General features: G+C 37.9%; 2 protein-coding genes across 2 annotated transcripts; both read left to right on the forward strand.

The window, feature by feature from the left end:
* The first annotated feature begins 20,057 nt into the window (after nt 1-20,057).
* Nucleotides 20,058-33,457, forward strand: LOC141518639 (mas-related G-protein coupled receptor member X1-like). The gene is made up of 2 exons (XM_074230836.1): nt 20,058-20,137; nt 28,878-33,457. Exon 2 carries the CDS (start codon nt 28,929-28,931, stop codon nt 29,886-29,888), a length of 960 nt encoding a protein of 319 aa, XP_074086937.1. The 5' UTR covers nt 20,058-20,137; nt 28,878-28,928; the 3' UTR covers nt 29,889-33,457.
* A 28,834-nt stretch (nt 33,458-62,291) lies between these two features.
* On the forward strand, nt 62,292-63,254 carry LOC141519384 (mas-related G-protein coupled receptor member X1-like). The gene has a single exon (XM_074231638.1). It carries the CDS (start codon nt 62,292-62,294, stop codon nt 63,252-63,254), a length of 963 nt encoding a protein of 320 aa, XP_074087739.1.
* Nucleotides 63,255-72,089: the final 8,835 nt, after the last annotated feature.

The following is a 72,089-nucleotide window of genomic DNA, read 5'->3' on the forward strand; positions in this document are numbered from 1 at the left end:
TTCTGGGATAGATCTGTAGGTTCTTGAATAATGGAATAATAAAAGGATGGCTTTGTACAATCTAGCAATTTGTGTGTTATTCTTATTGCTTTTTTGTTATATTGTAATTAATAACATATGTTGGGAATTTAAATTCAGCTGAGATGTTCCAGTGGTTTTAAAGAATTCTGAAAGTAATTTGTATGTTAGGGGATGGCTGGGCGTCACAGTGAATAGAGAATTGGCTTTGGAGTTAAGAGGTCCTGAGTTCAAATCAGACCTCATATACTTAATAATTACCTAGCTGTGTGACCTTGAGCAAGTCACTTGACCCCAATTTTCTTGCCAAAAAAGAATAATTATTTGTATGTTGAAGATGGCTAGTAACTAAACAAGTTTATGTATAGAAGTTGTTTCTGGCTATATAAGTGAATTGGGAATAATTTTGGATATATACATATATACATATATATGTATATGTATATATATTCCAAAGCTATGGTTGCTTGCTTTGAAGTACAAGCACCATATAATAGGAGAAAGTAAACACAAGAGAATTTGAGCTTTTTCTGTGGCAATATTTAGCTCTGTGCAATCTCCTGGATAAAGGAAATGTTTATTTGTTGTAAAATACAACAGGATAGAAGGAGGTTTATCTAGCAGAGGGAAATCTGATATTCAATCTTTATATAGGGATAGTGTAGATATGATTTCAGACAAAAGCATGACTCTAGTAAGAGGCAGGAGGTGAGGCCTGTAGGACCAGTCATAGCTAGAATATCTGGTTCTGAGCAAAGACCCAGGAAGGATACTCAGAGCTTTACGTAGAGGTTTGATTAATTGGAACTCCATTAAGAGTATAATTAGAATTTAGTGAATTGCATACACTGGAAGTTCTAATTAGGCAAAACAAATAGTTTAAATAATGGGACTTCTAGTCAATTTTCCCCTTTTTAAGTCAGATACCAGGATGTCATATTCTTGGAGCCAAGGAAGCCAATGGGCTAAAGATGTCAGGTGATAGGGATGTGCAGCAAAAAGGGGAGACTTTGCAGTATGCCCTGAGGTTGGACCCTTTTGACTTGATTTCCCCAAAATTACATTTGGATATTGTCTCACCTGGAAGAACAAATCTGGCCTGAGACATTTGACTACCCATATGACCTCTGCCTAGACAATGTCATTCAATATTAATATCTATAAAGGAATTTTCCTTTAATGTTCTAGATCTTTATAGTTCATTACTTAGCAAACTAGACAAAAAGTTTTAGGTGAATTAGATCTAATAGTCAGAGATAGATTAGATGTCTGGCTCTGACATCTGCTATCAGCTACATGTTAGGATAGGAATTAATTTCCTTAATTTTTTAGAGAGGATATTTAGGTAATAAGAATAATGAAAAATTCTTAGGATTAGTACACTTTCAAGGTCTAGTTTAAGGGAAGGAATGTGAATTAGATAAGTACACCAGGAAAAGGAAAATATGGGAATATTTTTGAAAAAAATTCATTTTGGTTAAGGATGTTTATTGCACATTAAATTATTATTAGAATACATTATTGTAATAAAATCAAAGGTTAAGATTGTTTTATTTTTAAACCATCCATCTGCTGGGTACTTTTTGATCTAAGATGGTTGTTGAATGTTTATGTTATAAGCCTAAGTCAATGTGATAATTCTCATTGGGAGTTTACTCATGTAGTAAAACACTAATGGAAGTTTAATGTGTTAAAGTGACATATATGCATCAATATGGCAATAAGGCAAAATGCAAATTGTAATAAGCTCCAGAATCGCATTGTTTTGTGATGGCAATATATATATTTTGATTTGAATAAAATGTTAAGCAGTTTCTTTACTAGAAAACAAAGTCTCAAGGAGACACCAGAGCTGGAAAGGACTTTTTGGAACAGATTCAGAAGATGCAGGAAGGACATTGGATGTCTCCAGGAGAGAACAGAAGAGAGGAGAGACACTGGACCAGTTCATCTCCACCATCTCTCATCTATGTATATATTGTTTATCTGTAACTTCCCATTGCCTCTGTAAGTGTGACATCCTACCTTATGACCCTCTCCTTATGGAAAAGAGGAAGAGAGGCAGGGTGAAGATGTTCTCCATGGAGAGAAAAGGAGGAAGATTATTGGGTATCATGATTATATCCTACATGAGTCTGTATATGCTATCTAGGGAGAGTCCTATTTCTGATTTAGAGAATGGGATATTAGTAAAGGTGGGAGGAGAATCTGGCTGTCAGCAGTCATTGCCCAGTCTTTTGGTGGAGCTAAATGTTGGACTTGCAGTGGTTCACAGCAGAATTGGCCTTTGTTGCAGTCTCCCTGAGTTCAGTCAAGATTCTCAGTCCCTGGTCAAAGATGCAGTGTGGCACAGGATTCTGATCCAGAAGAGAGAAATGACAGTGGCATATGACCAAGTCAGTTCAGGGGGACTATTTTTTATATCAGTCTGCCCAGGATATTTTTCTAGGGAGTAGCAAATGTCTGGACATGTCCAGAAGGAAGCAGGGTACACATATTCTGGACTTTACTACTTAAAAGGATAGGTAACTGAGACTCATGTGAGGTGTATTGATGGTACCTGGATCCCTTGTAAAGATGCAAAAACTGGGGGATGTGTTAAGGGAAACTGTGATTATGAGGTAGTATGGCATTGCAAGGAAAATGCTGAAATAGCCATTTGCAAGAAAAATAATTCAAGGAACATCACTAGGTATATTAGCTACTCTTGGGGTTAGTCCAATGGCACAAAATCAAGGATTTATTTTGATCAATTTTGGAGCCAGTAAGACCTATTTAAAGACATTGGTTAATGTTAAAAGACAAGGAGGTACAGCAACTTTAGACATGTACCTATTATCCTGATGAACATATGGCTTATTTAGGAGGGCCTCTTGGAAGTAAGGAGCAACAGAGTATTATCCATTTGTTGGAAACCATATTCCTGGAAGACCAACCAGCACTAAAGGGACATTATTTGTGGGACACTGCCTACATCTATTTGTTCAAAGGGTTGGTCAGGGAGTTGTTATCTAGACTTAAGGGCTGGAGGGGTGGCCCTCCAGGGGGGTGGCCTGGCAGAGCAAAAGAACTTCAGGCTCCTGGAGGCAGCCCCAGGGCCCTGGGAGCCACGGCTCCCAGCAGCAGGGAAGTTTCCTGACCTATGCCCCGGGGAGCACCAGGAAAAAATTGGGGGAACAGCAAGGGGGCCCTCTGCCAGAGCGAGCACATGAAGCCCAGCCCTCAGGGCACACAGCCAGCAGTGTGGCCAAGGCAATCCCAATCCAGGAAACAGAAGCAGGTGGAGCTGGGAAGCAGCAGCCCCCAGGGCATGAGCCCATTGAACCTAGGGAGGGGAGTGAAGAGAGAGACTGCAGAGCTCTGTCCTGAAACAGGACTCTGCGGCTCTCAACACATTCAGATCCTGTTCCCAGTCTAGCCCAGCCCCATAGAACAGCAGGGCACCCCCCACCTCAGCCCTGTAGCAGAGTGGGGGTGCATATGGTCATTCACAGACCAGGAGGGAGGACAGAGCCTCAGACACTGAGACCCTTGTGAGAGTGTCCCAAAAGCTCAGGAAGCACCCCCAAAACAGTCTAAGGCTGGGAAAATGAGCAAGCAGAGAAACAAGAGGAACACCATTGAGAAATATTTTGCCTGTGAGCCCAAAAAGGAACAAAATACTCAGTCTGAAGATGAGGAAGCCCAAGCTCCTGCATCTAAAGACTCCAAGAAAAACAGAAATTGGGCTCAGGCTATGACAGAGCTCAAAAAAAGACTTTGAAAATCAAATGAGGAAGTTAGAAGAAAAACTGGGAAATGAAATGAGAGAGATGCAGGAAAATCATGAAAATGAAGTCAGCCGCCTAGTCAAGGAAATCCAAAAAAATGCTGAAGAAAATAGCATGCTAAAAACCAGCTTAGATCAAATGGATAAAACAGTTCAAAAAGTTATTGAGGAGAAGAATGCTTTAAAAAGCAGAATTGGCCAGATGGAAAAAGAGATAACAAAGCTCTCTGAGGAAAACAAATCCTTCAGGGAGATTGATGAATTTATGAGAAATAAGGAATCAATACTTCAAAACCAAAAGAATGAAAAGTTAGAAGAAAATGTGAAACATCTCATTGAAAAAACAACTGATATGGAAAACAGATTTAGGAAAGATAATTTAAAAATTATTGGAATACCTAAAAGTCATGACCAGGAAAAGAGCCTTGACATCATTTTCAAAAAATTACTACAGGAAAATTGCCCTGATATCCTAGAAGCAGAGGGCAAAATGGAAATGAAGAGAATCCACCAATCCCCCTGAGAAAGAGATCCCAAAAAACCAACCCCCAGGAATATTATAGCCAAGTTCCAGAACTCCCAAGTCAAAGAGAAAATATTACAAGCAGCTAGAAGGACACAATTCAAATATCATAGAGCTGCAATCAGGATCTCACAGGACTTACCAGCAGCTACATTAAAAGCTCGTAGGGCTTGGAATATAATACACTATACCAGAAGGCAAAAGAGCTTAGAATGCAACTGAGAATCAACTACCCAGCAAAACTGAATGTCCTCTTCCAGGGAAAAAGATGGACTTTCAAATGAACCAGCGGAATTTCACATGTTCCTGTTGGAATGGCCAGAGCTGAACAGAAAGTTTGATCTTCAGATACAGGACTCAGGTGAAGCATAGATATTGGAGGAGAAGGGGAAAATATGAGGGACTTAATGATGATGAACTGCATGTATTCCTGTATAGAAGAGTGACACTGATAATACTCATATGAACCTTCTCAATTAACAGAGCAGGAAGAAGGAACTTTTATAGATGAAGCACAGGAGAAAGCTCAATTTGAAGATAAAATATGGTGTAAAAATGGAGTCAATAGAAAAAAAGGGAAATGTAATGGGAGAAAGAAAAAGGAGAGGGGGAATAGGCCAAGATATTTCATATAATAAGATTTTTCTTTATTACAATGAGCTACTGCAATGATATGGAAGGGGGGGAAGGCAAGAGGGAATGAGGGAATCTTCACTCTTATCAGAGGTGGCTAGGAGAGGAAACAGCATATATACTCAATGGGGTATAGGCATCAGGAGTAAGAAGGGGAGGGACAGGGGGAAGGAGTGGGGATGTGGACTAAGGAGGAGAGGATGGACCATGGGGAGAGAATGGTCATATATAATGCATTTTCTTTTTTACTTCTTTCAAGGGGCTGGGATTGGATGACCTGTCTGGGACTATAGGGCCACGTGGATGCTGGGCCTAAGGGGTGGTATGGGGGCTCGGGTCCTCTTGGTCCCAGGACCAGGCATCTGTCTGCTGCACCACTCAGTGACCCTACAGCAGAGTCAGAGTGAAAGGAGAGAGAAAATATAGTACATGGTAGTGAAGTACGAAAGGAGGGAGCTGCAATCAGCAATGGCAACAGTGGAAAAACATGGAAGTAACTTTTGTGGTGGACTACCATAAAGAATGTGATCCACCCACGACAGAGTTGGTGGTGTTGAAACACAGACTAAAGCACATTTTTTATTATTAATATTTTTTGGGGGTGCAGGGCAAATGGGGCTGGGTGGCCCACCTGGGGCCGCATAGTAGGGTAATCATTGGCTGTCTGAGGTGGGATTCAGACCCTGGTGCTCCTGGCTCAAGGGCCAGTGCTCTGTCTGCCACCCAGCTGCCCCTACTATTATTACTATTTTATTTTATTTTAGGTCTTTTTTTTTTTTTTGGTTTATGCAGGGCAGTGGGCTTGGGGTGGCTTCCATGTCTCACAGCTGTGTGATTGTTGGGTGTATGGGGCAGGATATGGGCCTCGGGTGCTCCTGGCTCCAGGGCTGGTGCTCCGCTCACTGCACCACCTGGCCATACCTACAATCATTACTATTATTTTTTTATTTTAATTTTAATTTTCTTCTCTCCCCTTTATTGCTCAAGTGAGTCTATATTTTTGGGGGGAGGGGGTATTTTGTTTACTCTTAAACAAGAATATTTTATTAATGTATAAAAAACATTGTACAAAATGAGAATAAATAAATATTAAATTAGACTTAAGGGTCTGCTACCTGGGCACAAGATGGGAGTTGGGGCCATAGAACTCCAATTTATATCCTGAATAAACTGAGACTCCAAGCTGTAGTGGAAATAATTACTAATCAAGTAGCTAGGGTCTTGGACTTTCTGGTTGACCATGCCTCGAAAAAGAGAGCCAAGTATTCAGCATAGATTGGTATTGGACTAACTGTTGGCTGAAGAGGGAGGAGCCTGTGGTCAACTGAACTTATTAAGTTGTTGTCTAAAGATAGATGACAATGGATAGGTAGTAAAGGAGATAACCAGGTATATCAGAAATTTTGCATATGCTCCAGTCTAAACCTGGAAAAGCCCATTTAGTACCTCTTGGATGAAGGCTTTTACTGGTTTATGGTGGAAATAGTTGCTGGGCATCTTACTATTGGCCCTAAATGGGATAATCCTATTATGTGTGTCTCCTATGCATGATCCAGTTAATAACAGGAACAGTACAAAATTCTATCAGTAAATTAGTATGGGTATACATCCCTAACAATGGAGAGGTAAAACTATTAACTGAAAAAGTCAGTAGTCCTATCGAGGATGAGGATTGTGAATTAATTTGAGAAAGGCAGTGCTGGTGAAGTGTGAAGACCAAGTGGTTATGAAAAAGAAAAGGGAGGGGGATCTTGAGGAACTTAGGATGTTGTTGGTCTTCACAGGATGGAGGCTCCTATGTAATACAATAGAAAGGGGAATGGCCCCATCCAATTACCAATGGGGAGAGTTCTCCCAATCCTATTCCAAAAATGACAAACCCAAGATTAGAAGAATCTAGTCCTTAACTGGTCAAGAGTGACCTAGAGGTCTTCACCTAATGCAACTGAGTTTGTACAATTAGATAACTGAATATTATCCCACACACCCCCTGTGACAATTGAGGTTCATCAACCTCAATTGTGGGAGGGGAATCATATTAGGGACATGTCATGGAATGGGTGGACCTCTTAGACTGTAATCAAATTCTGAGAGCCTGTGAAAATCCAAGTGGGAGGGGGAAAAGTTTCTAAAGACTATAAATTATCTGATATTGCAATACCACCTCATGCCTTACGCTAGGTAAGGCACCCATATCCTGCAGGACTCATGAATAAAGTGTTCAATTTTTCTGCCACTCCAGCAGATTTCTCTCATTTATAGATAATAAGAATAACACCAACATAAGCTTTTCTTTGTAGGATCTTCTACTTGAAATCCCAAGTATGATTTTTTTAAAAAAACCCGTACTTGGAGTATTGAGGCAATTTCATCCATCAAGAATGTCTTCAGAGAAAGACTGAATAATCTGTGGGGCCTGTGACCTCATTTGGTTTCTCTTGACAAAATATTACATTGGTTTGCCATTTTCTTCTCTAGGTCATTTCACAGATAACGAACCTGCACAAATAGACTGCAGAAGAGGAATGGCTGGCTGTAGGTGACTGGATTTTTGGTTCTTGTGGCTTCAGCTTCTCTTTATTTTAGTACATGATTTGTTTCAGGGACAAATGTTTGTGTAAGACTGAGTCTGTAAATACAGGCTTGGAATAAGAGAAAATTAAGGAGCTATTGGGGGGGGCATGCTCTTTGCTGGTCATGTACCTGGTTTGGTATGAGGTAAGCACATGGTGCTGCTTCCTCCTCTCCTCTGCCCACTCTCAAGAGAATATCAGCTGTCTTCGGGGCAGGGACAATTTCATGTTTTGTATTTCCAGCACCAAGCCCAGTGCTGAAAACAAGAGTAAGGAGCAAATGGGTTTTTTTTTGTTTTTTTGGCATAGTAAAACATTCAGGATATGATTGCAATTCCTTTCTCCCTTTTCTCTTCTTTATTCATTCTTCAACTTTTAAATTCTAAATTTCTGTGAGGAAGAGTATATGTAAAATTAAAAATTATGTAAAAGGAAAAGTTCTTGATATTTTTAAAATATAGCACTGTTAATATAATTTCTTTGAAGTTACAAAAGAATATCACCTAACTGATAAATACATGTACATATATGCCCTTCCATAAACATGTGATGATAGATGATGAGACAGAGATTACAAACTTTCTTCCTTTATCTACAAGACCTTGTGAGATTGTTGACAATATCTATCACCTTAACATCAAAACAAATCACATTATAAAATTTAGTGCAATAGTTCTCTTTCCCAAAAGAAATCAGTAAATTGTACATGATTCAACATGCCCAGATTCCTTGATATACAATTTATCACAATTTTATTTTCCTTCTTAATAACATATAAATTTTCAAGATTTGTTACAAAACTTTCAAAGGTGACTAATTTACTCTCATTTAGTTCTCAGATAGTTTCTTTTTTTAAACACAAGGTGGTGGACTTTTAATAGCAAAGGCCTTCCCAGCCTCTTTTCAAAGCCTCTTGAGGGCAAAGAGTCTACTTTTACTAAACATTAAGATCTCAATTAACCTAAGTTGAATATAGCCTTCAAGCAATAATGGGTGAACAAACACTTAGCTCACAGCTAAAATCTTTTCAAACTTTGCCACTTACAAACTTAAAAATGGTATAAATGGATAGGCTCACACCCCAACTTCATTCATTACTTAATTTTAAATTAGACCTTTTTAAACAATTAAATTCAAAACCCAAACTAAAAAGAATAATATTTAACTCAGGTAACTATAACTGTTTCAGATCTGAATCACACACACACACACACACACACACACACACACACACACACACACAAACAAGTACAAAATACAGAAACAATTCTTTTGTATCAAATTTACCAAGGTGAGATTGATATCCTGGCCGGTACCAGATCTCAGAATATAGAAACTTTTTCCCACCTCTCCAGGCAGTAGAGAGATGTGAAAACATCCCATTGATGTTTCAATACACATGTATACAAATATATGTTATATTATTTTTTTGAATGTACCAATTAAGACTAGTCAAAAGATATTTTTTAGAATCAATTAGAATTTCTTGAGGAACCTCATACATACATATATATATATATATATATATATATATATATATATATGTATGTATTGATTAAGATTTCAAAGTAGCCAGCCAATAGTTAAAATCAAATCCAGTTACTCTATTACAGAAATATTAGTTATTAGCCCAGACTTAATTAAAAGATGAAATCTGAATTTCCTAGTCCCAAAAAACTTATCATCCCCCTTTTTTTCTTTAACTAATTGACCACGAGGTTTCTCAATCAACCTGCCTATTTCCCCCTCCCAAAGGTGGGACTTTCTCAGCCCAGCTAATGTCTTTAGGGAATGGGGCTTGTAATGGACAGCATGGCCTTGCCCAACTCCACCCCCTCCTCCCTAAACAAGGAAGGAGGCATATGTGGGGGGTCCCCGTTTCCTAAAAAATGTTTTTTGGGGGATCTTACCCTTTCTGCATAGAAGCATATGTTCCATCTGAGGCATAGGTTTGAGTTTTGAGGTTCTAAAAAAGATTTCCTTCTCCCTGCCCCCTCCCTCTGCAGAGGATGTGGGTGACAGAGGACAGAGAGCTTTTCAAAGAGGAAAGAGAGAGAGTTCCACCCAAAGATAATTTCAAAGGGTTCAAGTGTTTTGTTTTTGTCAAATATAATTCTTTCCAAGGAGCAAGCACACAACTGGAGGGGATTTTTTTGGTATTAAGTTTTCCCCCTGATTTGTAGGTTGGCAAACACATCAACTGAACTTATGCCAAATGCCCTTCCTTAACAACCCTCACTCCACAGTGGGGTGTAAACCAAACATAGCTCAGAACTGCCAATACTGGTCAGTCTGAACAACGCAGACAGGCCCACATCATGGCTACTCAGAAACACCACATGGTATCCGCTTAGCTGACTCCCCACAAAACTCAACCTTTTTCCATTTTCTGGAAACACAGAAGGAGGGCTAGAGATCCAGTAATTCTCCTACTTTTCTAAAACTCTAGGATCTAAAAAAAGAGGGTTATAATTCTCACCTATGGAGCTCAATCCAATTTTCCAAGTCTGGGCAGAGATTTTTATCCTGGCTGGCTGGCCATTATGTAGCTGCTGACTACTTGCATCTGCCTATGAGAAATCATTATTCAGACTCAGGAAAGCAAGGTGGAAATGAAAAAAATTATTTAAAAAATAGTTACAACATATAGGAAGGGATAGGGAGAGAGAGAGCGAGAGTGAGAGCAAGAGCGAGAGCGAGAGCGAGAGCGAGAGCGAGAGAGAGAGAGAGAGAGAGAGAGAGAGAGACGCCAATGACCACAGGTCAGAGAAGACTGTGGCCCTGAGTTGAAGTCCAACCCAGGTTTTCATGTCTTGCCTCTCATCTAGAAGGCAAAAGGTGAACTCCTTTTCTCTTACTGGACTGGAAATTAGGTAGAAGGTGAAGCCTAAGGAGATCAGGATACCAATTTTACATTAAACAATGAATCAATGGTAATGGGGATCTCCACCCAATTTGTTTCAGAGTTCTCTATTTCTAGTCATGCTAGTCCTGCTCATATTCCTGCTCTTGATACTGCCCTAGAAATCTTTCCTAAAATACTGGAGTTTGACTTTAATATAGGCTTAAATATAGACTTCTTTACCTCTTGACCTGTGTGAACAGTGGCACCAACCTTTCATTTATGTAATAAGCAATTAGTTGTCATTTCTACATCAATTATGAGAGACTGAGGAAAGAAGTCTGTCTTACAGATAAACAGCTAGGGAGGATGGCTTGGGATTTTTATTTATAAATTTGACTCAGGTCTCTATATATTTTAGAAATAAATCCTTTGTCAGAAATACTAGTTGTAAAAATTGTTTTCCAATTTTATACATTCCTTTTGATCTTAGTTCACAGTGGTTTTATTTGTGCAAAAGTTTCTTAATTAAAAATATGTATAAAATATAAAAAATTATAATGTGCTCTATCTCTTCCTTGGTCATGAACTGCTTCCCTTTCCATAGATCTGACAAGTAAACTATTACTTGTTCTCCTAATTTGCTTAAACTATTATTTATACTCCTAATTTGCTTATAATATTGTCTTTTATGTCTAAATCCTGCACTCATTTTGGCATGATCTTGGTACAGAGTATGAGATGTGGGTCTAATCCTACCTTCTGCCATACTCTCTTCCAGTTTTCCCAGCAGTTTTTATCAAAGGGTGAGTTTTTATCTCAAGCTGGACTCTTTGATTAACTCAAAGAGTAGATCACTATAATCATTTCCTGCTTGCTCTTTTGCACCTAATCTATTCCACTGATCTATCACTCTCCTTCTTAGCCAGGATCAGACAGTTTTGATAACTGATGCATTACAATGTAATTTTAGCTCTGGCATAGCTAAGCCACTTTCGTTTACATTGCTTTCATTAAATCCCTTGATATTCTTGACTTTTTTGGTTTCTCCATATGAATTTAGATATTTTTCTAGCAAGCTAAAGTAAATTATTTGGAAGTTTGATTCCTATGGCACTAAATAAGGTAAGTAGTTTAATTTCGGTAAAATTGTCCTTTTGATTATACTAGGTTGGGACCAGCTTAACTATGAGTAGTCGGTATTTGCCTACTTGCTTAGATCTGATTATTTGTGAAAAATGGTTTATAGTTGTTTTCATAGTTTCTGAGACTGCCTTGGCAGGTTGATTCCCAGGTATTTTATGTTGTCTGAAGCTATAAGATTTCTATTTTCTATCTCTTACTGCTGTATCTTGTTAGGAATATATAGAACTGTTCAGGATTATATGGGTTTATTTTATATCTTGTGACTTTGCAAAAAATGCTAATTGCTTCCATTAGTTTTTTAGATCAATTTTTAGGGTTCTCTAAGTAGAGAATCTTAAAAAACTAATGGAAACATCATATCATCTGCAGAGAGTAAAAGTTTTGTTTCTTCATTCTCAATTCTAATTTCTTCAATTCCTTTTTGTTCTCTTATGCTACTGCTAACATTTCTAATAGAATATTGAATAGTAGTGGTGACAACTGGCATCCTTGTTTCACCGCTGATCTTATCGGCAATGCTTCAGCTTATCCCCAATGATAAAATGCTTATTGATGATTTCAGATAGATACTCTTTATCATTCTAAGGAACAATCCATTTATTCCTACACTCTCTAGTGTTTTTAGTAGGAATGGGGGGCTGTATTTTGTCAAAGGCTTTTTCAGCATCTGTTGAGACAAACATAAGATTTCTGTTAGGTCTGTTATTTATATATTCAATAGGGAGGGCTTCGACACAGGTATCACACATCCCCTGTTCAGCATGAATGGCTTGGTTTGATGCATCTGGTACAGAGAGAAAGCCACTAGAACCATCAACCCAGAAGCCTTGGAAAAACATTGGGACTGAATCTTCCATCCTGCTTGAGGATTTAGACTGTCCCCATCTCAACACAAGAATATTGGGACAGAGCCCAAAATGAGCAAGAAAAGTCAGAGAAAAGTCACGTCATTAGAAAGCTACTTTGAAAGTAAGGAAGAGCACAAATCATCTCATAAGGGGATGGCAGAAAAAAAATACTGTTTGTGAAGTCCTAGAGGGGATTATGAATTGGTCTCCATCCCAAAAAGATTTATTTGAAGAGATCAAAAATGATTACTAAAATCAAATAGAAAAATTGAGAAAAAATGCAAGCAAGGGATGGCTAGGTGATGCAGTGGATAGAGCACAGGCCCAGGAGTCAGGAAGACCTGAGTTCTAGTCCAAACTCAGACACTTAATAATTAGCTAGCTGTGTGGCCTTGGGAAAGCCACTTAACCCCATTGCCTTGCAAAAAATATCCTAAGAAAAACCCCAAGAATCTCACAACATGCTGTTTACAATAAACATATTTGAAGCAGAGAGATACACATAGAACAAAAGTAAAAGGCTCTAAAAACCATATGTTATGTATCAGTTGAAATGAAAAAAAGCATGTTAGCAAACTTTACCTGAGAAAAAACAAAAGCAAAAAAAAATTTCATCAAAACGGAGAAGAAAGGAAACTACATTTTCTTAAAAGGAAACATGAGCAATGAAGAAATATCAACATTAAACACATATGCACCAAGTGGTACAGCATCCAAATTTTCAGAGGACAAGCTAAATATGATACAGGAAGACTTGGACAGCAAATCTATACTAAATCTCCCTCTCTCAGAATTAGATAAATCTAACCATAAAATAAACAAAAAGGAAGATAAACAGATAACTAGAATATGTTAGGCCTCACTGAAAATTGAATGGGAATAAAGAGGAATATATCTTTTTTTTCAGCGATGCATGGCACCTACACAAAAATTGCCCATATATTAGGTCATAAAAAAACCTTACACTCAAATACATAAAGGCAGAGTTTCCAGTTCATGATGAAATAAAAATCACATCAAAGGGCCATGGAATGATAGACTAAAAATTAATTGGAAACTAAATAATCTAATCTTAAAAGAATGAGTGGAAAAACAGTAAATCACAGAAATAATAATTTTGTCCTTGACAATGAAAATAGACAACATATCAAAACTTGTGGAATGCAGTCAAAGCAATAATTAGGAAAAAAATTTATCTTATATGAATAAAATTAAGAGGAGATTGATGAATTGGATATGAAATTACAAAAGCTAGAAAAAGAAAAATTTAAAAACTCCAATTGAATATCAAGTAAAAAATTCTGAAAATCAAAGGAGAAATTAATAAAATTGGAAGTAAGAAAATGAACTAATAAATAAAATAAACAGTTGGTTTTATGAAAAAAACAATAAAATGTTTAAACCTCTGATTGCTCTGTCTAAAAGAAGGAAGAAAATCCATTCACATGTATCAAAAATGATAAAAAGGTGAATTCATTACCAATAAGGAAGATTTTAAAGTAATAATTCAGAGCTATTTTTCTCAACTGGTATGCCAATAAATTTGTCAATCTAAGCGAAATGGATGAATATTTATGAAAATATAAATTCCCTAGATTAACAGAAGAGGAAATTAAATACTTAAATTGCCCCATTTCAGAAAAAGCAGTTAAATAAGCCATCAATGAACTACCTAAGAAAAAAAAATCTCCAAGGCCAGTTGGAATTACAAGTGAATTCTAACAAACACTTAAAGAATAATTAATTCAAATTCTATAAAAATATTTTTAAAAATAAGCAAAGAAATAGTTCTGCCAAATTCCCTTTGTGACACCAGTATGATGCTGATATCCCAATCAGAAGTAGTCAAAACAGAATAAGAAAATTAAAAGCCAATTTCCCAAATGAACATTGTTGTAAAAACTTGTAAATAAAATATTATCAAAGTGATTACAAGTTATCACTAGGAAAATGCAGTATGAATGGAAACTATTTATACCAGGAAGGCAGGGATGGTTCAATATTAGAAAATCTTTCAGCTTAATTGACCATATCAATAACAAAACTAACAGAAATAATTCATTCAATAGATGATGAAAAAGCTTTGGAAAAAACAGCACTCATTCCCATAAAAACACTAGAGAGCTTTCCTTAAGGGATAAGCATTAACTATCTAAAACCATCAGCAAGTATTTGTCGTAATGAGGATAAGTTGGAAGCATTTCTAGTAAGGTTAGGAGTGAAACAAGGATATTTGTTATCTTTGATATTATTCAATATTGTATTAAAATTTTAGCTTTAGTATTAAGAGAAGAAAAATAAATGGAAGGAATTAGAATAAATAACAAGGAAACAAGCCTCTCACTCTTTGCAGATCTTATGATGGTATAACTAAAGAGCCCTGGAAAACTAATTTAAAAAAGGATTTGAAACAATTTAACAAAATTGAAGAATACAAAATAAACTCATATAAATCATCAGCATTTCTGTATATTACTACAAACCCCAGCAGCAAGATATAAAAAAAGAGAAATTCCATCTGAAGAAACAGTAGACAACAGAAAATATTTGGGAGAAGAGAAATTCCATTGGAAGTAACAATAGACAACATAAAATACTTGGGAGTCTATACCTGCCAAGAGAACTCCAGAAACTGTATGAAAACAATTATAAAACACTTTTCACCTAAATAAAATCAGAACTGAATATTGGATAAATGCCGATTTGTCTTGGGCAGGCTGTTAATATAATGAAAATGACAATTCAACCTAAATGTTAATACTTATTTAATGCTATATCAATCAAACTGCCAAAAAATTGCAATCTAAGGTGTGCCCATCAACTGGAATTGGCTAAAGAAATTGTCGTTCTAGTTTGGTGGCACCAGGGCATGAAGCTAGGAAGACTCAATATACTGAGTTCAAATCTAGACTCAGACACTTCCTAGCTATGTGACTGTGGACAAATCATTTCAAGCTGTTTGTCTCAGTTTCCTCATTGGTAAAATAAGTTCAACAAAGAAATGGCAAAGCACTGCGGTATATTTTTTTGTAAGGCAATGGGCTTAAGTGACTTTTCCAAGGTTACACTGCTAGGTAATTGTTAAGTGTCTAAGGCTGGGGCCAATATTCTATCCACTATACTAAGTAGTTCCCCTCGCTGTAGTAGTTTTGGCATGAAAACACCAAGTTGGATCATAAAGTATCAGAGACAACTAAAAAACTAATGTACAATTACAGTATTAGACTCACCCCATTACTATTTTATAGGAACACGAGCAGGCACTCTATCTATAGGGATAGAGTATCAGGCCTGGAGTCAAGAAGACCTGAGTTCAAATTCATCCTGAAACATTTTACTATCTGTATGACTCTTAGCATATCACTTAACCCTGTTTAATTTAGTTTTCTCATCTGTAAAATGATTTAGAGAGGGAAATGGCAACACACTACAGTGTCTTGTAAAGAAAACCCTAAATGGGGTCATGTAGAGTTAGATAACACTGAGATGTGACGAAGCAATAATAAAGAAATTATGTTAGACATACATAATGTAATTATACAGGCTGTAAGAAATGATGGAGTCTGTTGAAAGGAAGAATTGCAGATTTTCATGAGCTTATAAAGAGTGAAGTGAGAAAAGCCAAGAGAATATTTTCTAAATCATTAACATTGCTAGGAGAAAGCACTTTGAAAGGTTTAAAAGTCTCATCAAAATAATGAATAATCAGATTGATTCTGGACCACCTAGTAAAAAACATGACAGAGACTCCCAATCTCAGAGTGATATTATCCAACAGAAAGCTCCTCAAAATCTCATGTGGCAATCTGAAAAGAGGGACTGATCTGTCTCAAATATGGTAGGAGTTTCTCCCAAAGACTTTACTCTCTCCCTGAAGAAAGCTTCCATGTTATTCTCTGGAAGGGGAATGGAAAGGAAGGAAAAGGAAAGAAAGGGAATGGAAGAGAAGGGAAGAGAACAAAGGTAAAGGAGGGCAAGGTTAAAAAAAAGTCAAAAACTTTAATTTTACAGATGAGAAAACTATCTCATCTGTAAAATTAAAGTTTTTGACTTAATGACCTCTTTGGTCCCTTCAGCTCTAAATTTAAAGTACCTTTGCCCCCCCAAACTTTTGCCAACTCTATCCCTCATGTGATCAAAGAGAGTCAAGTAACCATACTTGCAATCAAAGGGAGAGTGGGAGAGTCTTATGCAAATGTTAAGGATTGGACCTTGGGAAGTACATAGGAAAGAAAAAAGGTAAAAAGGAGACTCAGGAAACCTAAGCAACATCATCAATTGAGTTGTATACAATTAGACAATTGTACAGATTAATTGTATAATCTATACAACATACAATGGGTATATCAATGTCCATGGTCCCTTAACTTTGCAAGAAAAAATGCATTTTCTCCATGTATTTCAGCAGTTTGGTCATTACAATTGCAGAGAATTTAATTGCTTTTTAATTCTTTCCAAGAATATTGTTTCAATGATTATATAGATTCATTTCCTTGTTCAACATACAATGACCTTCTACTTATCTCTTTTCCCATGTTTGTTGAAATCATTTTCTTTTCTTAATCTTTAATGATTCAGTAGTATTTCTTAGGGAGATGTTCATCCAATTAAGAAACAAAGGTGATGATAAAAAAAATTTAAGATAACTTTGCGTGGAATTAAAAAAGAAAAACGTGGCATGTGATAAGCACTTAATAAATTGAATTCAGAGAAATATGAGAAAACTTATGTAAACACATATCAATTTAAATGATGTACATAAAGTATACACATTTACAGTGAAGAAAATTCAGATAAAAATGGTAAAAACAAAAATGAAAATGGAAGCTGTAATTTTATAATAAACAGCTGATTTGGTCTTAGAAAAAAAAAAACATAAACTTCCCTCTCTTTTTTCCAGAGAGGGGGAGATTAGATGTTGCTGCTGTTCATCCATTTTTTTCAGTCATGTCTGACCCATTTTTACCTCATTTGGGTTTCTATTGGCTAAATAAAAGATTCATTCTCCATTCTCTTCTCTAGCTCATATGACTTACCTGAAGCAAACAGTCAGGATCACTCAGTTAATAAGTATCTGGGACCAGATTTGAACTCAGGAAAATGAGTCCTTCTGACTCCAGAATCAGCACTCTCCATTGTACCACCTAAATATGAATAGTTTGGTTGAATTTATCTTTTCCTCTTTCATTTTCTGTGACTGTCTTGCTGTTTAGGTCAGGGAAGAGATACATTTAAAAATCAGGGTTTGGTAAAAAAAAAGAGTTGATAAAAATACTTTTGGAATAGAAAGAAATAAATGTTATTACTAATATAAGAAAAAAAGAAAAATAATATTTCACAAATTAATTTAGAGTCATTACCAAAAAAAGAGAGGGAAATGGAAAGGAAGGAAAGGAAAAGAAAGGGAATGGAAGAGAAGGGAAGAGAACAAAGGTTAAGGAGGAAAAGGTTTAAAAAGTCCATTAAAATTCTCCATTCTTTAGTTTTCTCATCTATAAAATTAAATTTTTTTGACTTAATGGCCTCTTTTGTCCCTTCAGCTCTAAACTATGGGTCTGGGATGCACTGAGGAAAGATTTCCTTCATATATCCCTAGCTCTTTTTCAAAGCAAGGATTTTTGACATAGCTGGAGCTCAGGAAAAATTACTGATGTCTTAATAATTCCTGATGTGTAAACTATTAACTTCTGGGATAAGAATTACCCATCAATAGGGTAAAATTGTTGGGAAAACTGCAAATACTATAGCAAAACCTAGGCCTAGACCCACATCTCAAACCCTATAACAAAATAAGATCAAAATGAGTACAGGATTTAGACATAAAATGTGGTACCATAGGCCAATTAACAGACCAAGATCTATAGAAAGAGAAGAAATTTGTGACCAAACAAGAATTAGAGCACATTTTAAATTGTAAAATTGATGATTTTGTCTATATTAAATTGAAAAGATTTTGCATTAATAAAACCAATGCTGCCAAGATTAAATGGAAAACAGAAAGCTGGGGTACAATTTTTATAGCTAGGGATTCTGTAAAAGATCTCATTTTTAAAATCTACAGAGAATTGAATTCAATTTATAAGGTTATGAGTCATTCCTGCAGTAGTTAAACAAAGAAATTATGTGTAAAGATGCTTCAAATCATGACTGATTAGAGATAAACCAATCAAAAGAACTATGACTTCCCACCTCACATCTATCAGATTGACTAAGATAACAAAAAAGGAAAAACAATCAATGCTGGAGAGGTTGTGGGAGGAATGGGAAATTAATGCACTGTTGGTGGAGTTGTCAACTGGTTCAACTATTCTGGAGAGCAATAGGGAACTATGCCCAAAGAATAATAAAACTGATCATACTCTTTGACCCAGCAATACCAAAACTAGGCCTATATCCACAAGAAATCACAAAAAAATGGGAAAAGACCCATATGTTTCAAAATATTGATAGTAACTTTTTGTAGAGGCAAAAAATTGAGAAAGCACTGAACAAGTTATGGTATATGAATATTATGGAGTATGATTGTTCTATAAGAAATCATGAATGGTCAGACTTTAGAGAAGCATGGAATGAAATACAGGATCTGATGCTGAGTGAAGGGAGAACCAAGGAAACATATGTCACATTAATAACAACACTGTGGGGGTAGCTAGGTGGAACAGTGGATAGGGCACCGGCCCTGGAGTCAGAAGGGCCTGAGTTCAAATCCAGCCTCAGACACTTACTAATGACCTAGCTGTGTGACCTTGGGCAAACCACTTAACCCCATTTGCCTTGCAAAAACCTAAAAAAAATATATGACAACACTGTAAGTTGAGCGGCCTTGATGGATACAACTCCCCTTAGCAATTCAGAGAGCTAGGACGACTCTGGAAAACCTGTTATGGACAATACTATCCACATCCAGAAGAAGAAAAAGACAACAAAATAAACAACCCCCCCAAACCCTACAGAATCTGAATGAATACTACAGACACTTTTAAAAATTTTCTCTTATGTTTTTTCCTTCCTATCTCACAGTTCTCTTTCTTTTTCCTTAGTTCGAATTCCTCATACTGAAAATAACTAATCTGTAAATATGTTAAACACAAATGTATATATACCATATTCACTAAACTATTTGATACTGAGAGATGTGGTTTGGGAAGGGATAGTGGGAGGAAATTATGTAACTTATAAATAAGCATCTGCATGTGGATGAATGTTGGAAAACTTTCATAACATGTAACTGTAAAAATATAATAAAATACTAATTGATTAAAAAAAGAAATTCCTGTTGCATTTTACCCTATTGACGAGTAAAATACAGTTTAGAAAAAGTGAACATTAGCCTAAGGGTTCATAAATGTAGAAGATAGAGAGGGCACAAGGCATCAGAGGAAGGGGTAAAAATGAACAAAATTATCAGAGATTGTGAGATAAGTACCCTGAGGAGATGTCTTTTAAGAATCCCTGTAGGGGCAGCAAGGTAGTGAAGTGGTTAGAGCACTGTCCCTGGAGTCAGGAATACCTGAGTTCAAATCCGGCCTCAGACACTTAATAATGACCTAGTTGTGTGACCTCAGGAAAGCCACTTAACCCCATTTGCCTTCCAAACTCCTAAAAAAAAAAAAAAGAAGAATCCCTGTAATCTGATTGGTCATTAGTGTTGCAGAGGAAGTCAAGGAATTGCGAAAACTTTTAATAAAGTTTGTTCCGTCACTAAGTCTCTTCAGATTGTCCTAAAGACAAACTCACAGTTGGAGGAGAGAAGATCATCTCCAGATCCCAGGGAGGTCAATTTTGGTGAGTGATTCTTGGTTCTAAGATTTTAACTTTTGCATTTTTGAATATGAGATTCAAAGCTCTCTACTACATCTTAACAGTAAATACTAAATCATCTTTGATCTGACTGTGCCTCTTTGGCATTTGAATGATTTTTGACTGTGGCTTTTTTTTCCCTCTGACCTGATATCTCTGCATAGGCATAGGAATATTCTTTTGAGGCTTCATTAAGGAGTTTCTTTCAGGAATTAGCTGATCAGTGAGTTTCTTTTATCATCACTTCTTCTAAGATATCTGGGTAGTATTATTAATATTCAGTATTTCCTGACATATTTTATCTAGGCTCTTTGTTTTTTAGTGAGAGATTTTGGGTAGTCCAATGATTTTATTGTTTTCTTCACAATGCTTTCATCATCAGCTGTTTTTGATATCATGTATTTTCATTTATTTTCTTGCACAATTTCACCTTTTAATAATTTTTCATATTGTCTCAAAGAATCATTGAAATTTATTTAATCTATTCAAATTTTTAGGAAATTTTTCATTTGAGCACAATTCTGTGCCTCTCACGTGAAACTGATAGATCTATCTCCAATTTTTTCTTTCATAGCTATTATATTTAATTTTTCCTGTAGCTTTTTCCTTTCTGTTACAAAAATAGTTTAACTGTTAACAAACCTCTGGACTAATGACTCCCAGGAAGTCTAACTGAACTTGTCCCCAACCTGTTTTTCTTCCTGATACATTCATTCATTGATTATAGAAGCTTTGGAGTCATTCTCTTTTTCATCTGTACCTTGAGATGTCCTTCCTACACAATAACTCTTTACAGTGATTCAGTATTTGCTTGATTATTCCTTCAGATGATTTCCCAAATTTTGACTTTATATTAGTGTCACATTTTATGTCTATTTCTTGGGGAAAATTCTTGCCTAGTCTAGATTCAGCATTCTTGACTTATTGAGTGTGGCAACTTAGGTATGAAAACTACAAGCTACCAGTGCTCCCAAAGTAGTCTGCTCCAAGGCACAGTCCATCACTGGCCTCTTGGTCTGGGTTCGGATGAGAGCAATTGGAATTTCAAAGTGGCACAGAGGAAAGAATGTCAGTCTTAGTCAGGAAGATGAATTCAAAATCTGTCCACATAGTTTTCTTCCACTAATATTGATATGCCCAGTGCCCTTCACCTTCCTTGTCACCCTCTAGGGTAGCACTGACAAGACTCAAGAACTTTTCTTTCACACCCTGGATGCCTAACATAGATAATGTTAGATTTTTGTTTCTTTTCTAACTCAAAATGTGACTCTCAGGCATCACTATCTATATCAGTTTGACAGAAGAAAAAGGAGTCTTTGGGGCCTTAGGAGCTGTGGAGACCATTGATGCAGGAAAGGAAACTATCCTAATCAAAAATATGTTCTAATACAAATCTTTTTCTGTCCTCTTGGCTTAATTTGATTTTTGTTTTATTAGTGATTATGCTCAATAAAGCTTGGCCTGTAATCACTATATTTCTAGCTTCATTTTTTTTGCTGAGAATTAAGGTCCCTTTGTTTTTTTTAATGCTGAAGATGACCTAAGTCAATGGTTTCCTAGACAAAATCCTGATTTGGAAATTTAAAAAAGTTTTAATTAGATCCTTCTACAACAAGAAGAGTCATTTATTCTGTAAAGTAAGATAAACTTCTCTGTACCTCTAACACTGAATTAAGATTTGGTTCAAAGAAGTCAGAAAGGGTTTTCATTAACACTTAATGGAAATTTAAAGCTGAAATTCTCTTTCTTGTTATCCCAAGTCATCTACAGGGAAATTTCCTCCAGGAAAGGAAACCTGGACAACATCTCTTCCTAGAAATGGCATTCTATTGTTTTAGAACACGTAGATTTGTTCCTGTTTTCTCTAATCATCTTTGGAAGCAGGACAAGTAGTGGTATTGCTGGGTCAAAGAGTAGTTTCATAATTCTTTCAACATAATTCCAGACTGCTTTACACAGGACATTTCATTAAACAGGCTTCATTAATGTCCATAAGAAGAAGAGAGTAGCATCCATCCCTATGTCTCACTATTCCTGTAAACAGTATGCTTTCTACATCTACCAATCTTTCTCGGCAGCCAAGTATTACAGTGGATAGAGCTCTGGGTTCAAGGTCAGAAAGACTTGAGTTCAAATCAAACTTCAAATCCTAGCCATATGTGACTCCAGTTTGGTTTTGTGTTTTGTTTTTTTGATGATCATATTAAATAAGGCCTGTCCTGTGATCTCTATCTCCTTAGATGTCACCTTTCCATGGGGATTAAGAACCCTTTCTTTTTTTAATGCTGAACATGACATGATCAGTAGTTTGTAGCAGAAACCCAGATTGGGGAACTAAAGACAAAAAAAAATTGGCAACCTCCCAATTGAGTCAGATCTTTTACAACCAGATGAGTCATTCATTGTGGGAAGTGGGTTACATTTCTCTGTACCTTTAAGTGTTGAATAAGGACTTGATTCAAAGAAGCAGAGAGGACTCTCCTAAGCATTTATTGGAAAGTGAAAAATCTCCTTGTTGTCCTAAGTCACCTGTAGGGAAATTACCTCCAGGAAAAGTATCTTGGCCACAATCTCTGCCAGAAAAAGGCATCTTGTTGCCTTCATAATATTTCGTATTATTTTTAATTTGTGGAATAGAACAATCATTTTCATAACATAACAAAATTCTTAAAAGACGATTGCACAAAAAACTGCAAATCTACGGTGTACAAGTTGCTATTCCTTTTAAATATAAAACAAAATTATCAGGAAATTATTTTCTTCCCTATCCCCTTACCAAGAGATGGCTACTGTTAGACACACACACAAACACACACACACACAATGTGTGTGTACATATATAAATATATTTGCATATTTACATACAATTTGTTTATATTTGTATATTTATATATACATATAAGTAAAATGATCATTTATATACCTCTATTTGTCAGGATTTTCTCTGGAAGTAGAGTGTATCTGTCTTCAAATGTCCTTTAGAGACAATTTGGATATTCATTATAGTCAACATAGTTTATTCACTCAATTCTTCAAACTTTTTAAAGCAATATTGCCATTATAAACAGTGTTCCCTTGACTCTGCCCATTTTGTTCTTCTTTATTTCATGGAAGCCTTCCCAAGTTTCTCTAAAATCACTGAGTTCACCATTTCTTATTACACAGTAATGCTATTCTATAACGCGTTCACTTACTCCCCAACTGATGAACATCCCTGCAATTTCACATTCGTTGCTAGTGCAAAGAGAGCTACTCTAAAACTTTTAGACCTTGAAGGTTCATTTCCTTTTTCCCTTGTCATCTTTGGAAACAGACCAAATAATGCTTTGTTGGAACAAAAAGCATAGGCAGTTTAATAACTCTTTGAGAATAATTCCAGATTACTCATTGCAAGGCATTTTATGTAAGGGAAGACTTCATTGACATCTGGGTGAAGAAGAGTAGGACACCATTCCTTGGTCTCATTATTTCTAGAAATAGGGAACTTTGTAGATCCATCCATCTATCTATCTATCTTTCTTAGCAGCTGGGCGGCACAGTGGATAAGAGCACTGGGACGAGAGTTAGAAAGGCCTGAATTAATATCCATCCTCCGAATTTCTATGACTTGAAGAGAGTCACTCGAACTCTTCTTACTTCCATTTACTTAGCTTTAAAATAACAATGGGGGAGGCTAGGTGGCGCAGTGGATAGAGCACTGACCCTAGAGTCAGGAGGACCTGAGTTCAAATCTGGCCTCAGACATTTAATAATGACCTAGCTGTGTGGCCTTGGGCAAGCCACTTAACCCCATTTGCCTTGCAAAAATATTTTTAAAAATAGCAATGATAAAATAATAATCATAATAATACCTACGTTGTATAGGATTGTGGTCAGGCCCACATGGAATGATATTGGTAAGACCTTTGGAATAGTGACAGGAATAGAGTAAGTATTTTGTCAATATTTATTCTCTTGCTCTTTTTTTCTCTTTCTTTCAACAAATTTATGTAGAGAGATAGATATACATATATGTGTGTATGTTTATATGAAGCATGTGTAAGTATGCACATCTGAACATATATGACAGATTTTTAGAAAAATACTATTTCCCTTCCAACATTAAGTAATTGTTCTTTAATGTTACCCTGGGTGAAGAGAATGTTAATGAAGGGAGGTAAAGGAGACAACGGAAACAAACATTTATTAAGCATTTCCTGCCTACTGTGCGACACACTTTATAAAGTTTATCTCATTTGAACTACACAACAATCATATTATAATCTCCATTTTACAGTTGAGGAAACAGAAATTACAGTATTTAGGAAATGTCTGAGACTGGATTTGAACCCAGCCAGGTCTTTCTGAATCCTAGAATCCCAGAACCCTACCTAGCAACACCTAGTTGACATACCAGCAGTGTCATCAGTTTAGAGTCAATGTTTCTGACTCAGTCCATAGAAAAGAATTTTAAAATAAGTGTGTCTAAAACAAATAAATATTATGAGTCACTTGAGAGTGGAAAGAGAAGGAGGTCAGGTTTTGCCCAATACAATAAATTGGGACAATTAATTGTAAGAAGAGAAAAGTTTCCAGGAAATTGTTCCTTCTGAATCTATCATTCCTGAGGAAACAAGAAGTATCTAAGAATTAAGAAGAAACAAAGCATAAAATGCCAGATCTGAGTTGGGAATAACTAGGAATAAAACTTTGATATGCTCTTTAACTTTTCATTATCCCTAACTCCATCCCTTCCAACTATTTCCAAGTTTAGTCGTTTTCACCCCCATGATATCACTAATTTACATCCCATCTCCCTCCTCTCAAACAGTGGATTTCATGGGTCTGGCTATCAGAACCCAGATGTTTAACTAGAAAACAAATTTCCCATTTCAATAAATTCCAGTGGTTCACTCTCATTACAAAGATCAAATAACAACCATTCCTAACCAAGCCAGAAAATGTCATTGAGGCTTATCAATTGACTTTCTCTGTATACTCAAAGTAATGACAGCAGAATTGATTCTTGTTGGTTCCTATCGGGTCCAGTAATCTCTTTCATCTGGTTCTTTGAGGTAGTTGTCCTCTACACCTTAAATGCAATTCTCTCCCCAGCCCTATCCCTCAGAATTCCTCATGTCCTTCAAGGCTCAGCTCAAGAAAACCCGGACTCGTGAGTCATCCTCCAATTCCTGCCACTGCCTTTCCCCCATTTTTGTCTTTTTGTGTATCTCAACATGAGACCCTATTAAGTGGCAACCTGAAAGACAAATGTCTGTTGTGTGCTGCATGAACTATATCGAAAGCAAGGTCTGGTCCTCAGTTGATGAGATAGTGCAGACCCTGATGTTTCATACCTACCATGAGAAACTGATAGGAGGGAATTGGAAACAGGCCAAAAGAGACCCCCCCTGGAGGGTGATTATAGACAGAGATGGAATGGCATACTCAGGCTCTTCTAGTTGTAAATTGGTATGAAAGCCTGACCACCATGTCCCCTGAATTACAAGGCTTGTGACCCTAGAGATTGCTAAGAGTAGACCTCCCGTAGGTGAGAGAAATCCATCTTTTGATCATCTAATCTGGGATTAGATTTATTGACTTAATCACTCTCTGAATAAAGGTTATCAAATACTCTAGACCATTTTCTTTGGTATGTTCTAATTTGCAGAACTCTGATTACTGTTGACTTTTGCTAATACAAATGACTTACCTTCTATTCAGTCTTCCTCTTGTCTTTGTAAGTGCAGATAGTACCAGGATGTTCGACATCCTACTGTCTTCCAAAGTGGACTTGTCCTCAAATCATATCTAACCATCATGTGGGAGCCATGTCCATATATTTATCCCATCACATATATTTATAGATTAGTCATACATTTTTCTAAATATACCCATATGCATGGTTTTTACTACCTCTAACTCTGTTGTAAGCTCTTTGAAAGTAAATACGGTTTTCTTTTGTCACTATATCCCCAGTAACTAGCAGAGTTCCTGGCTCTCAGTAGGTGCTTCACAAAATATTTCTTGATGGATGAACTTCATTTGACTCAAGAGTAAAGAGAGGTTAAAAACAAGGGAAGTGATTTGCCCATAGTCACTCAGAAATGCATTGTTAAGGCAGAATTCTAATCCAAATCTCTTCTGGGATGAAAGATACTACTATAATAACTAAATCACAATGTAACCTCTATTTCCTGGAAAGTATAGTTCCCAGGAATATAGCATGATTGGTCCCAAATGATTGGGGGAGAGTCACCTCATTGTTTTGTTACTGGGGATCGCTTCCTAAAGATAATACATTAAAGGGAGGAAACCTAAGAACAAGATCTGAGACTCCAAAGAGATGTAGCAGACTGGTGTCATTTTCTGCTGTTGGTTAAGACCAGCTAAGTATCCTTTTTCTCTGCTTTTTTGCAGAAAAGTATGATAGAGGCAAGTATATCTGTACATACATACATGTACTCAGTGATACATGTCTGCAGCTTATAGATAATATTACTATAGCTATGTCAAATATATGTAGATAAAGCATTTTCATCTTTGTAGCTTGGTTATGAATATTTTCTATAGTCTAATGAAGCCCATGGACTCTTCCTTTTAAAAAGAATTTCTTACTACTTGAAAGAAATTGAAATCCAATTAGATATTAGTGATAATTAAGATAATTTCCTTCTCTCCACGTTCATGGAACATGCAAAAAATATTCATGGACCTCAGGGTAAGAGCGCCAGGCAAAAATAGAAACACATGAATGCATATCAGCCTGGGATCTACTTAATATTTTTCTGTGAGTTTAATCCTTTCTTTATACATTTACATGGATCCCCTCAATCAGAACAGCCAGAAAACAGGTTAGTCTGGAAAATGGGGAGCAGCAGTAGGTTTTGCTTCTGATTTCTGATCTTTTTCATTCTCCTTGGAGACATTTTTTAATATGTCCCCAGTTTGGTTAGAGAGCTTCAGAAGCCCCTATAGATCAAGGGTGTGGAAGTTCTCGTTTTCAATCCTAAAGGCCCAGACTCTGACTCAGGGTGAGTGGATCCCATAGCTCCTTGATTTTCTCCATTCTCAACTGCATTAACAGACTCACCCTTTCACAGAAATTGTTCCTAGAGCACATCATTTATCAACTAAGGAGAATCTGAAGCCAAAGCAGTTAACAAACCTGACACCTACAGTTAGTCATGGTCTGTGCAGGTTAAGCACCTGGAGTTCCTTCCTCCTTCTGTCTCTACTTTCTCAGTAGAACATCAGTTAGCTGATGACAGAAACAATTCCATTGTGTACTCATTCCCAGGACCAAGTCCAATGTTGAAAACTATTCTGGACCAAGAATTTCAAAATCATATGTGTTGAGCAAATGTTGTTATAGTTGGGTCCCCCAAAACAATAAAAAAATAACTGAACTGCCTTTCCTCCTTTCCAGAGGTGGGTGGCTAAGAATATGGACCACTGTGTAGTAGACTGTTGGACTTAGGCTATAGGATGGTTAGTTCTACTCAACATATTTTCTTTTCTTTATTAATTCTTTGATTTTAAAAAAAAATCACTGAGGGAGAGTACACAGAAAAAGAAAAACCATGAAGTAAGAAAAGTTCTTGAGAGAAATTTTAAAATATAAATTAATGAATAAATGAATTAATGAATTCATAAAAGAGTAAATGAATAATAAACATATGGAAATATATTATCTGAATAAACAAATCCCTAAGGCATTGGATAAAATGATTCAGTGCATCATTAGACTTGTTCACTTAGATTGTAGAAAGAAGGCAAAAACCCGTAAACTAGAGAAAGCAGAGGAGAGAGGAAAATAAAGGGTGAGTTGGTTGGTGTTCTTCTTGTCCTTCATAATCAAAGGACACCATGACATCAAATGAATAATGACACAATATGCACGTTATTTTGATTATAGGGACAAGAATATTATGCAAAGATAGACTTTTTCCTGTCTTTCTAGAACAGTCATCACCACATGACATGATCTAGCAGGAAATAGACCTTCCGGTGATGGTCTGGATGCTGTGAGAGTCTTTGGTCTTTAGCATGTGACTCCCTCCTATATCTGCAATGTACCATGTGCTTCAGAAATATGGGGCATAACCCTAGTATGCTGATTTTTCTGGCAACAACTTTGTAACGATACAGTATAGCCAACCTGTCTCTTGATGGTTGGGTTGTGGTCAGAGAAGAAAGGAGAGACAAATGTAGCCCCAGTCATCTCCAGAAGTCTCATTTCTATACCACACGGTCACATTATGACAAGAGAAAGAGGGAAGGGGAAAATTAAACAATTTTTTTAAGTTTAAGTTATGTGCCAGCATAATGTTAAATGCTTGGGAAAAAATAACAAAGAAGATTTTCTTTGTAATGTCTGCTAATTGGGTGGGGTCCCACCCATGATGGGAAAGGCTGCTCCCTGAGGATTTTGTCTATCACATCCTTCTGCATAGGTTTAAAATAACCTATAGGAGATAGTTTCTGCATGAGGAAATCAGAAGAGGAAAATCTTAATCCTAATTGAATAATTGGTTATTAATATGAGTGAAATAATCTTTTCTCTCACTAGGAATTGAGACTAGAATAGGTATTTCTTACTCTGGATCCATACCTCTGTGCCCTTTGGCAACCCCCCTACTGCACCTTAGAGAAAGTAGGCAAGGGGGGTTCAATTCTTGGAGGAAGAGATGTGAGTAAATCTCTGGAAAATCTCTGATTCCCTTTTATGTCTTCACATTCCCAGGACATCTGAGAGGAACAGGGCTTCCTGGGACTGGAATCAACCACCAAGACTATGTCCCCCACATCTGAACAGCAGGAATATGTTCATGACAACAGGACAGAGAGAAGTATGAATGGGACTTTCCATTTTGCATCACCTGAAGAATTTCATGTGGTTGCCTGGGTGCAAATCCTCTCCCTGCTCATTGCCCTGGTTGGGCTAGTGGGGAATGGCCTGGTCCTGTGGCTCCTAGGCTTCTGTATCCAGAGGAATCACTTCTCCGTCTACATCCTCAACCTGGCTGGGGCCGATGCCCTCTTCCTCTCCTGCCACTTTCTGATGATCATAAATGATTTCGTTCAAGATTTTTATTTTTCTTTAATAAGCAAGATTGCATTCTACATCAGGTACCTGTCTTATACTGTGGGGCTAACTCTCCTGGCCACAATCAGCACTGAGCGCTGTCTATCTGTGCTCTTCCCAGTCTGGTACCGATGTCATCGGCCCAAGCACACATCTACCACGGTCTGCGCTGTCCTCTGGGTTCTGGCCACTCTGTTCGAGATCACATTTTTTGTGGTTTGTAATCATGTGGATACTAAGAAATTCTGTATCGACTTCCTCATCATCGAATTCGTGTGGTTCCTTCTTTTCACCCCCCTGATGTGCGGGTCCAGCCTGATCCTGCTGCTGAGGGTCCAATGCAGCTTCCAGCGCCAACAGCCCCCCAGGCTCTACCTGCTGGTGCTGCTCACAGTCTTTGTCTTCCTGCTCTGTGGCCTGCCCATGGGGATCAGTGGCTTCATACTGCGCTTCCACAGAGTTTCCATACTTCTTTGGCTCCCTTGGCCCCTGGCCTGTGTGAATAGCAGCGCCAATCCCATCATTTACTTCTTCCTGGGCATCCAAAGACATAAAAGAAAAAGGGATCCGCTCAAGGTGGTCCTCCAGAGAGCCCTGGGAGATGATCAGGAACTAGAAGAGGAGACAGAGGACACCCCCAACATCACTAGTCCAGAGGCTTCATTGTGAGACCAAGATTAACATGCTCAGACCGGGGAGCCTATGAAATAAGCCCTTTGCCCCATGTCCAACTTCAGACCCATCCCACCTAAACCAGGATTCTCCCTTCCATCTCTTATGCTGATGCCACAGATTTGAATTCTAAGGGATGAACAAACATTTAATAAATACCTCCTATATTTCAGGCAGCTGACAGTACAGAGGATAAAAGCTACAGGAACTGAAAGGGAAAGACTTGAGTTCAGATCTGACCTGCTGTGTGACCCTGTGTAAGTCACTTAAATCTGTTGCCCCAGTGTGCTCATCTGTGAAATATGAGTTAGTAAAAAGAAATGACCAGCAACTCTGTTGAGTTCCCCTGTCCACTAGGGGATTCATTCAGGTCAGGAGAGAAAAGAAACATGAGTACACTTGGGTGGGGATGCTATTGTTTACTGTTAGTATCAAACAGTTGTTTATAGCAGAAAACTACAAAATTAGCATACAGGATAAAAACAGTGATTTAATGCTAACTTGGGCAAGATGTGACCTGGCAGGATGTAACCCAGGTCAAGACGTTCAGAAACAGGGCTATCAACAAGTGAGACCACAAATGACACAGTTGTGTTATCAAGTCAGAGTTCTGTAGAAAGCCTTCAGCTTGAGGGTCACCAGAGCTTAGGTTTTTAGTCATAACTGACCTTCCTACCCAAACTTAATTGAGTAGCTCTCAACACCATTCCCTTAGCTTTACCAAGAAAACCTCAGAAGAGGATCAGAAAGAGTCAAATGACTGAGACCGAATAACAAAAATAGAACAGGTACTTTAAGTAAAAGTTCTTAAAGTATTTTACAAGTATCTCATTTAATCTGCACAATACACATGGGAGGTAGGTGTTCTCATGAGATTCATTTTATATTTGAAGAACCTAAGGTGGGCAGAGATTCAGTAATTTGCCCAGGGTCCCAAAGCAAATACCTATCAGAGACTGGATTTAAACTCAGATGTTCCTGACTCTAGGTCCAATACTCTGTGCTCATTGGAGCTCCATCACTTGCTGGAGGCTTCTTTACTTGGGGAATAAGGGACAGTATTGGGACAGCTAGGTGGCACAGTGGATAGAACACCAACCCTGGAGTCATGAGGACCTAAGTTCAAATCTGGCCTCAGAAACTTGATAATTACCTAGCCATGTGGCCTTGGGCAAGCCACTTAACCCTACTGCCTTTCAAAAAACCAATAAAAGAAAAAAGAAAAAGAACCTCATGTGGTACCAATCCAGAGGAGGTCTACTCCAAAACATAGCCACTGTACCTATCTTGAAGAGCATAAGAAGTGTAAATACATCCTGCAATACCCCATCCTCTCCTTGCAAATCTCTGAATGAAGGTAGAGAGTCAGGGGTTAGACTCCTCAAGGTTCCCTGGGCTGTGCTCCCCCACCTTGTCTCCTTCTGGATCCACAGGGTTTACCCAGCCCTCGATGCCCCTTCCTCTCCCCTAAACAAAGGAGATTCCAGCTCAGCTATGTTTCCCTCCTTCCCACTCCCGTTCCCCATGCCCCTTTCACTCCCATCATAGAGCTGAGCCAAACCCTTTACTCCTTCTAAAAGTCAAGGCTGGCCTTGCAACTTCTCTTGTTTCCATTCTGTTTGTACAGTTCTCAGTCTCTCTCCGAGACGCTGCTTTCTATGTTTCTGTGACTCTATTTCAATATCTTTCACTCTGTATCACCCAGTTCCTGATGAATGCAGAGACTGTAGGAGTGTAATAGCACACACACACACACACACAAACACACAATCTCCAATAGAATATCCCAGTTATTGAGCTTCCATTTGATTTATCCAGTGAAAATGACTTTTCACTTTCCTCAATGCTATCAAGGTACCATATTTTACCTGGTCCAAGAATAGTATACTATAACCATCTGATTTTTTTATATTTATTATTCATGTTATCAATTATGTCACTATTTTTTCTTATGTTAAAACATCTCTACATTCGTTCTATAACCCCTTTTTAGTCATAATGTATAACTTTGGAAATATATTGCTGCAATGTTTTAGCTAGTATTTAAGATTGTTGCATCCATATTCATTAGTAAAATTGGTTTATAATATTATTTTTCTCTTTTTAATCTTCTTGCTTTAGGCATCAGTGTCATGTGTGTTCATGAGAGGAGTTTAGCAGGATCCTCTTTACCTATTACTCCAAATCATTTATTTAATTTTGGAATTAGTTGACCTTTAAATGCTTATTAGAATTCACTTATAAGGCTATCTATTCCTGGTGCTTTTCTTAACTTTGGACTATTCAATTTCTTTTTCTAAAACAATTTTATTTTGATATTTTATTTTTTCTTCCAACAATCTGGTCAATTTGTAGTTTTGTAAATATTCTTCCATTTCATTTAAATTGTTAAATTTATAAGCACATCATTGAGAAAACAAAATACTACTATTGATTTTATTTAATCTTCCTAACTAGAAGATTCACATTTTTCATTTTAAATGATAATTATTTATTGTATATATCTGCATAAAAGTAAACTATGTTTTTAGGTTTTTGCAAGGCAATGGGGTTAAGTGACTTGCCCAAGGTCACACAGCTAGGTGGTTATTAAGTGTCTGAGGTCAAATTTGAACCCAGGTCCTCCTGACTCCAGGGATGGTTCTCTATCCACTATGCCACCTAGCTGCCCCCTTTTTTTCCCATTTTTTGAAACAAATTAGACAATCTATTGGGTTTTATTGAAATTAACTTTGTTTTACTTATTGATTTTAGACTAAAAATGAAATAACAGAATGTTGGTTTATGCTTGAACTTTTTATTCTTTAAGATCTTACCTAGAAATCTATAGGTCAAAGATATCATTAAACATGTCAACCTTAACATAAAGTTTTGGGGGACTATTTTATATAAAATGAAGGAGAGTTGACTGTAAGCTCTACATTTAGAACAAGTCCATTCGTCATGGCTTTGGCAATGCTGAGAGATAATCAATAAAGTTCTCAAACCATCAGAATTTCTTCTTTGTTCTTTTGTGTTCCAGAGGCACCACACCAGAAGGAAACCCAGGAGTAACCAATTTACTTAGTAATCTGAAAATGGGGGTGTTTGACCCAAGGAGATCTCAAGGAATAGTCAGCAAGAGGATGTTCACTGACTAAATAGGAACCAGAACATTTCTTAGAGAAGTGATCTTGCACAAATAGGGTTTCTGGAGGACAGTTTGATAACAGTTGCTAAAGTCTGATATTTTTTACCATAGAATAATAACTGTCATTATCAAAAAGGTTTGCAAATACCATAGCTTGAAAATGGACCAGTTCCTTAGAACATGCTTGCTGTGCTTTGTCTTATACCAATGCAGATCCCTGATACCAACGAAAAAGATAATTTCATCATCATACAAGACACTAAGTGATTCCCACTCAAGGAATCCTTGTTTATGGCCTAAAGGGAACATATAAAGGTCCTTAATTCATCAAGCACATCTAGAAGTTTCACCAAGTCTCTGAATGAAGTTGGACAGTTCCCTCATTATACCTAGAACATAGGAACTACTATTTCCACCACTTTGGATATGAGAAAACTCAGAGAGCCTCAGAGAATCTGCATTAATACATCTGGATTACACAGTTAGTAAGAGATAGTATTTGAATTCATATTTTCCTGACTCCAAGTCAAGAAACCTATTCATTATGCTAGATTTTTTTTTCACATAATCTATGGGAACTGAGGGATGTATAGACAGAACAGGTTTGCACTAAGATGATGGGATTGTTCCTGGTTCTAAGAAAGAGAGAGAGAGAGAGAGAGAGAGAGAGAGAGAGAGAGAGAGAGAGAGAGAGAGAGAGAGAGAGAGAGGTTTCTGATAAAACCAAAGGTAGTTTTTATGATTTCTGGGTAGGTAGTTTTAATTGTTACTTGGTCTCTACATTGTCTACACAGCCTTTGCTATATGCCTGCTAGTAATATGAGCCAAAGCATATACCTGGTAAATTTCCTGGTAAATTGTTGCTCCCTTTCTTCCAGTCATTTCTACTCTTGGACCCTGGACCTTAGGAATGATTTTTTGCCTCATAGGGAGGTATGGTGCCTAGAAGATTGTTGAAGCCAAAAGGAAAGGAGTGGCAGAAAAAGTAACCAGGGAAACTGTACAAAGGTCACTGATTGCATCCTATTTCCACATGGGAATAACATCAGTGTAGAAGCAAAGAACACATCCCCCTCAACATGGGAAATCTAGAGAGTGCACTATTTGTTACAAAAGAGCTTTGAATCAAGAATCTAAGAGGTGTTTCCTCCTTTTACATATCTAGGGAGTATCAAAACTTCCCCCAATCTAGCCAATGAGATAAGAATTTCACCAATTCAAAGCCATCCTTATATATCAGCAATGAATCACTCTGTGATTGGAAGCAACAGTTCATCATCCCTGAATATCAAAGTTTAAAGTCAGCACAAAGGGAGGAAGGTAGACAGAGAGGACCATCATGAAAATGTGCCGTGGGATGACTCAGACAGGAGAGCCTATGAAAACCATCTCTTCCTTGGCTTTCTGAGCAATCTCAGCTGCATCCTCACTCCCATAAAAGAGAGCATCCCTTTACAATCCCGGTAACCCTGTCTCCTCTGTGGGACTAGAAATAGCCCCTGAAGTTGGAGACTAGAGAGTTTCGTTAGGGAATATTGTTCTAGGGTCTCATCTACAGGTAGAAAACAACAAATATTTATCCCACTGGCCTGAGGAGGAGAGAAGTGGGAATGTCATCCTCTCATGCTCTTTACTATTCCTGCCCTCTCCTGGTCAATCTCTGTAATAAGGTGGATATGTTGCCTTCAAGCTCCCTGCCCTTCCCTCTGCTTCTGAAGAGAATTTCCAGGTTTCACTCCCAGCATCTGTTCCTGTCCCTCCCTCCCAATAGCACCTCCACTTTTCTCCATTAAAGGAAATGATTCTTTGCCTCTCACCAGCAATGTTCAAATTGAATGTCCTTTCTCACTTTGTTTTCACCAGGAATGATGAAGTCCTACATCTGATCATTGTACTATTATTTAGATGATTTGTGACAAACTAGTTATTGCAGCCAAAAAAGGAACTTAGCATCTTTCTCTCTCGTGTCTCATAGCCTCTCTCTCTCTCTCTCTCTCTCTCTCTCTCTCTCTCTCTCTCTCTCTCTCTCTCTCTCTCTCTCTCTCCCCCCCTCCCCTGTGGTTTTATAAATAAGACAAAAATAGATTTAGAAAGGCAGGGATTCACCTTTCTAAATAGTTAAATAGTTCTAGTCACATGAAAGATTGGAAGCCGAGGCTTCTTGACTCCCAGATCATAATACCATTCACTAGTGTCCAGAAAACGTCTGTCAAGATCTTTGTAATAAACTCTACCATCTGGGAGCAGCTAGGTATACAGTGGATGGAGCACTGGTCCTGGAGTCACATGGACCTGAGTTCAAATCTGGACTCAGATACTTAATACTTGCTTAGTTGTGTGACCTTGGGCAAGTCACTTAAACCAATTGCCTTGCAAAAATCTAAAAAAAGAATAGTAGACTCTACCATCTGAAGTAACTGGGTTACCACATTTGGACTCAAACATCTCAAGAGTATAAAACTGAGATGGTACCAAGAAAAGGAATTCATCTGGAAGATCTGTATTTGAGTCAGTCTACACAAAGAAGGTCATTTTTGTAGGAAACATGACATTGAGAGTTCGGTGAGACCAATCCCCTGTGAATCTGAAATTTGAAAATTGTCAAATAATTTGGGGAAAATATTATTGATCAGTTTCTACCTTGGTTGGTTGTTGTCGTTCATTTTCAAAAAAAGACCAAATAACATCAGTATATTTGAGACAAATTGTAGTGAGTCTGACTGTGGCTGATCAGACCAATACAAGCTCAGGTGAGGAAGAAATAGTCCATGTGAACCCCTGGGGTGGGGACCCTAGACTTATGGATGCCACATTTCCTTTTAGCTGCATCCATTCTGCCCTCCTCATAGAGTGCAGTCCCCTCACTGTTGAGGCCTTGCCACGCTGTGTGGTCCTGTGCTAGGGTCTCCCATGCTCTACAATCGGTTCTAAAGTTCTTTAATGAGTGTCTCAGGATCACTTTTTCTGATCCCTTTTTCAGTGCTTGCCCTGTGAGAGTTCTCCATAAAATGGTTTTGTGGGTTTTTTGGCAAGAGTACATCTCATATTCTAACAATGTGTTCAGGCCATTGTAGTTGCACTCTTTCTACTAATGTTAGAATGCTAGGTAGTTTAGCTCAAGAAGGGACCTCTGTGTCTGGCAATTTCTTCTGCCAGGTGATCTTCAGAATCTCCCTAAGACAATTTAAATGGAAGGGATTCAATTTCCTTATGTGGCATTGGTAGACTGTCCAGTCTTCATAGGCATACAGCAGTGAGGTCAACACCATGACTCTGTAGAGCCTCAGTTTTGGTAGTCAGTCTAATATCTCTTCTCTCTCATGCTTTCAGAGCCTCCCAATGTGTACCTCCTTGTCCACAGTACCCAACATTTCTTCATTTTCTGTAATCAATAGTTCCCCATAGGGATGGTGTGGAGCTGACTGATGGAACCCCTGTGTTTTCTTGGTATTAATTGTTAAACCAAAATGAGCCCAAGCAGCAGAGAATCAATCCATACTTTGTTTCTTCTCAGCTTCAGAGGCTGCTTTGAGTGCACAATGATCTGCAAAGAGAAGACCATGCACCAACACTCCCTCTACTTTGGTTTTGACATGTAGCCTTTCAAATTGAACAAATTCCTGTTCTTCATGCCTGAAAGCAAATAGAATACCATTTTTGCTAGGCCTCTGTGATTGGAAGAGAGAAGTGAATATAAGAGTGGGAGGAACTGTTCTGAATCCTGCTCCTATCCCAACCCTCATAGCCAGTGTCTGGCAAAGAAATTCCTAAAGAGGACAGATACAGGCATCAGCAGCAGGACTAGGCATAGGAGTCATCAGGATCCTGGAAAAGAAAAGGGAAGTTCATCTGGGGTCTTTCTTTGTGATCCGTGGTGATCCATTATATCAGCTGAAGATTTCTCTGAGTTTAATGTTTCCTTTATTCATTTAAACTGACCCCTTCCATGTGAACAGTTGGAAAACTGATCAGTCTCCAAAATGGGGAATGCACGGGTTCTCCTGCTATGTTCTGAACTTTTACTTTCCTTTGGAGGAACAACATGCAAATATGGCCCCCAGCAGAGAGGAACAGTTTTGGTTGGAGAGCTTCAGAAGTCCCTACAGGATGAGAGTGTAAAAGTTCTTGCTCCCAATACTCTAGATCCAGGTTCTGGCTCAGCATGGGCGGGCCACATAGCTCCTTCATTGTCTCCTATGCTCAGTCCACATTTTACAGACTCACCCTTTCACAGTCATTAGACTGTCAATGAACAGAAGATTGCCACAGCAATCAACAATCCAGACCCCTACAGTTAGTCTTGGGCTGTGCTGGACAGTTCCCTGGTTTGGCAGAGAAGGAGCATCTGGTGCTGCTTTCCCCTCTCCTCTGCCCACATTCAGGAGAACATGATCTACTTCGGGACATGGACAGTTCCACTGTCTTTGGGAACAGCCTTGCCCTGTGTCTCTTGGGCTTCTGCATACCAAGTAATTCCTTTTCTGTCTACATCTTCAACCTGGCTGGGGCCGATGCCCTCTTCTTCTGCTGCTCCTTTCTTATCATCATAGATGATTTCATTAGGTATATTTATTCTTACTTAATGTGTATTAATATCTCTCTCTCTCTCTCTCTCTCTCACACACACACACACACACACACACACACACACACACAGAAACATAGACACACACAAAATCACAATCTCCCATAGAAATTTTCCAATTATTCAGTCTCCATTTAATTCCTCCAGTGATAATGATCTTGCATGTTCTATGCAATGGGGCTGAGCCTCCTGACAGCAATCAGGACAGAGCGTTGTCTATCTGTGCTCTTCCCCATTTGGTACCAATGTCACCAGCCCAAGCACCTGTCTACAGCTCTGTGCACTGTCCTCTGGGGCTCTGGCGAGCCTGTTTGAGGTAACATTTTCAGGTTTGGTATCATATGTATAGTCCCCATTTCTGTAGCGCCTTGCTCATCACTGAGTTTGTCTGGTCCCACCTCCTCACTTGTGTCCTCGGTATGTCCAGTCGACCCTCCTGCTAAGGGTCCAGAGCACCTTGCTCTGGGAGCCCCCCCCGCCAGGCTCTTCCTGCTGGTCCCACTCAGTGTTGTCTTCCTGCTCTGTGGCCTGACCATGAGATCATAGATTTTCTACGTCACTACCACAATGCTTCCCTGCCTCGTTGGCTCCCTTGGATCCTAGCCTGTGTGAACAGCAATGCTAACCCCTTCATTTACTTCTTCAGGGTGGCCCTCCACAGGGCCCTAGGGGATGAGCCCGAGTTCTGAGGTGTCATGAGCCAGAGACATCATTCTAAGACTCAGAACAAGATGGTCAACCACAAGAGGTCTTGAAATGAGCCCTCCACCCCAGACCCAGATGCAACATCTTCCAACTTTCCTAAGAGGGAAACCAGGTCTCTCCTTTCTATCAATCTACCTTATCTTGGTGCCTAGGATGTGAGCTCTAAGTGATAAACAAACATTATTAGGTGTTTCCTATATGCCAGAGAACTAGGCAGGGCAGAGGATAGAGTTCTAGGGACTAGTATGGGAAGACTTGAGTGCAAATCTGGTCTGAGATACTTATCAGCTGTATGACCCTGTGCAAGATACTTAACTCTATTACATCAGTTTTCTCATCTGTTCAATGTGTGAGCAAAAGAAAGGGCCAATCATTCCCTTAGCTTTGCTAAGAAAAGCCCAGATGAGGTCAGAGAGTCACATGACTGAGCAAGATTATGCCAAGCATTTTAATTAAAAGTTCATTAAGTTCTTTTCAAATATCTCATTTAATCTTCACAATATGCCTGAGAGGTAGGTGCTCCCATGATATACATTTTACATTTGAGGAAACTGAGACAGGCAGAGGTTCAATGACTTACCCATGTTCTCAAAGCAAATCCATATCTGAGGCTGGATTTGAACTCAGATTTTTCTGACTCCAGGTCCAATGTTCTATGTACTTTGAAGTCCCCACACTCACTGAATTCTCCTTTTCCTAAGGAGTGAGATCCAGGGCCTCATGTGTCACCAGCCCAAAGGAGATCTACTCCAACAAATGGCCACTGTCTGTGTCCTAGAAAGTGCAGGAACAAAAAATATATATCCTATAATACTCCATGTCTCCCTGTCCTCTCTTTTTTAATCTCTTTCAATGAAAGAAAAAAGCCTCAAGGCACCATGGACCATTCTACCTACTTCTCTCAGACTGGCTCCATAAGATTCCTTCAAGCCTCATCCCCACTTCCTCCGGCACTAAAAAAAATGAGATTCCAGTTCTTTTATGACCCTACATTCACTGCTAGTGCTCCTTTCCCTCCCCCCACCCCATCCTCATCATAAGGTTGAGCCAAAGTCTTCTTCCTTGTAAAGGTCGAGGCTGGGCTCAACTTTCTCTCATGTTTCCAGTCTGTCCAGCTCTCAATTTCTCTGAGTCTCTGGGTTTCTTAGTTTCTGTGAGTCTCTATTCTAGTCTCTCTTTCATGCTGCATGACCCAATTCCTGATAAGGTAGAGATTGTAGAGGTATTATAGGACAAGACACACTCTAATGAGACCAAAGCAGGGGAAGAGGACATCTCACAAAAATCTCTCTCTCTCTCTCTCTCTCTCTCTCTCTCTCTCTCTCTCTCTCTCTCTCTCTCTCTCTCCCTCTTTCACACACACACACACACACACACACACACACACTCACAATCTCCCATAGAATTTTCCAATTATTCAGTCTCCATTTAATTCATCCAGTAATAATGATCTTACTCTTTCCTCAGTGGTGCCAGGTTCCATATTTTACCTGGTCCCTGAAGAGAATGCTATATTTTATGATTTTTAAGTTTCATTATTCATAAAGTCAATTATATTATCTTTTCCTTATGTTAATCCAACCCTGCATTCCTTGTGTAAATCCCTCTTCATCATAATGTATAATGTTTGAAATATAGTGCTGTAATATTTTGGCTGGTATTTTTTTTTAGCATTTTTGCTTCCATATTCATTTATGAAACTATTCTCTAATGCCCTTTTTCTGTTTTTAATCTTCCTGATTTAATCGGTATCATATCTGTTCAATAAAGAAGTAGGGTAGGATCCCTTCTTGGCCTATTTTTTACAATATTTCTTATTAGAATTAGTTGATATTTAACTGTTTATTAGAATTCACTTGTAAATTAATTCCTCTGGTCCGAGTGCTTTATTCCTAGGGCGGCCTGTTTAATTTCTTTTTTTCTAAAATGGGTCTATTTAGATATGTTATGGCTTCTTTTGCCAATCTGGACAATTCCTAGTTTGAGGAATGTTCTTCCATTTCATTTACGTCGTTAATTATTAGCTATTATTATTATTATTTTTGTTGTTGTTGCTGCCCATTATCTTTCCTAAATACTCCCACATATTGGCCGTTACAACAAATAGCATAGTTTCGACTTATACTGACTCATATTGATCTACCTGTTAGGTGACTTACTAACTCAGGAGCGAATAGTTACTGTATGCCGTTATTGAGATACTCACGCACGCAAATGTCAACTAACTAGAGACACCAGCATAACGTGTCACAAAAAGTGTAAGCCTCAAGTACGTCATAGAAAACACAAGGAGAAATCAGGCTTTCCTTAATCTAATAGCAACGGCTTTTACATCCAAAGTCATATTTACACAAAATAAGGAAAAGCAAGGATTATTATTATCACCACTTCTACTATCACTATGTATACTCTTACTACCACTATCACTATTGCTATCTGCTACCACTACTACTACTGCTACTATTGCTACTACTGCTACTACTACCACTACTACTACCACCACTACTACCACCACTACTACCACTACTACTACTACCACTACTACTACCATACTACTACCACCACCACTACTACTACTAGTACTACTACTCTTGCTGCTGCTGCTGCTGCTGCTACAACTACTTCTACAAATATTGCTATTACTAGCATGATTGTTACATAATGTATGGTTTACAAAGCAGTTTACAAATATGTCATTAAATCCTCATAATAATCCTGAAAAGTAGAAGCTACGATCCTTCTCACTTAGATGAGGAAATGGGGCAGACAGAGACTATGTCAAGAATCACACAGCTAGCAAGTGTCAAAAGGATTAGAACTTAAATCTTTCTGACCCTAGGCTCAACGCTCTATCCACTGTACCTCCAAACTACCAATTATTAGTTATCATTTCATACAGTGCTAAAAATACTGTATCAATTCTGTGAGAAAAAGAAATAAAACAGATAAGCATAGTGGAAACAAAATATGTTGTACTGATGATAAGCCTTTCATAGAGAATTCTAGAATTTCAATTAAAATTAAAGATAAGTTTATAGATCACAAAATGAATTCACAAAAATCATAAGCATTTTGTCTCTTATTGTTTTACTTAAAACAATAGAAAACAATATAAAAACAATTTCCACATAAAATCCCGATAGAATTATATCGTGCTTGGGATTGAACCTTCAAGATATAAAAAGGAAATATGTGGATGTAGCTAGTTATATGAATATAGATGTGACTGAGTACAACTAACAGTCAATGTGTAGTCTGAATTAATATAATAAATATAATGATGCTCCCAAACTTAATTTACTTATTGAATGCCATTCTAATCAACCTAAGGAAGGGTTACTTTATATTGCTGTTGAAAGTATTTTGGGGAGCCTTTATGTGTGCAGGTATGTAGGGCACTGATTATCTAATGTCTATTGGATGAATACAATTTTGGACTTGGAATTAGGAATATTAGAGTGCAAATTCAATCTCAAATGCTTACTGGCTATGTAACCTTGAATAAGTCACTTAATCTGTTAATCACTGGAAAAGCAAATGACCAATATCTCTGCCAAAAACCCATGGACAGGGGCAGCTAGGTGGCAGAGTGGATAGAGCACTGGCCCTGGAGTCAGGAGGACCTGAATTCAAATCTGGCCTCAGTTATTTAATAATGACCTAGCTGTGTGGCCTTGGGCAAGTCACTTAACCCCATTGCCTTGCCAAAAACTAAAAAAAAAGGAAAGGAAAAAACCATGGACAGAGATTCATGTTGTCATGAAGAGCTGAACAAGTCTAAAGTGACTGAACAACACTAACAAAGAGCAAAACAGCGAAATATTAATTAAACACACATGCAATTATGAAATATCAAGAATTTCAATGGATGACCGAAAACGTGTAAGGATAGCTCATAAGATACTTTATGAAGCTGCAATTATCCAAAGCGTTTGGTATAGGTTAAGAATTTGGGGAGGTTGATTCATAAACGATATAAGATCAAGCAAAGTGTGTGGCAATGAGTACATTAGCCTCCTGTTGGATAATACTGAAAATCTGAGATAAGAAATCACTATCTGACAAAACCTTCAGCCCAACGTGGCAAAGAGTCTGCGCAGAAACCAGATTTGGTTCATCACTTTAGAGTGTGCCACCACCCAAGCACTGAATGGATACAGAGTGGCAGGCCTATGTGGACACCAAGTGGAATGCTGTTTGAAAAGTTATTCATCTGAACTGAATTTTCTGCTGCAGGATACTGGTACTGATCCTCTATTCCAAAGAGATCAAAGAAAGGAGGAAAAGATCGTGTAGATCCAAAACAATCTGGCAATGAATCTGTACTGGTAAACTACTGGGATTTAAGGTGCGCTGATCAATTGGAGAATGGCTAAAGAGGTTGTTTTATAGGTGGCACTAATGCTTGCAGTCGGGAAGATAATTTACAGAATTCAGATCTGGTCTCAGATACTTCCTAGCTGCATAATTCTGGTTAAATCACCTTACGCTTCTTAGTTTCTTCATCCCTAAAATGGGCTTACAAAAGGAAATGGCAAAGCACTCCACTAGTTTTGGCAAGGAAAATCCCCAGTTGACGTGTCAGGACAATTAAAACATCAACAGCAGCGAAAGTGTTAATCCCACCCCATTGATATTTTATAGGGCAACTCTGTGGCAGAGTGAATAGAGTCTCAGATCTGGAGTTAGAAAGAGCTGGGGTCAAAACCACCTCAGACGCTTACTAGCTATATGACTCTAGAAATATCACCATTTTGTTTGCCTTCGTTTCCTCATCTGTAAAATGAGCTAGAAAAGCAAATGGTAATGCACCAAAATGTCTTTGCCAAGAAAAGCCTAAAGAAGTCACTCTCATCATTGGATTCAACCAAACACTTCTCTCTCTCTCTGTCTCTCCAAAGGTCAAGGCTGGTCTCAGTATTCACTCTTGTTTCCAGTTTGTTTGTCCAAGTCTGAGTCTCTTATTCTCTGTTTTCTATGTGTTTTGACTCTTTCTAATCCAGTGTCTTTCATTCTGCATGACCTAGGTCTTGATGAGGGTAGGGATTGCAGAGATATCATATATGGTCAGAGACCAAAGCAGAGGAACAGGATAGGTCATCTCACATATCATACATATCATACATTCCACCCACATCACACAATGTGCATTCTCAAAACACGTACATGCCAAATAGTACAGAAAGCATGCATACACACACACACACACACACAAACACACAAACACTGAACATCAGTCTCCTAAGGGATATCCCAGCTGTGAGAGATCATTTGATTCCTCCAGTGACAATGAACTTACTCTTTCCTCAGTGCCTTCTGGTCCTATATTTTACCTAATCAAGGCAAAAAATGCTGCAATCATTTTTTTACCTTTTATTATGTATGTAATCAATTATGATATTAATAAATCTTCATGTTAATATCTTCCCACATTCTGGTATAAATTCCACTTAGATAAAATGTATAATATATATTGTAATAATGTATTATATGTTTGTAATACATTATCGCAATATTTTAGCTAACATTTTATATCCATATTCAATAGCAAAATGGTTGATAATATTCTTCTTTAAGGTTTTTTTTTTTTTTGCAAGGCAATAGGGTTAAGTGGCTTGCTCAAGTCCACACAGCTAGGTCATTATTAAGTGTCTGACGCCGAATTTGAACTCAGGTCCTCCTGACTCCAGGGCCAGTGCTCTATCCACTGTGCCACCTAGCTGCCCCAGATAATATTCTTCTCCTGTATTTACTCTTCATGGTCTATATATCAGCATAATATTTGTTTCCTTAAAGGAGTTTGTAAGATTTCTTCTTTCTCTAGTATAAGTCATTTGATATTGGAATTAGTCGATCTTTTAAATCATTGATGAAATTCACTTGTAAATCCCCCTTACCCTGGTGGGTTTTTTTCCCTAAAGAAACCCATTTATGACAGATTCAATTTCTTTTTTCCAAATAGATCAGTTTAGATGTTCTAATTCTACTGCGTCTTGCCAAGATTCTGCTTAATGATAATAATTTCTCACACTTGGTAGCAGTATTGCTTGGTTAAAGGGTATAGGCGATTTAAGAATTCTTTGGAAATAAATCTAGATTACTCTTCAAAAATATTTGGATCAGTTCACAGTTCTGCCAACAATGAATTAGTGTCCCAATTTTTCCCCATCTCCTCCAACATTTATCACATTTCCCATCTATCATCTTAGCTAATCTTCTAAGTACAAAATGATAGCTTAATTTGCAATTCTCTAAAAATAATGTAGAACATTTCTTCTTTGTAAATTGTTTTGATTTTTTTTCAGTATTACATGTCTTAGGGAAGATTTGAATTTATAAAAAAGAGTCTTCCTGATTTCAGCACCAGGAATCTATTCATTGTGCCATCTTGGTGGCCTCAAAAACTAAATATATTTATTAAATCAGCAAAAGCTTCTTTCATCTCTTCAAACCTTTCTCAGCCAGGCTCTACAGACTCTACCCAAGGAAGGAACAGAGAAACTCATCAAGAAACCATCCCTCAAAGATGACAGGACTCAGACTTCTTTCTCTCCTGCTTCCCTGTGAGGCATTGTGCATCTCTGTCCATCTAGAGTTACAAGAAGTCCTGCTCATCCTACTCTTACCTTTTCAACTAGGTTTCTTTCTCATCAGCCACTGGAATGCACCTTACATAAAGTTTTGCTGAGTCAGGAAGGGTTCTTGGCTGCTGAATATTTTCTTCTACAGAACTCTGAGTCAAAATGGCTCAGGAAGATAATAAAAATATTAACATCTTGTCATCAGGGTTTACTATTTACTATATGAAATTAGCTGGAGAGCAGGAAGAGTGGGAAAAATTCTGACTATATGGAATTTCAGGAGGACAAAGCAAAGTTTAATTTCTCTTATAATCCTGGATGAGAGTTTACCTATTACCCCTTAATTTTCTGTTCTCCAGGTAAAACAACCACAATTTCTTTCCATAATCCTGACATATCAAAATTCAAGATCCTTCCTCTTCCTCAGCACTCCCCGAATTGGAGAAGACAAGACTCAAGAAGTCATCACATCCTGGATGCCTAACTGGGGTAGACAGAAGGAGGATTTATTACCTAAAGAGCTAATATGATAGTGCTCCTTTGTTTGTTGTTTTTGTTTGCAGCAAGATGGCTTAATATCTCTATAACTCAATTTACTCAACTATAAAATAGGAGAATCCAGTCCAAAATCTTATAATTCCATGAACATATACAGATTCTTTTATATGAGTAAATAAATATTCCCTGTAATAATAAGATTGAGAGACTTGAGAGGGCCACACACCATCAAGGGAAGAGGGAGTAAATAGCTAAACCACACAATTAATGGTAACTAGGCATTGTTATGCAAAATTCAAGGAAAAGTTGAGTTATCTCCCAAGAGGAAATACCAACTCCTAGACAACCTCCTTCCTGGCCCCCAGGCATATTCAATGAAATGTTAAAATTCAATAAACATTTTGTAAGGATTTAAAAAGAGATTGAAAGTAAAGAAAGTGTAAATCTGGCCTCAGACATTTAATAATCACCTAGCTGTGTGGCCTTGGGCAAGCCACTTAACCCCATTGCCTTGCAAAAACTAAAAAAAAAAAAAGTAAAGTGTAGATTGCCTTTTCAAGGAATTGAGATACTAAGGAGAGAAGAAATATAGGATGCTAATCATAGAGATGGAACAATCACCCAAGTTTTGGGGTTTTTTGGTTTCAGCTTGTTTGATTTTTTAGAATGGGAGCAACATTTTCATTGGCAGGAGGATATGACACAGGGAATGGAGGGAAATTGAAGAAAAGCAAGATTGATAATGATAGAGGGAGGAATTTGTTTGAGATGAGTTAGATTGGGATTTGAAGAGTTCTCAGATTATATTATGAAGCTCCAATCATTCAAACTGATTAGTTAAGAAACTTGTGGGTTGACAAATATGATTGATTAGACACACTATCTGGAGATATCTGCAAGGGACTGCCTTATTTTCATGTCTTCATTTTCATTGAGTTTAAAAGCTTGAGTATCTTACATTTAATACTGTAGATGTTTTGTTTTGTTTTTAAATGAGGAACGAGATGCATGGTCAAATTTACTCTTTAGTTAATAAATGTCAGAGATGAGAACTCAATATCTTTCTGATTCCATGTCCCTCATACTTTTTCCCTTAGAAATTCCATTCTTTAAAGGAAATGCCATAAAATTATCATTTTATACAAGCCTGAGGATTTGCAGGAACCAGCTACAAAGAGACAAAAAAAACCACTCTCTCCTTGATATGTGTAACAGAAAGTAAAGGAGAGACTTGAGAGATCTACACACCATCAGTTCAAGAGACACAAGAGCAGAATCAGAGGAAATGTTGTTCCATCAGGCAGTGTGATTGCCTTGAGTCTTCTTGCTGTGACTGTGTCAAACAACTCAGAGACCCTGGCTCCCAACACAGATGTCCTTGGAATGAAGATCACCGGGGATAAGCATGTATTCTTGCTCATTAAATGGATTAGTTGGTTCACCAGTGAACCCTTCTGTGGAGCTAGAAGTGGATGGGAAACTTTCTGATAAGGAAGTACACAGACTTCAAAGCATAAATATTGTAAATTTAACCAGGTAGCCATTCAGTTGGGTTCCATCTGACTTGTCATGTTTGAGATAGGTTTCATTATAAGAGTCTGGATATTCAACAATAAAGTTAAGTTGTCTTCACAACATTTGTTTCTTTGTGTTGCATCTCTTCAACCGGCTCTCATCAATGTTCAGATGCACACTGGATTTATCACAGGTGTTAAGCTATTTGTTTGAACCTGAAAATTTTACAGGGTTCGTCTTGCTATTACCACTCAGGGAGCTTCCTTTTGACCAATGTGAAGAGCAGTAACTACTCTCTCATTTACATCTTTGTGGGAGCCTCAGGTGTGGGATATGAAGACAGTTACTCAGTGTTTTTCCAAAAAGTCTTTTGGGCTTGTAGCAGAGCTGGAGGTGGCAAGTGAGTCAAGGCTACTGAGTCCTGTGGAGATGCTTGCCTGAGACCTACTGGCAGAAGACTTAGCTCTTAGAGACTCTATAAAATGAATGCTTCAACTACTCCCCATCTTCCCCCAATAAGAAGTGCTTTTAAATAGTTCCCAGTGTCTCTTTTCTGTGACAGGAATGTTCTTGCAGGTAGGGGCTCTAGGGTTTTCTCAGATAATCAGAATCTGAGTTTGAGTGCGTAATAGAAGATCTCTTTGATCGATGAACACTTCAACACAGGTACATCAATTTAGAACTGTAAGAACCTTTTGAAGTCCCTGATTTTCATATTTTACTGATGAATAACCAATATCCATGTTAAATGATTTGCCCAAGATCATGCAACTATTTTTAGAAGAGAAGGGCTTCAAATTCAGGATTACTGATTCTAAGTTCCATGTTTCTCCCATTATATCACAGTCTTTCAGCTTAATGTGAATTCACCCATGAGGACACACAAATTGCTAAGGGCAGCAGCATGGACTAGGATGAATAGATAGCTTTCCCCTTCCCTCCAACCTGGCCCTTAGCCACCCTGAAGACAAGTCAAATATAATGGTACGGAAAAATTACTATGTCCTCTATGACTAGAGCTACCTGTAACAGTCTCACAATTGTGTCATCATTTGAAGGATATCGAGATCTCTAAGACTGCACAAAACTCATCATAGACTCGACCACACTAACCTGTCCCTCATTATCCCTCATAGCTAACACCCAAAAAAGGCTTCCACATAGCTTGCTTGAACAAGGCTTCTCTTTCCTCTTAGTGATTTACCCTCACGAAATTCCTTGCTAGAAAAAAGGATATCCTTCAAAGCCAGTTAGTATCTCTCCATAATTGACATCCAGCTCCTAGCATCTAGAAGGCCCTTATGTGTTTGTTTATCTACTCCCTTGCATACTGAAATAAGATGGATGTGGACCTCTGGACTCCCCAGTGTCCTACTGCTACAAAAGGCTTTAGAAATCTCATCCAAACATTGTGGCAAGCCTGGTCACCAAGACTTAAGAAATTAGGAATGATAAAACACAACCATATGGTTGAAGAGATCAAGAAGGTATAGTAGAGAGAGCTCCTAGATTTTAGTTAAACAGGAATATTAACATGTCAGGTCTCAATATGATTTTTCCTAATACTTTCATGGAATGGTTACAAATATTTGCTTCAAATTTTTTTGGTAAAATCAAAACTAAAGACCATCATAGGGAAAGAATATTACCATCAACCTGGCGTAGAAGAGGGCACCTTGCCTCCTCCCATCACCTCCAACACACCTATCAAAGGGAGTCAGTCTTGTTTATTCTAATAGCTGCTCATAATAATAATAATAATAGGATTTATATAATGTTTTAATTTATATAATTTATATAATGTTTTATAATTATATAATTTTTATATAATGTTTTAAAATCTTCCAAGTGTTTTACTTAAGTGTTTTAATTAAGAGGCCCTTAGAAGACACAGCTTTTAACATTAAAGGGAATTAGCCAGGACAAGGAAATGTGTTCTGATCATCTCCCAAAGCATCTTGAATTGAATCCTTCCTGTAGAGTCAGGGAAGCTCAACTTGGGGTGAAAAGCTAACTCAGACATAGGTATGCATGGTTTGTGGGCAAGTTTCTTTCTTCAATTTCTTCACCTTTCAACTGTAAATAGCAATTAGATCTAATTAGACCTTTCCCTCCAGCCTTCCCAAATCAAATATAATGATGGCCCTCAATCACTTTACAGACCTCTACTATATTACTATATATCACTGTTAATCCTGCCAAGTGGGGACTTGAGTCTTAGATGGTTCCACTGGACTCTGATGTGTCTGGAGTACTCTTTCCTAACCTCAGACTCCTGACTCCCTCTGCTCACTCAATCCTTCTTTCTTCAAGAGCCTCTCCTGAACTCCCTCTCTGCTAGGGATTTCTTTCTGAGATGCATTTCTATTGAGACTAAGAATTTGTATATAAATATATACATATATATGTATATGATCTATATGACTATGTATATTTGTATATGACATACATGTGTCTGCATGTCAGAGATTTCTTTAAGAGGAAATTTAATCTGATGAAAAATCACTGTTATAAAAGAATCTGCATAATTTATTATTATTTAGAAAATATATAGAAAAAGAGAGATTCTAAGCAAAGCTTTCACTCTTTGAAGATGATTTGATGCTATACTTAGAAAACCCAAGAAAATCATCTAAAAACTCCTTGAAATGATTAACAAATTCAGCAAAGTAGTAGGATATAAAATTAACCCACATAAATCATCAGCATTTCTATATATGAACAATCAAGTCCAAGAGCAAGAGCTAAAAAAGAGAAATTCCATTTAAAATAACTCTAGACAACATGAAACACTTGGGAATCTACCTCCCAAGGCAAACCCAGAAACTGTATGAACAATTATAAAATACTTCTCACCCAAATAAAGCCAGATCTAAATAAATGGAAAAATGTCAAATGCTCATGGCTGGGTTGACCTAATTTAATAAAAATGACAATTCTACCCAAATTAAATTATTTATTTAGTACCATACTAATCAAACTACCAAATAACTACTTTACTGAGCTAGAAAAAAATGGTAACAAAATTCATCTGGAGCAACAGAAGGTCAAGAATAGTAAGGGAACTGATGGAAAAAATGTAAAGGAAGGTGGCCTAGCTCTACCAGATATAAAACTATATTATAAAGTCTCAGTCATCAACACTGCCTGGTACTAGTTAAGAAAGAGCAATGGATCAGTGGATTGGGATAGGTTCAAAAGAAACTGTAGCAAATGACTACAACCATCTACCATCTGACAAACCCAAAGACACCAGCTTCTGGGATAAGAACTCACTATTTGTCAAAAATTGTTGAGAAAACTGGAAAATAATATGGTAAAAACTAGGCCTAGATCCACATCTCACACCCTAGACCAAAATAAGGTCAAACTGGGTACTGGATTTAGGCAAAAAGTGTCACTCCATAGATCAATTAATAGACCAAGAAATTATCTATCAGATCTATAGAAAGGGGACAAATTTATGACCAAACAAGAATTAGAGCACATCATAAACTGCAAAATGAATGATTTTGACTACATTAAATTAAAAAGGTTTTGCACTAATAAAACCAATGCTGACAAAATTAGATGGAAAGCAAAAAAGGAAACAATTTCCACAACTAGGAGATGCTAAAGGTACCATTTCTAGAATATATAGAGAATTGCATCAAATTTATAAGGTCACAAGTCATTCCTCAATTGATAAATGGTCAAAGGATATGAATAGACAGTTTTCAAATGAAGAAATTAAAGCTATATATAAAATCATATGAAAAAATGATCCAAATCACTATTGATTAGAGAAATGTAAATTAAAACAACAATGAAGTATCACCTCACAACTACCAGATTGGCCAAGATGAGAAAAAGGGAAAATGATCAATGTGGAGAGGTTGTGGGAAGATTGGGATATTGAGGCACTGCTGGTGAAGTTGAGCAATATGGAACTCTGTCCAACAATAAAACTACTCACAACCTTTGACGCAGCAATTCCAATTCTAAGTCTATATCCAGATGAAATTATAAAAAAAGGAAAAGTCCCACATGTTCTAAAATATTCATAGCAACTCTTTTTGCAGTGGCTAAAAATTGGAAATTGAAGGGATGCCCATCCATTGGGGAATGGCTAAACAAGTTATGGTACATGAATACTATGAATAGCATTGTTCTATAAGAAATGATAAATGGTAGGATCTAGAGAAGCATGGGAGCAAAAGGACCAGAACGAAGAGAACAATATACACATTAACAACAACATTATGAGATGAACAGCGTTGATAGAAACAGCTCCTCTCAGCAGTTCAGAGAGCTAGAATAACTGCATTAGGCCATCTGTGGACAGTGCTATCCCCATCCAAAGGAAAGCAAAACAAAACAAAGCAAACAAAAAAGCAACCCTTCCGAATCTGATGAACATTTTATAAAAATGATCACTTATCTCTCATCTCTTTCCCTTAATCCTAATTTCTCATACCAAAAATAACTAATCTGTAAACGTGTTTATCAAAAATATGTATGTACAATGTTAACCCGACTGTTCACCACTGAGGGGAGGTGGGAAAGGAAATGTGGAAGAAAATTTTGTAACTTAAAAATATAAATGTGCACATGGATGAAAATAAATAAATAAATAAATAGCTTAAAAAGGGACCCTTCTGGTTTCCTTCTATGGAAAAAAAATTGGTAGATTAACTAGAGTTCAAAAAAAAAAAAAAGAAATATGATGCAATAGATAAAGCTCCAGGGGATTGAGAGGATCAGGAAGACATGAGTTCAAATTTGAACTCTGATGTTTACTAGTAATGAAATCCTAGGCAAGTCACAAGGCCTCTGTTCCTCTATTTTCTCATCTGTTAAATGGGGATAATAAAATATTTCAGGATTATTGTGAACATCAAATAAGATACATAAATTTGAGAAATATAGATATATGTAAAGGCATTTAGCATAGGAACTGACCCATACTAGAGGATACAAAAATATTGTTATTATCCTATTTTCTAAGGGTTACCACACATATGATGATCCTTCCTAAGACGATTTAATTATTGAGTGACATACTAAGTAGCGTTATCAAAGAATTACTATGAAAATACTAATGTAGGAAAAATTACAAATTAGCTATCATTAGGGAGACTACAGTAGAATATCTGTCATCTGACTGGATTTATTCCAGGAATTCATTGTTGCTTAAATATTTGAAAAAATATGCATATATGAATCCTATTAATAACAGTAACATAAAATGATGATTATACCAAAAGATACAGAAAAAACTTTGTATAAGATATGACATTGATTTCTCAAAAGTCCTCTCACAGAAAATAAAGGGAAAAATGAAACTTTTCCTAATAACAATGTTCATTTACATAGAAGATCAGAAGTAAAGCAGATATGACTATTATCACCACCCCTACTACTTCTACTACTACTACTACTACTACTACTACTACTACTACTACTACTACTACTACTACTACTACTTCTACTACTATTACTATTACTGCTACCCCTACTACTACTGCTTATCAAACTGAAAATTCTTTTTCCAAATAGTGTCTTCCATAGCTCTTTTTTTATTTTTCTCTAGTTTTTTCTTTCTATTACAAAAATATTATAACATAAAAAAACCTTTTCATTGATATCTTTCAGGCATTCTAGATGAACTTGTTCCCAAACATGATATTATGACTTTCATAGAGAATGACATAGATTCAATTAAAATTAACTGAAAATGAACTAAAGACAAAAAATTTAAAGGATATAAAATAAATCCACATAAATTGTAAGCATTTATGTATGTTATCATTTTTTCTTAAAACAGGAGATAGCAATATAAAAATAATTTCCAAATAAATTTATTAGAGAATTATATCATACTTACTATTGTATCATCAAAGATATATACAGAAAATTCATGAATATAACTAATATCCAATCTTTACATGAATAAAGACAGATTAACTACTAATGGGTAGTCTGAACCCATATAATAAATATGATATACCCCAAGTTAATTTACTTATTATGTCTAATACCAATGAAGTTAGTGAAAGATGACTTAATATTGCTCTTAAAGTATTTTGGACCCAGTTAACTGGGTAGAATTGTTTAACTAGTCTTTAGTTGGTCTTGGAGTTAGAAGATCAGAGTACAAATCCAACCTCTAAGACTAAATTCTTATGTGACCTTGGACAAGTCACATAACCTCTTTTTTTGCTGCTATAAAAGGAAATGGTAAATCACTCTTCAATCTTTGCCAAGAAAAATCCCATGAACAGAGGTCCACACTACAATGAAGATTTGGAAATGACCACACTACTATAGCAAAACAATAAAATATTAATTAAATACTTGTGCATAGACAAAATACAAAGATTTCAATGGAGCCTGTTACATCTCAAACTATATTATGAAGCACTAATCTAAATAGCTTGGCATAAGTTAATAAAATGGTTAGGGAGGAGGTTTGATAAAAGTGATTGGCTACATAACCTAGAGTTGGGAATGAGTACAGTAGTCTACTGTTTGATAATCCCAAAGTTCCTAGAGAGTGACTTAAAAGCTTATGATTACATAAAAAGAAAAAAAAAAGAAAATCCTCCAGCTCAACCACACAAGAAACCAGGTATAGACCAGGACTTCAGAGTGAAAAAAACAGACAAACACCAAATGGTTATAGAACTGAAGAGATATATGGACACCAAGTGACATTCTGTACAAAAAGCCACTTAACTCTGTTAAACTTTCAATTGTGCTGATACTGACACTAAACCTATATTCCAAAGATACCAAAGAAAGAGGAAAAGGGTGTGTAGATGGGAAAAAAAAAATATGCCAATTCTTTTGAAGTGGCAGAGAATTGGAATCTAAGGTATGCCCATCAATTGAAATGGCTAATAATTGTTTTAACCAGGTAGCACTAGGGCATGCCGTTTGGAAGACTCACTTTATTGATTTCAAATCTGTTCTCAGACATGTCCTAGATACATAGCTCTGGGCAAATCATGGTAAAGCACTAAAGTATTTTGTGTCAAGAAAACCCCAAGTTGGATCATGAAGTGTTCGATTCAACTTAAAAACTCACCAAGAACTCCTGTATTAGATTCACTCCTTTCCTATTTTATAGGACCTCTAGGTTGTCCTATAGGGAGAGAGTATCAGGCCTGGAGTCAGAAAGACCTAAGTTCACATTCAATGTTGGACATTTACTGGCTGTGTGACCATTGGTATTACACTTAATATTGTTTAACTTAATTTCCTCATCTGTAAAATGAGCTAGAAAAGGAAATGACAAAGCACTACAGTGTCTTTGCCAGGAAAACCCTAAATGAGGCCATAAAGATTTGCATAACTATGAGAAATGACAGACCAATCCAAAAACTTGTGTTAGATAATGATCATGTCATTATACTGGACTGTAAGAAATGATGGAGTCTATAGAAAGGAAAAATGAAAGACTGGCAAGAATTGATAGAGAATGAAGGCAGCAAAATTAAGAGAACCATTTCTAAGGCAATAAAAACATTGCAGGAATTAAAAGTCTTATCAAAATGACTAATCTGATTGATTCCAGACCTCCCAGTTTAATTGTTTGTTTGTTTGGGGTTTTTTTGCAAGCCAAATGGGATTAAGTGGCTTGCCCAAGGCCACACAGCTAGGTAATTATTAAGTGTCTGAGATGGGATTTGAACCCAGATACTCCTGACTCCAGGGCCCATGCTTTATGCACTGTGCCACCTAGCCGCCCCTCAGACCACCCAGTTTAAAACAGGATAGTCTCCCAATCTCACACAGGGATATTACCAAGGGAAAACTCAGAATGTCAAGTGGCACTCTCAAAAGAGGGAAATGGTATGTCTCAAATATAGTCTGCACTCCTCCCAAAGACTTTCACCCTCTCCCTGAAGAAAACTTGGAGCCTTGTGTGTTCTCTGGAAGCTCAAAGTTGGGAAGTTCCCCAAATCATTGGTCAAAGAGTATCATACAATCACACTTGCTATCCATGGGGGTGGGGTCTTATGAAAATGTTAACAACTGAAACTTGGGTAATACTCAGGAAAAAAAATGAAATTTAAAAAAAGCTCAGGAAACCTAACCGACAACATCAATTGAGTTGTATAGTCTATACAATAATCAATACTCATAGTCCCTTAATTTTGCAGGAAATAGAAATACATTTTCTCCATACATTTCTGCAGGTAAGCTTGGTAATTACAATTACAGAGAATTTAGGGTTTTTTCCTTTCTAAGTATATTTTTATGATGATTGTATACTCTCCCTGATTCTACATACATTGGTCTTCTTCTGCTTCTCTCTTTTCCCATGCTTGTTGAAACCATTTTCTTGATTTTTAATGACTCATTAGGACTTTGTAGGGGGGGTTAGGTGGGATAATGGAAAGATTGCTGACTCTGGAGTCCAAAAGACTCATTTTTCTGCATTCAAATATGGCCTCATATACTTTTAGCTGAGTGACCCTGACACTGTCACTTAATCCTGTTTGCCTCCCTTAACTCATATGAGTTGGAGAAGAAAATGGCAAACCATTGTAGTATTTTGTCAATAGAAATCTAAATGAGTTCAGAAAAATTCAAGATAATTTTGATTATAAAGAATTAAAAAAATGTTGGCATGTGGTAGACACTTAAAAATATTCACAATAGTGAATCCAGAGAAAAATGAGAAAACTTATATAAATGGATATAAATTTAAATGATGTGCATGAAGAAAGCATGTACATTTACAGCAAAAATGCAAATAAAAAGGGGAAAAACCAGAATGAACCTGAATACCATATTTTTACAATGAACAGGAGACTTGGTCCTAGAAAAGAATATAAACTTCCCTCTCTTCCAGAGGTAGAATATTATATTGCTGTTCTTTATTGCTGGACATACATTTTTCAGTTGTTTCTGAATCTTTGTAAACTCATTTGGATTTCTATTGACAAAATACTACAGTGGTTTGCCATTTTTATTCTCCTGTTTTCCCTTGGATAATGACTTAACTGAGGCAAACAAGGTGAAGTGACAGAGTCAGGGTCCCTTTGCTAATAATCTGTCTGAGGTCAGATTTGAATGCAGGAAAATGAGTTTTTTCTGACTCCAGATTCAGCATTCTTTCCATTGCACCACCTAAGCATGAAGTAGTTTGGTTTATTTTTCTGCTTTCTTTTCATTGAATGTCTTGATTTTTAGGGGAAGGGAAGTTAATACATTCAAAAATCAAGATGAGGTATTAAAAAAAACAGAATATTGGAAAAAATATCTGGGGGATAAAATGAAATAAATAAGCTATATTACTAATTTAAGAAAAAAATCGTTTCACAAATTAATTTGGAGTCATTACAAAAAAAAAGAAGGGAAGGGAAAGGAAAGAAATGAAAGGGAAAGGAAGAGAAGAAAACAAAAGGAAAGGAAAGCAAGGGAAGGCAAGGAAAAAAGATCAATTAGAATTCTTCATTCTTTAGTTTCTTCATTTGTAAAATCAATGTTTTTAGACTTAATGGCCTCTAGGGTCCCATTTAGTTCTAAATCAATGTGCCTGGGATTAATTGGGGAAAGATTTCTTTCATTTAATCCTAGTTTCTTTTATAAGAAAGGATCTTAGACATAGTTGGAGCTCAGTAAAAATTATTGATCCCTTAGTAATTCCTGTTGTATGTAAGAGTTGACGGGTAAAACTGTCCAGAAAAAGTAAGCATTAGCTTGAGTGGCTATAAAGGTTGGAGATGGGCATGTCACAATGCATCAAAGAATAGGAAGAAATGACTAGAGTCAGCAGAGATGGTAAAACAAGTACCCTGAAGGAGAAGGCATTTAAGAATCCCTAGAGTCTGATTGGCCAGTAGTGCTGACCAGGAAGTTTAAAAATTGTGCAAACTTTTGATAACATTTGCTCTGTCATCAACTCTTATCAGATTGTCCTGAAGCTAAACCCACAGTCAAAGGGACAGAAAACCAGGTCACAGGGTGGTCAATTTTGGTAAGTGATTCTTGACTCTAATTCTTTACTCTTTGTGTTTTGGAATATGAGAATCCAAGGTCTCCCCTCCATCTTAGCCAAAAAGACTAAATCATCTTTGATCCTTTCTGTGACTCTTTGACATATGAATTCTTCATGACTGGTTGCAGTATTTTTTTCTTTGACCTGATGTCTCTGAGTTGGCACAGTCATCTTCCTATGGGACTTCCTTGGAGAGTTCTTTCAGGAGTGGGATCGATGAGTTCCTTTGGTCATCACTTGTTGTTCTGATAAATTCGGCCAGCATGTATTAAGATTTCATTTTCTTAATATTCAACGTTCTCTGAGATATTGGGTCTATTCTATTTTTTAGTCATGGATTTCAAGTAGTCCAGTGATTTTTATTTTTTCTCCACAATATGTTTTCTTTTTTTCTTTTTCTTTTTTTTTGGGGGGGGGTTGCAAGGCAAATGGGGTTAAGTGGCTTGCCCAAGGCCACACAGCTAGGTAATTATCAAGTGTCTGAGACCGGATTTGAACCCAGGTACTCATGACTCCAGGGCCAGTGCTTTATCCACTGCACCACCTAGCTGCCCCCACAATATTTTTTCTTGGTCAGTTGCTGTTGCTATATTTTATATTTTCATTTATTTTCTTGTACAATTTTGTCTTCTAATAATATTTCTTTTAGTCACAAAGAATCATTGAAATATATTTGATTTATTCAAATTTTCAGGAAATTTTTAATTTGATCAAAATTCTGTACCTTTCATGTGAAGCTGATAAACCTCTTTTGAATTTTTTCTTCCAAAGATAATCTTTTTCTTTTTTTCTGTTTCAAAAATTTTAAACTATTTACAAAAGTCTCTTCATTGATTGGTTTCTTTCAAGAATTCAAGAATTCTAACAGAACATATCCCCAACTTGTTTTTCTTCCTGAGAGACAGTCTTTTCTTTTGGAGACAGTCTTTTCTTCATCTATGCCTTAAGATGCCTCACAACACAAGTAGCTCTTTACAGTGGGATTTGATCTTTGCTTGACCAATTGTTCAGATGATTTCCTGAATTTTGACAATATATTAGTGTTGGATTATGTGTATTTCTTGGGGGAATTTCTCCACTAGTCTAGTTGCAGCATTCTTGGGGTTTAGAGTATGGTGCTAGTCAGAAACAACTGAGACTGGAAAAAATACAAGCTATTAGTGCTTCCGAAGGAGTCTGATCCTGATCTGACCTGGGTTTGGATGATAGCAATGGAGTGGCACAGTGGAAAGAGTTTCAGACCTGGAATTGGGAAGATGAGTTCAAAATCTAACCACACAGCTTCCTTTCAATAATACTGAGCTGCCAAGACCTGATACCCTTCACCTTCCTTGATGCTCTCCTGGTAGCAATGATAGGACTCAAGAAGTCATCTCTCACACCCTGGTTGCTTATTACATAGATCATGTTTGATTTTTATTTTTTTCTCTAAGTCAGTGTATGACTCTCAAGCACCACTATCTGTATTAGTTTGTTAGAACAATAAAGACTCTATGAGTCCATGGGAAATGTGGAGACCATGGAAAAGGGAAGGGAAGCCGTCCTAACCATATATGAATTTTAATACAAATATATAACATCCTTTTGTTTTTTTAGTAACCATGTTGAACAAAACTTGTTTTATGATAGCTACATTCCTAGGCTTCATCTTTCCATGGGAATTAAGATTCCTTTGCTTTTTGTTAATGCTGAAGATAACCTAGGTCAATGATTTCTAGGAAAAAACCCTGATTGGGAGCTAAAAATAAAAATTAAATCAGATCATTCTACAAGAGGATTCTGTAAAGTAAGTTACACTTCTTTATACCTCTAAGTGCTGAATGAAGGTTTGGATCAAAGGAGCCAGAAAGGGCTTTCATTGAAACTTAATGAAAAATTTAAAACTGAAAAGTCTCTGTCTTTTTATCCTTAGTCATCTATAAGGAAATCAAATCTAGGAAAGGAACCTTGGACAATGCCTCTGCTTAGAACTGGAATTCTATTGTTTTATTTTGTTTTGTCTTATTTTTATTTTAATTTATGGATTTAAGAAATAATTTTCATAATATAATAAAATTGAAAACAAAATGATTTTACATGAAACTAAATCTATCTATATGTGAGTATATGTATAAATGGATATATATAATACAAATGTGGATGTATGTGTATATGTAGATACATATATGTATATTTAGATAAACAAACACATGTATATTTATAATACTTCATGAGTTACTATTTATCAGTTCTTTCTCTAGATGAACAGAACTTCTTTCCTCAAATGTCATTTATAGTTAATTTGGCTTTTTATTATAGTCAAAATAACTTATTCCCTCAATCTTTCTTAAAACAATATTGCTATCAGATACAATGCTCTCGTGACTGCCCATTTTGCCCTTCTTTATTCATACAAGTCTTTCCAAGGTTTTTCTAAAACCATTGAGTCCGTGTCTTATAACATAGTAGTTCTCCATCACAGTGTTATACAGCTTGCTCAGCCATTCCCCAACTAATGAGCATTCCTCCAATTTACAGCTCTTTGCCAGCACAAAGAGAGCTTCTGTAAAATATTTTGGAATGTGTAGGCATGTTCCCTTTTTATCTAATTATCTTTAGAAGCAGACCAAATAGTGCTATTGCTTAGTCAAACAATAGTTAAATAATTCCTTGAACATAATTCCAAATTGCTTATCATAAGATATTTTTATCAAAGAAGCTTCATTTATGTAGATAGAGTTATGTAGAAAGGGGCATCCATCCCTCATGCCTCAGTATCTGACCAGGAGATTCCTGAGGAGGATAGGAATAAGCAACAATAGCAAGACCACACACAGGAATCTTCAGAAACCTGGAGAGGAAAAAGGGAGGTCTCAAACTGGGGCTTTTCTTTGTAATTCTTTTCCATTCTTGGGTCTACTGGAGATTTCTCTGTGAGTTTAACCCTTTCTTTATACATTTACATTGATACCCTCAATCTGAACGGCCCGAAAAATCGGTCAGGGTGGAAAATAGGCAACGGCAGCAAGTTCTGCTTCTAATTTCCGATCTTTTCTTTTTCCCCTTGGAGGTCAGGAGCAGGTCCAACCTTCAGACACTTTTTAATATGTTCCCAGTTTAGTTGGAGAGCTTCAGAAGCCCCTACAGACCAAGGATAAGAAAGTTTTTGTTCCCAGCCCTAGAGTCCCAGATTCTGACTCAGGGTGAGGGGACCCTTTGGCTCCTTGATTTTTCTCTATTGTCAACTTGCATTGAAAATGGTCCTACAGTAAAACAGTTGTCAATAAAGGAACAAAAGAAGCCACAGCAATCAAGAACCCAGAAACCTGCAATTCGTCCTGGTTTGTGCTGGTCAGTTACCAGTTCTGACAGGAGGTGAGTACCTGTCTTTGTGTTGGCAGGAACAAGTCCAGTGTTGAAAATTATTCTGTGTCCAGAATCTCAGACCATTAAGTGTTGAGCAAAAGTTTGTTATAGTTTGTCCCAGAAAAATAACCAAATGATAATTGCTCGAGGAAGCTAGGTTGGCACCATGCTTAGAGCACAGTCCTTGGAGTCAGAAGGACCTGAGTTCAAATGTGACTTCAGACACTGAATAATGATCTAGCTGAGTGACTTTGGACAAGTCACGTAAACCTATTGTCTTGCAAAAAAATTGCACCTCCTTTCCTCTTTTCTAGAGGTAGGTGGCTAAAGATGTGGAACACTGTATAGTATATAGTTGGACTTAGGTTATGGGATGATTAGATGTACTGAAATATATTTCTTTCTTCATTATTCATTCTTTGATTTGAAAAAAAATCACTCTATGTGGGAGAGAATATAGAAAAATAAAATTCATGTAAGAGGGAAAAATTCTTAATACAATTTTAAAATAGAAATAAGTCAGACAGCTAGGTGGTGCAGTGGACAGAGCACCAGCCCTGGAGTCAGGAGGACCTGAGTTCAAATCTGACCTCAGACACTTAATAATTACCTAGCTGTGTGGCCTTGGGCAAGTCACTTAACCCCCTTGCCTAACAAACAAACAAAAAGTATAAATAAATCAATAAAAGAATTCATGAATTCATAAAAGATTAAATAAATAATAAATGCGTGCATATACATACATTAAATGAATAGTTGCATTGAAATAAGTGGTTCACCCTTAGGCCTGTTTACTTAGGTCAGAAAGAAGGCAAATTCCTCAAAACTAAAGAAAGCAGGAAAGGAAAATGAAGGGTAAGTTGGTTGCTGGTCATGCTGAGGCATGACCATAATCTATGGTCCTTTCTTACCAAAGAAGACAATGACATCAAATGTGTCATCACTCATGAGTGAGGGGAGTGTTATGCAATGATTCTTACTACATTTCTCGAACAGTCATCAGCAAGTGGCAGGAAGTAGGAAGGTAATTGTCTGGATGCTGTGGGAGTCCCTGACTTTTAGAATGTGTTTCCCTCCTGTATCAGTGAGACTCCATGTCGTTTCAGCAATAACATCTGATTTTTTGGTTAACAATACAGTATAGCTAACCTGTTTCTTAATGGTTGGAGTGTGGTCAGAGAAGAAAGGAGAAACGAGTGTAGCCCCAATCTCCTGAAGAAACTTCATTTCCAAACCTCACTGTCACCTCATGACAAGATAGAAGGGTATGGGGGAAAATGAAACAAGTTTTTCTTCAAAAGTCTAATATGTAGTTACCTAGCTGCATGGCCTCAGGCAAGCCACTTAACCCTATTTGCCTTGCAAAAACATAAAAAATAAAATAGAAAGAGGGTCTAGTATGTGGGGGTGGCTAGGTGGCGCAGTGGATAAAGCACCAGCCCTAGAGTCAGAAGTACCTGGGTTCAAATCCGGTCTCAGACACTCAATAATTGCCTAGCTGTGTGGCCTTGGGCAAGCCACTTAACCCCGTTTGCCTTGCAAAAACCTAAAAAAAAAGAGTCTAATATGTGCCAGCACAGTGTTAATTGTTTGGGTAAGAATAACTCATGAAGAAGATTCAATTAGTAAAGACTGCTACTGCGGTAGGGTCTCACCCATGAAGGAAAAGTATGGCTCCTGGGGATTTTATTCATCCCTTGCATCAGCAATGTCCTTCAAAGGCTGACAATAATCTATAGGGGGCTGGGTTTCTGAATGAGGAAATAGAAAGGGAAAATTTTAATCCTAATTGAATAATTGGTTTACTAATATGGGTGAAATAAGCATTCTTCTCACTAATAATTGAGCTTAAAGTTATTTTTTACTCTAAATCCATAACTGTGCAGTGGCACCCCCTAACTGCACCCTAGGAAGAGTGGGGAAGAGGGGGGTGTCCACTCTTGAAGACAGAAATGTAAGTAAATCTTGGGAAAGTCCCCGATGCCCTTTCCTGTGTATTCCTCAGGGCTTCTGAGAGGAGCAGGGCTTCCTGGGGTTGGAACTTCCCACCATGGCTGTGTCCCCCACACCTGAGCAGTGGGGATATGGTTATGTTAATGCAACAGAGAGAAGTGGAAATTGGAGTTTAGATCCAAAGGCACCTGAAGAATTTGACTTAAGACACTGGCTGCAGATCCTCTCTCTGCTCATCTCTCTGGTGGGGCTGGTGGGGAACGGCCTGGTCCTGTGGCTCCTGGGCTTCCGCATCAAGAGGAACCCCTTCTCGGTCTCCATCCTCAACCAGGCCGGGGCAGACGCCTTCTACCTTTGCTGCTACTTTGTGATCACCACTGTTGACTTTGTTCCCTATTTGCATGATTCCTCTCTGTGGCTTGGAATGAGGAACTTTGGACAATTGTCCTACGCAGTGGGCCTGAACTTTCTGGCCATGATCAGTACCGAGCGCTGTCTATCTGTGCTCTTCCCCATTTGGTACCGATGTAACCGGCCAAGGCACCTGTCTGCCTCCATCTGCACCTTGCTCTGGACTGTGTCCATCTTGGTCTGGCTGGCATTATTTGTCCGTTGTTACCTTCAGCAGGATGACAGTACCTGCCACAATACCCCTGTCTTCATTTTCGTGTGGATCCTCCTCCTTTCTTCTTTGCTGTGTGTGTCCAGCCTGACCCTTCTGCTGAAGGTCCAGTGCACCTCCTGGTGCCAGCAGCCCCCCAGGCTCTACCTGCTGGTGCTGCTCAACGCCCTCATCTTCCTGCTATGTGGCATACCCATGGGGATCCTGGAATTTCTACAGTTCTATCACGAGGTTTTCATGCCTTTTTGGGTTCCTTTGCTCCTGGCTTCTGTGAACAGCAGCGCCAACCCCTTCATTTACTTCTTCATGGGAATCCAAAGGCATAGAAAAAGGAAGGACCCCCTCAGGGTGATCCTCCAAAGGGCCCTGGAGGATCAGGAGTTTGGAGATGGGGCAAGGAACAGTCCACACATCAACATGCAGGAAGCCTCATCCTGAGACAAAGAAGCCTCTCAGATGTCCTTAAGATGTGCCCCACATCCCAGGTCTTCCTAGAAGGGAGACCAGGATTCCCCCTTTGATCCTTTATGCTATAAAGGAGAAACTATAAGGACAAGACCTGAGCCCCTGAAGAGAGGGAGCAGCCAGTCTCTACTGGCTAGAGGAGAAATCAGGATAGAGGCAAGTACATATAGACATGAATACATATAGTTCACACATATGTAAATAGTTATAATTGTGAATAAGTGTGCAGCAAGCATATAAATAATATTACTATATTCATGTGTGGATCTATATACATAAACATGTTTTGATATAAGCATGCATGTGTATCTATGTTCTATGAATATTTTCTCTAGTCTAATGATAAAGCTATCCAATAAATCACATATTCACAAATGTCTCCTTGAAGAAACAAATATTCAACATGAAGAATTAAAATACATTTGAACTCATTACTTGGGGGTGGCATTAGTTCAAGCAGAAATATCAATCAATTCACCAGCTTTTTTTTGCTTAAAGAAAAACAAATGTTCCAATAACACAGATTCTCCCCCCTTACCATACTGGCTCTGGTTCCCATTCTCCCTTAAATTCATCACAAACAACCTCAATAACCACAAGGTTATCAGAGAGTCAATAAGTGCAAATTTTATGGGCCACTGAACCAATCAGGAAAGTCAGTGGCTCAGGAATTTCAAACACCTCTGGTAGTCCTATTCCCTAACACAACCCTGAGCTATCCCCATGGATTTGCCCACTCCTTTGGTCCAATAATCTTACCAAGTGTGACCTATTAGAAATAACTTGGGAAGAAAGATACATTAAAGAGTGGCTTCTGAATTGGAGGGCTTTGAGTTTGTTGCATGGTTTTAATGTATACTATAATAGCTGCATTTTAATAAGTTTTCCTTGCTGATCTTATCGATTGTAAAGTGTCATTCTAAGAAGGACTGCAAAGGCTTCCCACATTGACTGACAAAAACCTTGTGTCACAAATAATGGTGGAATACTCCGGCATTGAAGGATGGTGCTGCATAGGGGAATCCTCCAAGAATTGGAGACAAAACACACAAACTGGAAAGATAATGGAGAAATCAGGACAAATTTCTCTTTGGAATTTGTGGCCAGGGATGGGAGGATCACAAACCAAATGGCAGAAGAGGTGTTAGAAGTCTTCAAATGCAATGCCTTTCCTGGGAAATGAAGTCAACTCGCATCACCAAGAATAGTAAAGGCAGAGATGGACTGATGTGTCAAAGATATAATATATTCAGAGAAGTAGTAGGCAGAGGTACTGACTCAGTTTACATGCATATATAGCTCAGTTTGAGATTTAGGAACTAGTTCCTCCAAGTATGTGAATTTTACACTCATCTAAGAATCAGTTGCTCACATGTCCAAACAGAAGAACTTTGGAGGTGGGATTACAGTCCTAATCCTCCTAAAGTAGATGTTATTGGGTATGAACAAGTTATTGCGGTACAGTGAGCCTATGAAGTGCTATGGGCTGGTTGTTGTGCTTTCTTCTCTCATGAAAAGAGCCCACATCTTTAGATTTATCATTGGAATGCAGTTTTCTCATTGCACTTCTTTCATTTCATAATCAAAATGGAGTAGAAGTTTAAGGGGCTGAGAGCAGAGGGACCATAGGCTCCCTCAGGTACTGGGAACAAGGAGGGAAGACATTCACTTCCTCACTGTTATCTGTTGTCATACAAAGTCAGAAAGGAGGACTGGATCATTGCTGCATACATACTCTAAGTGACTGGACCACTGCTCCTCAAGCTTAATCCAGGTATGGGTCCTGGGGGGAGGGGTGAAAAGGAGAGCAGAGGAGGGAAAGGAGTCCATGTCATCCTAGTACAGTGGTTGACTTTTCTTCAGTGTGCCTATTCTTTCATGTAATCTGCCTTTGACTTATCCTCTCCGAGCATTGTGGGACTGGGCAGGTCCATGTGGTAACTGCTTCTAAAGTAGATAGAATGAATCAGAGTACTGGGAATAGACAAAAATAACCCATCCCTCCTTTTCACCTGGCTCACACCAGTAAGTCTGTCTAATCTCTCTCAAAATAGATTATTGAGTATAGGAATGATCAGGACTGGGGTTGGGGTGGAAATTGATACCAGGGGAATGCCATAGACCTCATTTTTATCCCCCTTGTAGAAAGAGAAAACCCATAGAGTGTGTGCTCCACCAGGACTATCACCGAATGGAATAGGTTTTTACTTTCGCCATTAGGAATCAGTAAGTTTTAATTCTTTCATCAAATGTAGGGATCTTCAGTCTTAAGAACTATCTTACATCAGGTAGAATGCAAAAAGGCATCTGTCTTCCCAATACAAGGGGAAGGGGTGCAAGAGAAGAGGGAAAAGTGATTATAGCTGTGGTTGGATTTAAGGAGCATGCTGAGGGTCATAAAGGAATCCTTCCATACACTTTCTTTATCAGCTGCACCTTCTGGGGAAAGCTCAAGTTGTCATTTCCCTAATTTCTCTCATCTTTCAGGACCCTCTACAGGACTACTCGAAGGAGTTCCCTCCTTTCTGTCTGTAGCCACCCAGGAAAAAGTAAATAAAGGTGTTTGTGCTGCTATTCCCAAAATAAAAATGATACACTTTGTATTTATCAGCTAATACAAGAACAATCACTAGATCCCCACAGACAGACCACAAGAATTCTGAGCAAGATGAGCTGGTAGAGGTGGAAGGTCGCCTGTGCTGGGAATGACACTGAACCTAAAGGTCCAGAACAAGACAGGACACACACAGCAAAAACAAAACAAAAAAAAAAAAAACAGGAAGAGGAGTCACAAAAGGGTCACAAAAGAGAAGTCACATGCCAGGAAGCACATCGCACTGCAGGGAAAAAATCAAGTAAGCCACAGGCTTCACTTTCTAGTAGATTCCCCAGAAAGTAGAATATCAAGAAGAGAATCACACAGTGGTAGAGGCGAGCTTGCGGTGGTGACATCCGTACCAGATAGGGAAGATGAATGAGAGACAGTACTCAGTGCTGAGTGTGGCCAGGAAGCTCAGACCCAAGGTATAAAAACAAGTGAGAGTGATAATTAATCTTGGTACTATGTCCCAAAAGTCCAAACAAATAAATATGATGGAGCTCAAAATCTGGCAACACATGTAGAAAATGACAACCCCAACCGGGTTGAGGAAGTAGTCAGAGAAAAGGTTTCACTGGATGCAGAAGCCTAGGAGTCAGAGGCCCATTCCATTTGCCACCAACCCACAAAAGCTGTTGGCCAATGTGAGGAAGTTAATTGTAGTAACAAGTACCCCCAACTTCACAAACATTCAAAATAATAAAGAGAGATTCATTAGAATTTGGTTAGAAACCTACATCATGGAGGCAACTAGGTGGCACATGGATGGAGCACCAGCCCCTGGAATCAGGAGGACCTGAGTTCAAATCTGCCCTCAGACACGTAATAATGACCCAGCTGTGTTTGAAATCCAGACCCAACAATGCCTGACAGTGAAAAAGAGGCCCTCTTCCTCTCTCTATTTCCCTCCTAATATTCAGTTTGTAGAAGAAAGATTGGCCTTGGCCTAACTGACCTAGAGACATTGTGGCACCCTCTCGTTGGAGTTACCTACAGGAACTTCTGGTCAGATCTCTTGAATGAACAAGAGTTCTCAAGCGATTGAAGCATTTCCTGTGATTACCAATCAAGATGTGACTGGCTAATGAGAAGTCAGAGTCCATTGAAAAGTGTCTCCTCTGGGGAAAGAGCTCAGCATCTCCCCCTAAGTCTTGTGTCCTATTCAGTAGTTTGTGAGTTCCACATTTTTCTAGTTCCCTCCCTCCCCATGTTGGTAAACATTCTTAACAGGCATTTTTTTTTAATTTTTGCAAGGCAATAGGGTTAAATGGCTTGCCCAAGGCTACACAGCTAGGTCATTATTACGTGTCTGAAGCAGGATTTGAACTCAGGCCCTCCTGACTCCAGGGCTGGTGCTCTATCCACTGTGCCACCTAGCTGCCCCCTTGACAGGCATTTTCAAAGAAACCTGGGCTCTGAATGCCAGTGTCTGCCTAAACAGAAAAATCACAATGAATATTCCAGCCTTCAGGTAAGTAGATTCAAATGATCTTGAAACTTCCTTTGTTCTAATTTGGCTCTGATGTTTCAAGATAAAGGACTGTTGCTCACTCTCCCCTTCCTTCTTTAAGTCATGCTATAAGCAACATTATTCTGCCTCATTCTCCTAACCTTCCTCTCCTTCCCCCATTTCCCCCATCATCTTCTATCTCTAGCACCCATCTCTAGCACTCCCTTAAAGAATATACAGAATATAACTCTCTATCTCTCAAAGTAGACACATTCCTTTTCATTGTGGGTGGGGACACAGAGGACTCATTATTTGTAGGATATGTTGTCCCCCTGGTCTAACATTTGACTCATTAAATCATGTTTGTCAGCTAACTCCATTCTTTGGGTCATAAAACTATTTCTGTGAGTCTTTGATCTAAAGACTTTAGACCCCTCACATTCTGCTGGCTCCTGTGTGGAGAAGGGACACACAGTGAAGCTGCTAAGGAACTGAAGGAAAATGAGTATGTGGAATAGAGGGGAGGAAATAGGGCATGTGGGTGGCTGGGGAGATGACAGAAGGAAACATATCAATTAAGTGAAGGCTGCCCTGATTGGCCCTGAATCCCTGTAGAATAAGGATCAAAAGGAAGTAGATGCTTGGGAAGAAATTATCATCAGAGTTGGGGGGGAGGAAAGAAGGATCAGAAAATGCAGGCGAAGAAAGACCATTGGCCTGAGAAGTTCTTTGACATGACAGGGGGAAAGAGACATAAGTAGGCAGGGTTAGATACAGAGATAGCCCCCCACCTAGAGGTGGCATTTCCCTGGAGAGCATGTGATAGAATTGACCTGTGATGCCCACATAGGACATCATGCCCTCTGGATCTAATTTTCCCAGACTCCAGCTCTGCACAGGGGATGTAGACAGCCCTGGGGGTGAGACAGCAGAGCAACTTCTCAGGCCATTAATTCTGGGGGTTCCTCTTCTCTCCCAGGAATGGATGATCCTGTTCCTTAGAAATAGGGTAGAAGGCAGGAATGGGAACAGTTTGCTAAACTCAGTCTATTCTTTCCGCTTCACATGCAGGTTTCACCTTTGCCCCCTTTTTTGGGTTGATTCATCTCCAGAACTGGAGGTGTGAAGATGAGGGATTCAAAGATGTCACATATATATATCAACTCTTCCCCTCCTCATAGAATACCTGGCCCCACAATAACCCCATGTCCCTCACTTTGTTTTCAGATTCTTTCCTTGACTCTCCTCCATCAGGGGATAGTTCTTCAGGGAAATTCTTTTTTTTTAAGATTTTCTTTATTTTGAGTTTTACAATTGTTTCCCTAATCTTACTTCCCTCCCCCACCCCACACATAAGGCAGTGTTAGTCTTTTACATTGTTTCCATGGTATATATTGATCCAAACTGAGTGTGATGCGAGAGAAATCCTATCCTTAAGGAAGAAACATCAAGTATAAGAGATAACAAGATCAGACAATAAGATATCTGGTTTTTTCTAAATTAAAGTTAATAGTCCTTGGTCTTTGTTACAACTCCACAACTCTTTCTCTGGATACAGATGGGATTCTACATTGCAGATAAACCAAAATTATCCCTGATTGCTGCCCTGATGGAACAAATGAGTCCATCAAGGTTGATCATCGGCCCCATGTTGCTGTTAGGGTGTACAATGTTTTTCTGGTACTGCTCATCTCAATCAGCATCAGTTCATGCAAATCCCTCCAGGCTTCCCTGAATTCCCATCCCTCCTGGTTTCTAATAGAACAATAGTGTTCCAACTGAAGGACATTTACTTGATTTCCAATTGTTTGCCACCACAAACAGGGCTGCTATGAATATTTTCTTACAAGTGATGTTTTTACCCTTTTTCATCATCTCTTCAGTCTATAGACCCAAGTAGTAGTACTGCTGGATCAAAGGGTATGCACATTTTTGTTGCCCTTTGGGTGCAGTTCCAAATTTCTCTCCAGAAAGGTTGGATGAGTTCACAGCTCTACCAACAGTGTAATAGTGTCCCAGATTTCCTACAACCCTTCCAACAATGATTGTTGTCCTTTCTGGTCATATTGGCCAGTCTGAGAGGTGTGAGGTGGTACCTCAGAGAAGCTTTAATTTGCATTTCTCTAATAAGTCATGATTTAGAGCAATTTTTCATAAGACTATGGATTGCTTTGATCTCATCTGTAAATTGTCTTTGCATATCCTTTAAGCATTTGTCAATTGGGGAATGGCTTTCTTTTAAATATGACTCAGTTCTCTGTGTATTTTAGAAATGAGTCCTTAGTCAGAATCATTAGGCATAAAGATTGTTTCCCAGTTTACTACATTTCTTTTGATCTTGGTTACAGTGGTTTTGTCTATGCAAAAGCTTTTTAATTTAATGTAATCAAAATCATCTAGTTTGTTTTTAGTGATGTTCACCATCTCTTCCTTAGTTTACAAACTGCTTCCCTTTCCATAGATCTGGCAGGTAAACTAGTCCTTGTTCTTCTAATTTGCTTATAGTATTGTTTCTTATGACTAAATCCTGTAACCATTTGGATCTTATCTTAGAATAGGGTGTGAGGTGTTGGTCTAATCGAAGTTTCTTTCATACTAACTTCCAATATTCCCAATAGTTTTTAATCAAAGAGAGAGTTTTTAATCCCAATAGTTGGACTCTTTGAGTTTATCAACAGCAGATTACTATAATCCTCTCCTGCTTTTACACCTAGTCTATTCCACTGATCCCACCACTCTATTTCTTAGCCAATACCAGACAGTTTTGATGACTGATGCTTTATAATAGAATTTTAGATCAGGTCGGGCTAAGCCATATTCAGGGAAATTCTTAGAACATCTGAGAAGGGCAATAAGATCCTTCAAACCTACATATTCAGCTTTTCTCTCCTTATTCTCCCTGAGCCTCTTCCTTACCTGGCTCTCTTTCTAGGAGTGTTTGTTCCCCAGGATCTCAGGTCCTTGCAGAGTATGAAAACAAACACTGTTTTAACTTTGCTCATCAAAAGCAGCAAGTTCTTGATATGGGTTCCTGGTACTTTTTTTTTTTAAAGCAGTATTTTATAGCTGTATTTCAACAAATGGGGTTTCCTTGGTAAACATATTTTTTTAATTGAGACTTCATATTTGTGATTAATATCTGTCACTTGACCAGTTTATTTCTCTGTCACTCGCTGGATTTGTTTATTTGGTTTTCCTATTTATTTGTGGTGCTGTGGGGGTAGAGTCAACCAACCTCTGATGACTGTAAGTGATGTTCTCAGAGAGGTCAGTCCCTGAAACTTCACGTCATCATACTGGTTTCTGCTTTTGTGGTTTTCCTTTGTGCTTTGCCCCTTAGCACATTTACCCTATTGGCCTATGTGAACAGCGGTGCCTACCCTCCCAATTATTTCTTTGTGGGGAGCTCCAGGCAGAGGATATGCAAAAAAGGTCCTCAGGATGTATTTTCAAAAAGCATTTCAGGGTTGAAGTGGCAACTAAGTCAAAGCTACTGGGTCCTGTAGGAATACTTGCCTAAGGCCTGCTGGCAGAAGGTTCAGTTCTGTAACTGTCATGCTAGGCTATGTCACTACAGCTTTTCTCTGAATAGAATCCGTTGGCTGCTTCACCAACTACCCATTTTCCCCCAAGAGTCTTTTTTCTGTGACAGGAAATGCTCATGTAGTTTGGCACTCTGGGGGCTTTCTAGAATGATCAGAATTTGGGTTTGAATAGGTGCTAGAAGATTCCGCCACTCCATGAACTCTTCACTACAGGTCCATCAGTTTCAAACTGTAAGAACCTTTCAAAGTCTCTGATTCTCATTTTACTGATGAGGAACCAATACTCATGTTAAATGACTTGTCCAAGACCATGTGTTATTTTGCAGAAGAGAAGGCCTTCAAATCCAGGACCATTGATTCCAAGTCCCAATATATCACACCTCTCCCAAGTTTATATGAATTCCCTATATGAGGACATCCAAATTACTAAATGCAGCAGTATGGACCAGGATGAGCAGACAGTTCTTTCCCCCTCCTTCCAACCTATTCCTTAACCCTTCGAAGAAGAGATGCAGCCGAATTTAATGACACGGAGAAATTGTTTTGTCCTCTAAGGCTAGAGCTGCCTGTCACAGCCTCAGGACCATGCCATCATTTGAAGAATAGTGGAACCCTCACTAAAATTCCCTGCTAGAAACAAGGATACCCTTCTGAAGCCAGTTGGGGGTCTCTATATAATTGATATCCAGATGTCAGCATTTAGAAATCCCTTTTATGTTTAGTTCCTCTACTTGCTTTGCCTGCCAAAATAAGTTGTGCATGAGACTCTGGACTCCCCAGTGTCCCACTGCTATAAAAGACTGAGAGGTCTCAACCAAACATTCTGACAAGTCTGAGCTCAAAGACTTAGGAAGTTAGGAATGATCAAAGAAGCATATGGTTGAAGAAATCAATTAGCTCAGAGAGCTCTCCTAAATTTTAGTTAAACGAGAATATTACATGTCAGTCCTGGATGTCTCAATATGATTTTTCCTGATAATTTCATAGATTCAATATAAACCTTTTTTGCTTCAAATTTTGTTGGTTAACTATGTCCAAGGGCCATTAAAGACAAAGCACAACATCACTGACCTGATATAGAAGAGAGTACCTTGCCACTTCGATCATCTCCAACAAACCCAACTAAAGGAGAAAGTCTGGTTACTCAAGTTGCTGCTGTCCTCCACACTTCCTCTGATAATATTAACATTAATACTAATAATAGAATTTGTATA

Source organism: Macrotis lagotis, chromosome 3 (assembly GCF_037893015.1).
Source record: "Macrotis lagotis isolate mMagLag1 chromosome 3, bilby.v1.9.chrom.fasta, whole genome shotgun sequence".
Taxonomy (NCBI): domain Eukaryota; kingdom Metazoa; phylum Chordata; class Mammalia; order Peramelemorphia; family Peramelidae; genus Macrotis; species Macrotis lagotis.

What these genes read in the sequence shown, in the direction of transcription:
- LOC141519384 (XM_074231638.1), top strand. Translation starts at nt 62,292, where the DNA reads ATGGCTGTGTCCCCCACACCTGAGCAGTGGGGATATGGTTATGTTAAT.
- LOC141518639 (XM_074230836.1), top strand. Translation starts at nt 28,929, where the DNA reads ATGTCCCCCACATCTGAACAGCAGGAATATGTTCATGACAACAGGACA.